Source organism: Gorilla gorilla, chromosome X, assembly GCF_029281585.2.
Source record: "Gorilla gorilla gorilla isolate KB3781 chromosome X, NHGRI_mGorGor1-v2.1_pri, whole genome shotgun sequence".
In the NCBI taxonomy this organism is placed as follows: domain Eukaryota; kingdom Metazoa; phylum Chordata; class Mammalia; order Primates; family Hominidae; genus Gorilla; species Gorilla gorilla.
This window is the reverse complement of record NC_073247.2, coordinates 115,869,983-115,936,021: the sequence shown is the minus strand read 5'-3', so window position 1 is coordinate 115,936,021 and position 66,039 is coordinate 115,869,983. Positions and strand designations below refer to the sequence as shown.

Here is a 66,039-nt window from a genome sequence, read left to right as displayed (position 1 = left end):
TATATGGTAATAATGTATTAATACATCTTAACCAAGTTCTTAATCACTGGAGTTGATGACTGTTGGGCATCCTGCCTTCTTGTCTCACTTCGATTTGGTTTGTCCCTTGGGTGTACTTCACCTCAATGGATTTACCCAATTCATCTCTCCCTTCCATTCTCCAAGATCCTTCCTAATTTCTGTTTCTCTGAAAATGTGGGTGGGTATAGTAGTTCCTTATTTTCTCTGAAGATCTGAGCCTGAGAGCAAACCCTGGGGTAATCTGCCTTAAAGTCTTCAGATGCATAATTTACCTACCAGAGAGCTGATGGCTGCAGGAGAGACTGAGTGGTATCGAGAATTGTCAATTAACTTTTATCATTTTGTTTACCATTGAATAGAAATATACTGGACTTGACCCAATAACTGGTGATCTAACCCTTATAATTTTTTCATGTGATTGATGAGCTCGAAGTGTGTGTGTGTGTGTGTGTGTGTGTATTTAGCTGAGTCAAATATCACCAACAAAACCTGCTGATAAAACAAAGCTTGAATTTCTTATGTATTTTGGCAAGGAAAACCTCAACTTCCACAAAGCTTTGGCAATGTTTCAGAGGGAAATGTCTGGGCAGAATTTATTAAGAATTGGAAGTTTGATTTAAGGTGTGGGGTCTTGATTAAGACTGGGCATGCATCATTTTACAACAATCCAGGATTGGTGAAAGCAGCAAGATGAGGATTTTGAGGTGAGGAATTCAGAGAATTGTAGGGTGCAAACTGTTGATGCTTTCCATTGAAGAGGTGGTAGGTCTTTCAGGAAGTTCTGTGAAAGATGTAAGAATTAGATCCATTCTTTTTGCACGTGGATGTCCAGACGTTCCTACATTACTTATTGAAAAGACTATCTTTCCTCCATTATATTGCCCTTGCTCCTTTGTCAAAGATCAGTGGACATTTAAGGAAAGGATGAATTTGGCTTGGGAGAAAGATTAGTGAGGTTTTTACAGTGAGTGACATTTGGCCTGGGCTTTTAGAAGAGTAGGCCAACAAAAGATGGACATTTTAGATGAAACATTGTAACCCTGAAATTATGGATCGTTTCTGTGGTGAAACTGGTGAATTTTGAAAGATAGACTTAGAAAACGTTTTTGATAATAAATGGTGTGATATCAATCATATACAATCATAGAAATCCTTGTGAACAAATGTGAACCTGAAAGAGCCAATCCTTCAAGATGAATCCGGAAATGCTAATGGCCTAAATTTAAAATACAGAGCCAAACAGCCATGTGCTGACTAGAGGTCACACCCACTCTGAGTTCCCAAAAAACCTCCACCTTTTTAACTTTGGGACTTTTAGAACTCAGCTGTATCAACCAATCAGAGCTCAGCCACATCAACCAATTGGGGCTCAGCTGCTTCCACCAATCAGAACTAAGCAAGTTTGTATCCTTCATTTGCATAAATGGATGTGATTGGGAACCTGGGTGTGAACTTTTGCAATTAAACCTAAACCCTCTTTTGTTGTCTGGAACACACCTTCATTTTAAACCTGTTTGCAAACTGTTCAGTGGAATAAAGTCTCTTTCCTCCAAATTCCTTTTCAGAGAACTTTTGTTCACACCCTTAAGTGTTGATGGCAAAAAAATTTTTGAGAAATACCAACCAAGGGGACGATTATAACATTTTTATATTTGTCCTCATATAATTTTCTTCTTTTTTTTTGTTTTTAGACAGAGTCACGCTCTGTTACCCAGGCTGGAGTGCAGTGGCACTATCTTGGCTCACTGCAACCTCCACCTCCCGGGTTCAAGTGATTCTCCTGCCTCAGCCTCCTGAGTAGCTGGGATTATAGGCGTGCACCACCACGCCCGGCTAATTTTTGTATTTTTAGTAGAAATGAGGTTTCACCATGTTGTTCAGGCTGGTCTCAAACTCCTAACCTCGTGATCCGCCCACCTCGGCCTCCCAAATTGTACAGGGGTGAGCCACCACGCCCAGCCTCTTTCTTCTTCTTTTTAAAAAGAACATAAGATATATTGTTCCCCCGTAAAATTCTATCCAGTCTAATGTTTAAGTACTTTAAAAATTTTAATGAATGGGGTAATTCACCATTCTTCAATTGCTCTTACCAAACCTTTGTTTAGCCATTGTTACAGATAAGTTAGGAAAGTCATATCTCCTCTTTGATGTATATGTGTGTTAAGCAAGTAGCTATGATATTCTTTCCTATGCTTTAATGAAAATCTTGTACACAACTAAAATACTCCATGAGACTTACAAATATTGTAATTTATTTGACTAATGTAGAAAGGGCTTTTCAGAAACAACCAACATTTCTCAGATCAGTATGAATTTTTGGTTTAATGATATTTTCTTAAGAAAATGTTTGTTTTAGTTACCAAAAGTAACCACTTAAAAGACCCTCCATAATCTGATTTTTTTGGAGAGGAAGATGATCATATATTTTGCTAAACAGCAAAAAAGGAATTAAAATAAATTATGATATATAATACATGTAAATAAAAATAATAAAAGGAACCAATTACAAGAGGTCATAGCAAAACGAATGTATTAAAATATATTCAGAAATAGGTAATCCTAAAGAAAATTATTATCTTGGTTCTTTTATTGTAGTTAGAGGAATGGATTTAGCCAAGTGAGATTAGAATCAGTGACTATACATTATTTACTATGTAAATAATAGGATATATACTTTGGAGGAGATGCTAGATGTTTTGAAATTTTCATCCTTGCAAATATATATTTCAACAATCTGGTCATTTTCAACCTGAACATTTTTTTCAATCTGAACATTACTCTTAACTAGTACTTGTACACTTTTACAATATTATGATTGAAGTTTGTAAAGATGATCCAATATGTCTTCTGAATCATAGAAGAATTATTAAATTAGGATATGTTTTTATTATTTGCAAGCTGGTAATCCGGTCTGTTGTTGTTTCTTTTTCTTTTAACACTTCTAGACTAATCGGAGCATGCTTATCAGGTATCTAACCTTGGGCTCATTCTTTGATCATCTTTGATAACACAGAGTTTACACTCAAACATATAGCAACCAACAGCTGATAAATTTAAGATTCATGCTATTATAGCAGTGTCTATCACAAAATAATTGTGACTTAACTAAAATTTTAACAAATGCCACATAACTCTTTTTAATAAAAACATAATTTTTCCACAATGAAGCACAAACAAATATATCTTCATTTCTAATTTGATAGAATGTAGTCTGCTGGTGTCACCAAGACAGTAGATTTCAGGAATAGGCCAGATCTCATTTTAATCTGAGTTAGGACAGATGTTCAAGTTTGACTTAAGAGGTCTTATCCAGTTACATCTTAACTCACTCCTGACTTCCCCAGAGATGGGTACGATGGCTCTGCCTACAACAGAGGGCCTACAGAGGGACTTCTTTACATGATCCTCTGACAAACATGAGCTGAGCATGATGAGTATTAGGGTTCCCTAGAAGCAGAGCCTAAGGTGGGGCATGATTCTTGGGCCAGTGACTTAGAGCGAGTGCTCTCAGCAGCAGCGGAGTGAGAGAAGCAGGATATGGCTGAAGGAAAAAACCTAAGCTCGCTGGAAACAAGCTCTAGCCTAATCCCAGGAGGAGCTCTGGAGTAGGATTTACACCACAGAATTGGTCACCCTTGAGGCAAGGTACCCTTGTACTCTCATCATCAGTTAGTCATTGCTTTTGGCTGCAGGGTTGTGTGTGTAGGGGTTGGGGGTATTAAACAGCAATCTCCCAGGCAATGAACCTCTTCTGCAGAGTGCAATTCTGCAGAGAAGGAAGCAGCTGTATTTATCAGCTAATACCCACAGCAGCTGGGGGATGGATCTATCTGCCTTGTAAAGGGGGCCTGAACTGGTCACCAGCTGTGTAAAACACTATGGAATAGAAATACTGTCATATATATGTTAGGACCCCAGAACAGCTCTGAAGAAACAAATAACTGAAACATACTGAAGAAAGCACTGCAGAACCTGAACACTTAAATTATGTACGTAGAACATTGCTTCTAAAAATATGCTATGAGTACGACTAAGGATGCTAGGAACACATCTCCCTTTCTAACATTGGGTTTACGAACATCCTCTCCCCTCAACTACCCAGTTTGCTTAGCAGTAGCAGCTGGTGGTGAATTCTGCCATTAGGGCAAGATGCCCAGCAAGGAAAGAACTGGGTTGGTTAGGAGAATTTAAGGCAGATGAAGTCTCTGGAATGGGGATATGGTGTGTAGGGTGAAAGGAGCTAAAAGGGAAAGGTTTCTTTGTGTATGAAACCCACTCACCAATCTCCACCATTTGTTTATTTCTACTGGCCCTAGAGACACTCTTGTCGGCTTGTCTTTCCTCTGCCAACACTTTTGCTTTGCATCAGGATTTTTCTCTTTCCTCGCCTCTGAAACTCGACTTCTCACAGCTCTACCCCTTACACTGACATTTTCTAATAGTTTGACAGCTAGAAATAATGGAGAAAATTAAGTAAAAAGTCTTTCCGTGCTACCTCTGTTATTTTTGTTTTTAAATTTGGCCAAGCCCAGACATGTGTGCTATCGTTGGGTGTTGGGGGAAAAAATAAAAGACAAGATGATTTGTCTGCAATTCAAACCGAAGAGGGTTTCCTAGGTGTGGAGTGATGGGTTCTGAAATGTCAAATGAGAAAGAAGGTCAGGGAGCTACAAAAGAGGTACAGAGGTAGGGACAAGGCAGTGCTTCATTTACCTTCAGCAAACCTGGGGATTTACCTTCTCCTTCAGTCCCTTCACCATCACCAATCCTTCCCCTGAAAAAACCATTGTGGACTGCCTGATGATAAGTTGGGAAGTGAGAGTGGGTAGGTGTGGAGCAAGAATAACAACATCCTGGGTACCGTACATTCTGAAGGAACAGAGGGAATTCCTGTTTTGTTTTAACCTGGGACAGAGGGGATTGGTTTGTTCTCTCCAGGCTGAGGCAGTAATTCCTGACTCTACGGACTGCTGATATGGAAATTACTACTACCACTCTGGGTGGAGTCAGATGAGTATATTAAAGAGTCTCATTGTACTGTCCGAAAATAAGCAAGATCTTTGCTAATATCCAAGCTTTACAGAACGGTGGGATGAGGTGAAGGCCCTGTACCTTTATCCCCAGTGGTCTTCAGTACTATAGGCAGTAATGGGGCCTGTGTGGCACAGTGGAAGGCAATGAGTGAGCTGGTTATGCCAATTCCTACTATAGTCACCTCCTTGGCTGCCAGCCTTCAAGGGAGAGATCTTTGCCTTACTGGGTTCTGCCCTTCTGCTTCTGAAGAGAACCTAGTCTTTCTGTATGGGCATTCAGGCAACTCTTGGGGTGGGGAGTTGGGGGAGAGAGAGCACTTGAAAAGAATTTATGGTGGCCTTTTTCTCAGTGATATTTGAGAGATACCAGGACACATCTGAATGTACCTGAGTTTAAGTCTTGGCTCTATTTGTTATTAGCTCTGTGACCGTGGGCAAGTTATTGATTTATATGCAATCTGACTAATCTGAGTTTTCTTAGCTGCTTTAAGCAGACAAAGAGGACAGGAAAGGGTAATACACTTAAGGACCAGCAAAGGGCTATTGTGAGGATGAAGCAATAACAACAAAATGGGTTTAAAGCACTTATCATAGTGCGTGGTCCATAGAACTGCAAACGTTGGATTTTGCTTATTTTAGGACAGTACAAAGAGACTCTTTAATATACTCTTCTGACTCCAGCCAGAGTGGCAGTAATTTCCATATCAGCACTCCCTAGAATCAGGTATTACTGCCTCAGCCTGGAGAGAACAGGGCAATCCCCTCTATCCCAGGTGAAATGATTATTATCATTTATTATTTATTAGTCAGAGGTCTTAGGTGAGATCAAATTCAATCATTATAATTTATATTTCAATATACTGCTTAACTTCATGATAGGCAATGTTCTAGGTGCTCCTCACATGTGAAATTTTAATATTTTTACTGCAACTCTGGAGGTAAGTACTATTATTATACCAATTCTACAGATAAGAAAGCCAAGGAATAGCATGCTTGAATCACTTGCCCAAGATGCCATGTTTAGATAGTGGTACAGTGGGGATTCGAACGCGGAAGCTCAGGTTTCAAAGTCTGTGCTCTTTACATATGCAGCTAAAGAGTCAGACAAGAACCAAAAGGAGATGGAGAATGGAGGGTAGAAAGGGCACAGGTTCAAGGTGAAAGGTCAGAAACTGCAAATTCGGAGTTTGGGTTGGTCTAGCAGCTTAAAGGCGTCATCATGAACTGTTCACCTAAGTAAGTTAAGCTCCTGTTTGAGAATGATTGATAAGCTTGCAAGTCAACTTACAAACAAACTGGGGAAATGTTCCAATAGATGACTAAGTCTTTTAGGTCTTTTTACCTGTGTTTTTCGGTCTCTATACCAGATTAGTCGCCTGGCTCTCCCAAACAGACCGGCCAACGGACGTAGTCGTGAAAGGGTTAATGTCGAGGCGGGGGCGGGGGAGGCGGAAATGGAGAGAGCGGAAGCAAAGAGGATTGTGGGAGCTCCGTTGTGCGTTGCTTAAGTGAGGGCGGCGGATGGGCGAAGGTCCGGTGAGTGCGACTGTCGCTGCTCTCTGAGGCCACAGGAAAGGGGCCGTCGGTCGCCGCCATGACAGCGAGCGAGGCGGAGGTTTGTAGCACTTCTTATGGGCTGAGGGCGTAGACACATCCTGCTTCCAGCCGAGCAGGCAAACGGGAACGGAAGTGATAGGGGATCAGAAGTTGCGAGGGGATGAGGAGTAGGGGGAACTGACAAGCGGACGGACCCGGCGGCGAGAATTGATAGCGTAGCTGTAGGATTAAGGGGCGTGTCAACTGTGTTGTGTGTGTTGACACTGAGATGTGTGAATCTCCTCATTATTTTTAGCTGGGGACAGGCGGGGTCTATGGGGGAGGGGGCGGACGGATGAATGGAGGATAAAATCAGGGCGAAAACGTGTTGTCTGCTGGGCACCAGTACATCTGAGTCACATCTCAGCAGGATGATTTTATTGGAAAGATCTAGGTCCCTGGTTTCAGATTCTGCTATTGATGCGTTGATTGATTTCCCTTACCAAAATACCAAGTACCTGCTCTGTGCTGGGTACTGCACTAGAGGCTCCGGATGAGGAAAGGAATTAGGCTTTTTCCTCGACATTTACAGCCTGCCGGTTGCTATCTGCATTTGGAGACAGGCTATTACAATGCAAGGAGACAGAGATAGATCCTGTGTTATGAAAACCTATTGGGTGCCACCGAACTCATCTGGGAGTTGAGATCTGGGACGGCTCTTTGATGCGGTGATTTAACATATATTTTGAAGACAAAATAAGCAGGGCAAAAACGAAGTGCAATTTTCCTCCAGGCACCTTCCCTCCCTGTTGAGGTGAACTGGAGAACTGAGTAGCGTTTAAGGCCCAAAATTAGTGTATTTCTTTTTTTTTCTTTCTTTCTTTTTTTTTTTTTTTTTTGATAAGGAGTCTCTCTACTTCTGTCGCCCAGGCTGGAATGCAGTGGCGTGATCTCGGCTCACTGCAACCTCCGCCTGCCGGGTTCAAGTGATTCTCCTGCCTCAGCCTCCTGGGTTGCTGGGATTAGAGGCACCCACCACCACTCCCGGCTAATTTTTATATTTTTGGTAGAGACGGGGTTTTACCATGTTGGCCAGGTTGGCCTCGAACTCCTGACCTCAAGTGATCCGCCTGCCTCGGCCTCCCAAAGTGCTGGTATTACAGGCATGAGCCACCGCGCCCGGTCCCCACAACTAGTTTATTTCTGGTAAGAGCATTTGCCCATCACAATGGGACTTCCAGGCGCCTCTGGAAGAATCAGTCTTACGTGAGTGCAAAGCCTGCAAGCTCTGGGTAGGACTACAATGGAGGTGCTAGTTATTTGGTTTTCCAGCAAACTCGGTTCACAGCAGGGAATTGTGCACCCACCAGAAATCCTAAGCAATATTTTAAAGCTCTGAACAAGAAAAGCAGCCTCTTTGTTTACCAGAGAAACAACAGTATAGCAGTCTAAGTCAGTGGCTCTCAAACTTTCCTGTGAATCAGAATCAGATGGAGGGTTTCTTAAAACAAAGATTGCTAGGTCCCATCCACAGAGTTGCCCCTACAGTTGGTCAGGAGTGGACCCCCGAATTTACATTTCTAACTGGTTCCCAGGAGATGCTGATACGCCTGGACATGGGGCCATACTTGGAGAACTATAGGTCTAAACGGAGCTGACAATAAATTGGAAAGAATATCTCCTGGAATCTCTTAGAACCCGGGAGGCAGAGGTTGCAGTGAGCCAAGATTGCGCCACTGCACTCCAGCCTGGGCAACAGAGTGAGACTCTGTCTCAAAAAAAAAAAAAAAAAAAGAATATCTCCCCTAGGGAAGGCTAGGCACACTCCTAAAGGTCAGGCATGTCTGAATTCAGACACAGTAGATATGAAATAAAATTGACTTATTTGACACTGCTTAGAAAATCTTTTTATTTTTATATTTGTATAATTTTATTGTATATTAAATTGTATACATTTATAGAGTTCAAAGTGGTATTATATGTATACAATGTAGAATGATTAAATCAAGCTAAATAACATATTCATCACCTAAAATTTTATCTTTTTTTACACAAAAATGACTCAACATGGAATTTAATAGTTTTTTTGTGGTGCTAACATTTGAAATGTACTCTTAGCTCTTTTGGAATATGGAATTTTGAAATATCACCACCATTCTATTCTCTGCGTTTGTGGGTTCCATTGTTTTAGATTCCACATACAAGTGAGAACATGAAGTATTTGTCTTTCTGTGCCTGGCTTATTTCACTTAGCATAATGTTCTCCAGGCTCATCAATGGACAGATTTTCCTGATTTTTGAAGATTGAATAATATTCCATTGTGTATGTATAGCACATTTGCTTTATCTGTTCATCCACTGATGGACACTTAGGTTGATCCCATAACTTGGCTATTGTGATAAATCCTGCAATGAACATAAGAGTGCAGATATCTGTTCGACATACTGATTTCAAATTCTTTGGATATATACCCAGAAGTGGGATTGCTGGATCATATAGTAATTCTATTTTTAGTTTTTTGAGGAACCTCCATACAGTTTTCCATAATGGCTGTACTAATTTATATTCCCACCAACAATGTGTAGGGTTGCCTTTTCTCCATATCCTGGCCTGTTATCTTTCACCTTTTTGATAATAGCCATTCTGGAAGGTGTGAGGTAATATATCATTGTGATTTTAATTTGCATGTCCCTAGCGATTAGTGATGTTGAGCATTTTTTCTTATGCCTGTTGGCCATTTGTGTGTCTTCATTTGAGAAATGTCTATTCAGGTGCTTTGTCCATTTGTTAATCAGGTTGTCTTTTTGCTTTTGAGTTATTTGAGTCCCTTATATATTTTGGACATTAACACCTTATTAGAAGTAGGGCTTGCAAATATTTTCTCCCAATCTGTAGACTGTCTCTCCCCTCTGTTCATTGTTTTCTTTGCTGTGCGGAAACATTTTAGTTCGATGTAATTCCATTTGTCTAGTTTTGCTTTTGTTATTTGAGCTTTTGGGGTCAAACCCCAAAATTCATTGCCCAGACCAGTGTCCTGTAGTTTCTTCCCTAGGTTTTCTTCTTGTAGTGTTATGGTGTCAGGTCATATATTTAAGTCTTTAATAAAATGGATGTGTTTTTGTTGTTTGTATGTTTTGGATGGTTGAGCAAAGATCATCTTCCTGAACTAAACAAAGCAAATTGTTTTTCTCCATTGTACTTGTCACAGTGACTTATACCATAAATTGTTTAAAAACACAAAGTAGCAGTTTTCTATTCAAATCCCTTGCTGATTTTTATATATTCAAGTAGTTGTTTACAGTGGAGTTCACACTCCACTGTATCAACAACGAAAAATGAAGTGTTCCTAATTTCTGGTAATAAATTATGTTTGAGGTTGAAAATTAAAAAGACAATGTGACAAGCTAATTGACAGAGAAAGATTAGTATAAGAAGTCAGAATTGGTAGGTAGTTCCACCCCCACCAATAAAACCCTCCCTTTAGAAGAAATACAGTTATTCACTGCATAGTGGCATTTTGGTCAACGATGGACCACATATATTATGGTAGTCCCATAAGATTATAATGGAGCATATATAGAAACCTGATATACAGCACTTGATATTGGCATTGCAGATCAGTTGCAGTAATGATTGATGTTCATTATTGGTACTGGGACATTTTGTTTTCCATATGAGAAAAATATATATATATATATACACACACTCTAGGTTTGTGTAAGTACAGTCTATGAAGTTCTCACAATGAAATTGCCTAACGATGGATTTCTCAGAATATATTCCTGTTGCTATGCAAGGTGTGACTGAAATCATTTTATTTACTCTAGAACACAGAATCAGAAATCTCATTTTGTTACAGCTTAATTTGAAGCCTTCCTTTAGGGGGTGGCCCTAAACAGACTTCTGGAGGGTGGCAGTCCACAGTTATACCTCCCGTTCAAACCCCCTCCCATGACCCTGAAAAAGGCTAGGACACATTTTCAGAAATTTCACTAATCATTCTAGACTCTTGTCAATGCTTCATCCCAAATCTCGCTAGGCCAGTTACAAAACAAAATAAATGAAACCCCAAACCAAACACTCAGACACACATAAAAAGACAACCAAAAAGTCCATACAAACTGGCCTGAGTCTATTGTGAGTCTTTGTAGGGGCCAGCAAGGTGCTAGAATGGCCAGTGCCTTGGATGTTTCAGAAATCTGTTCTCAGGCTGGGCACAGTGGCTCACGCCTGTAATCCCAGCACTTTAGGAGGCCGAGGCAGGTGGATCACCTGAGGTCAGGAGTTCAAGACCAGCCTGGTCAACATGGTGAAACCCTGTCTCTACTAAAAATACAAAAATTAGCTGGGCGTGGTGGCAGGTGCCTGTAATCCCAGGTACTCGGGAGGCTGAGGCAGGAGAATCGCTTGAACCTGGGAGGCAGAGGTTGCAGTGAGCCGAGATCGCGCCATTGTACTCCAGCCTGGGCAACAAGAGCGAAACAAGAAAATGTGGCACATATACACCATGGAATACTATGCAGCCATAAAAAATGATGAGTTCATGTCATTTGTAGGGACATGGACGAAGCTGGAAACCATCATTCTCAGCAAACTATTGCAAGGACAAAAAACCAAACACCGCATATTCTCACTCACAGGTGGGAATTGAACATTGAGAACATATGGACACAGGAAGGGGAACATCACACACCAGAGCCTGTCATGGGGTGGGGGGAGGGGGGAGGGATAGCATTAGGAGATATACCTAATGCTAAATGATGAGTTAATGGGTGCAGCACACCAACATGGCACATGTATACATATGTAACAAACCTGCACGTTGTGCACATGTACCCTAAAACTTAAAGTATAATAAAAAACAAAACGAAACAAAAAAAAAGAAAAGAAATCTGTTCTCTATCATATCCATATTCCAAAGGAGTCAGCGAGACAACCACGTATGACTCCTGAAAATTAATCAACTTTTGCACGTGATTGGTGAGCCTCTCACTTAATGCTTGTGCACTTACCCTGCACCTCCACACTAGTCCTCATCTGTCTAAATCCACACCTAGTCTTACAGGTAGTGTTATTTTCCGTGAAATGTGAGGAGATAAAACAAACTTATGTAAGTTTGAACTCTGCAGCTCCATTTCCTAAATGATGCCTGAGTAGTAATGATTTAATTTTGTTGCGTGAACATTCAGTATCTCAGGGACCCTGAGAGTGGACAGATGGTTGTGAAGGAGAATTTTGGGCTATGGGTGTCAAAGCAGCAAACGCGATTACTCCAGAATTCAAGTTCAGATGGGATTGTTTCCAGTCTATATTTTCTGTGTGCTACAGCTGATTCCTTAAACTAAACTTTAAATCAATAAGTGTCTCTGACCTGAAGTGGGGTGGGGATTCTGGTCTGGCACTGAACTACTAGGTTATGGAGGTCAGTTTTTTTCTTTGGAATGGTTTTTCTGAGGGTAAGAGTCCTTGCATCAAGCGAGTGAGAACTGTAAAGGAGAGGAGGAAAAGGGTAATGATAATGTCACGTTTTTGCTTTGCAAAATAAGATTAGGAGAAAAATGAAGAACACACTAGGAGGAGGAGGAGGAGGAGGTGGCAGAAATAGGATTGTGAATCTGGGATCTGCAACTGAGATGTCCTATGCCTACCTATTGCTTTTCCCAAAGCAGAGGCTTAAGCACCCTGTGTGTGAAGCCAGATTTCCTTATAGGTCCTGTGACTGTGCTGGGGACAGGGCAGCTGTTGCCATTGTTATTGGAATAACCTTTCTGCACTTGATAAGGTGATAAGGAGGAAACCTGGGGGACCAGATCTCATATACACATATATTTAAGATATATATATATATATATATAACTTTAGGGGCATTTTAATAGCTTCTGGCAGTCTAAGGATTTATATAATTGTCTGCCAAAACTGCAGTGTAAAAGAGCCAAATCGAAAGTCTGACTGAAAGCTAGAATTCAGGGGATGGGAAGTGACCTCTGCTAGAAACGAGTTTTCTTATGCGAGGTGCTTAGAGGAGTCGTCAGTGCCCTCTAGCCCAAGACCACCAGGAACACACCTGTGGTTGAACAGGTTGGGTTGATTGCTCAGTGCATTACATGGAGGGAGAGCGCACACCATGGGCGCTGTGGTGCTTCTCTGTTGGAGGGTGTCAGAAAGGACTTATTACAGGATTTGAATCTGTGTTAGGTGAATTTGGGGAAGATTTAAAGAAGTGAGGCTTTGCCCTCGATTGGACTCTGTTAGGAAATGGGAATAATTCTGTGATTGTGTATCTTAATGACTCTTATCCAGAAGGAGGCTAATTGGTAAAGTAGCACCGGTCACTGTTAGCAAGGATAGCAGAGTGTTTGGTCATTTTTATGGCTTAGTCAAAGTTCATGTTTTGTTTCTTCACATACAGTTATGAGGTGGTCTTGCTTTTTTATTGGTCACTGTGGTCACATAGTGGCCTTGTCTGATAGTGGCAGTTTATGAAATTGTTATGTTCATCGGGAGAACACCAAGGCCCAGCTGTGAGTGCCAAGCCAGTTGCCACATGTCAGTGGTTGCTTTTTTTCCTCCAGAGTGATCAGCGCTGGGTCCAGCAGCTTATTGGAGGCCAGATTTCCTGGCCATTTATAGCAGGTAAATAGTCAGATATGCTGAACAGGAAAGCTTGGGGCTGGATGTGGATGAAAGCATTTGGTTACCTTCTTTTTTTTTTTTTTTTTTTCTTTTTTGAGACAGAGTCTTGCTCTGTCACCCAGACTAGAGTGCAGTGTTGCGATCTCAGCTCACTGCAGCCTCCGCCTCCTGGGTTCAAGTGATCCTCCTGCCTCAGCCTCCCAAGTAGCTGGGACTACAGGTGTGCGCCACTGCACCTGGCTAATTTTTGTATTTTTAATGAAGATGGAGTTTTGCCATCTTGGCCAGGCTGGTCTCGAACTCCTGACCTCAAGTGATCCTCCCGCCTCGGACTCCCAAAGTGTTGGGATTACAGGAATGAGCCACTGTGCCCAGCCCTCTGGTTACTATCTAACAGAGCTTAGGAGCCTCAGTTAAAATATTAGTCTCCTGAGGTGATTTTTCCCTAAAAAATCAGATCAAAGTATACTTAAGCAGGAGAAGTACATGGGAGAAAGTGGCAGATTGTATTTTTCAGAGATGGCCACCGTAGTACCTGTCATCCCACACTCTCTTCTGTAATGTGACCTTGCCACCCTTCCACTGAGAAGTAGGGTCAAATGTCTCCTCTCCTTTGAATTTGGGCCGACTTTGATTATATTAACCAATAGAATGGGGGCAGTGAGACTGTGACTTCTGAGGCTAGGTTATGAGAGGCAGTGTAGCTTCTGGCTCACCTGCAGTGACATTCACCTTTAGAGCCCTGAGCTGCCATGTACAAAGTCTGATTACCCTGAGGCTGCCATACTGTTAGAAGGCCCAGGCCTATGGTAAGGCCACCTATAGGTCCTCTGATCAACAGCCCTAGCCGAGGTTCCAGCTAATAGCCAACATTTACCAGTAGCCTGTAAATGAAAACTCCTAAAGGATTATGGCCCCCAGCCTTCTGGTTTTCCCAGGTGAGGCCCCAGACATTATGAAGTAGAAACAAGCTATCTCTGCTCCATGATGTCTCAATTCTTAAACCACAGAATCCTAGAACAAAGTAAAATGATTGTTTAATGCCACTAAATTTGGATTGGTTTATTACGAAGCAATAGTAATTCAAACAGAGGTGAGGAGTATGGTTAACATAAAAGGATTGAAGTAAAAGGAGCAAGGAAGGCAAATAGTTGGTAGAGAAGAAACAGGCTGGTACACAAAGCATTTTGCTTTGCTGCTGATGAGGGGCTTTTTGATCCCAGAGACTTCAGAGTGGACAGAAGTGGACAGTAGAGGGGAAAATGGGAAGAGAATTTATCCATTATGCTAAATGAAATTGCTGTGGATAAATGAAAAATCTATAGATAATTGTGCCTCCTTTTAAAATAAGATCTTGAACTATTTATTTTTTAACTGAACATCTTGATTAAAACTAACAGAAGTGTGTGGAGTTTTTTGTAAGTAAAAAGTAGTAATAATATTAACAGTGGCCAACTATTCAGTGAGTAACAAGATTTTTTTTTCTTTTTTTGTTATTATACTTTAAGTTCTGGGGTACATGTGCACAACGTGCAGGTTTGTTACATAGGTATACATGTGACATGTTGGTTTGCTGCACCTATCAACTCATCATTTACATTAGGTATTTCTCCTAATGCTATCCCTCCCCCCTCCCCCTACTCCATGACAGGCCCCTGTGTGTGATGTTCCCCTTCCTGTGTCCAAGTGTTCTCAATGTTCAGTTCCCACCTATGAGTGAGAACATGCAGTGTTTGGTTTTTTGTCCTTGCGATAGTTTGCTGAGAATGATGATTTCCAGCTTCATCCATGTCTCTACAAAGGACATGAACTCATCCTTTTTTATGGCTGCATAGTATTCCACGGTGTATATGTGCCACATTTTCTATTTATTATTATTATACTTTAAGTTTTAGGGTGCATGTGCACAATGTGCAGGTTAGTTACATATGTATACCTGTGCCATGCTGGTGTGCTGCACCCATTAACTCGTCATTTAGCATTAGGTATATCTCCTAATGGTATCCCTCCCCCCTCCTCCCACCCTACAACAGTCCCCAGAGTGTGATGTTCCCCTTCCTGTGTCCATGTGTTCTCATTGTTCAATTCCCACCTATGAGTGAGAACATGCGGTGTTTGATTTTTTGTCCTTGCAATAGTTTACTGAGAATGATGATTTCCAATTTTATCCATGTCCCTACAAAGGACATGAACTCATCATTTTTTATGGCTGCATAGTATTCCATGGTGTATATGTGCCACATTTTCTTAATCCAGTCTATCACTGTTGGACATTTGGGTTGGTTCCAAGTCTTTGCTATTGTGAATAGTGCCGCAATAAACATACGTGTGCATGTGTCTTTATAGCAGCATGATTTATAGTCCTTTGGGTGTGTACCCAGTAATGGGATGGCTGGGTCAAATGGTATTTCTAGTTCTAGATCCCTGAGGAATCGCCACACTGACTTCCACAATGGTTGAACTAGTTTACAGTCCCACCAACAGTGTAAAAGTGTTCCTATTTCTCCACATCCTCTCCAGCACCTGTTGTTTCCTGACTTTTTAATGATTGCTATTCTAACTGGTGTGAGATAGTATCTCATTGTGGTTTTGATTTGCATTTCTCTGATGGCCAGTGATGGTGAGCATTTTTTCATGTGTTTTTTGGCTGCATAAATGTCTTCTTTTGAGAAGTGTCTGTTCATGTCCTTTGCCCACTTTTTGATGGGGTTGTTTGTTTTTTTCTTGTAAATTTGTTTGAGTTCATTGTAGATTCTGGATATTAGCCCTTTGTCAGATGAGTAGGTTGCAAAAATTTTCTCCCATTTTGTAGGTTGCCTGTTCACTCTGATGGTAGTTTCTTTTGCTGTGCAGAAGCTCTTTAGTTTAATTAGATCCCATTTGTCAAGTTTGGCTTTTGTTGCCATTGTTTTTGGTGTTTTAGATGTGAAGTCCTTGCCCATGCCTATGTCCTGAATGGTAATGCCTAGGTTTTCTTCTAGGGTTTTTATGGTTTTAGGTCTAACGTTTAAGTCTTTAATCCATCTTGAATTGATTTTTGTATAAGGTGTAAGGAAGGGATCCAGTTTCAGCTTTCTACATATGGCTAGCCAATTTTCCCAGCACCATTTATTAAATAGGGAATCCTTTCCCCATTGCTTGTTTTTGTCAGGTTTGTCAAAGATCAGATAGTTGTAGATATGCGGCGTTATTTCTGAGGGCTCTGTTCTGTTCCATTGATCTATATCTCTGTTTTGGTACCAGTACCATGCTGTTTTGGTTACTTTAGCCTTGTAGTATAGTTTGAAGTCAGGTAGCGTGATGCCTCCAGCTTTGTTCTTTTGGCTTAGTATTGACTTAGTGATGCGGGCTCTTTTTTGGTTCCATATGAACTTTAAAGTAGTTTTTTCCAATTCTGTGAAGAAAGTCATTGGTAGCTTGATGGGGATGGCATTGAATCTATAAATTACTTTGGGCTGTATGGCCATTTTCACGATATTGATTCTTCCTAACCATGAGCATGGAATGTTCTTCCATTTCTTTGTATCCTCTTTTATTTCATTGAGCAGTGGTTTGTAGTTCTCCTTGAAGAGGTCCTTCATGTCCCTTGTAAGTTGGATTCCTAGGTATTTTATTCTCTTTGAAGCAATTGTGAATGGGAGTTCACTCATGATTTGGCTCTGTGTCTGTTATTGGTGTATAAGAATGCTTGTGATTTTTGTACATTGATTTTGTATCCTGAGACTTTGCTGAAGCTGCTTATCAGCTTAAGGAGATTTTGGGCTGAGACAATGGGGTTTTCTAGATATACAATCATGTCATCTGCAAACAGGGACAATTTGACTTCCTCTTTTCCTAATTGAATACCCTTTATTTCCTTCTCCTGCCTAATTGCCCTGGCCAGAACTTCCAACACTATGTTGAATAGGAGTGGTGAGAGAGGGCATCCTTGTCTTGTGCCAGTTTTCAAAGGGAATGCTTCCAGTTTTTGCCCAGTCAGTGTGATATTGGCTGTGGGTTTGTCATAAATAGCTCTTATTATTTTGAGATATGTTCCATCAATACCTAGTTTATTGAGAGGTTTTAGCATGAAGGGCTGTTGAATTTTGTTAAAGGCCTTTTCTGCATCTATTGAGATAATCGTGGTTTTTGTCGTTTTTTCTGTTTATGTGATGGGTTACGTTTATTGATTTGCATATGGTGAACCAGCCTTGCATCCCAGGGATGAAGCCAACTTGATTGTGGTGGACAAGCTTTTTGATGTGCTGCTGGATTCGGTATGCCAGCATTTTATTGAGGATTTTCACATTGATGTTCATCAGGGATATTGGTCTGAAATTCTCTTTTTGTTGTATCTCTGCCAGGTTTTTGTATCAGGATGATGCTGGCCTCATAAAATGAGTTAGGCAGGATTCCCTCTTTTTCTGTTGTTTGGAATAGTTTCAGAAGGAATGGTACCCGGTCCTCTTTGTACCTCTGGTAGAATTTGTCTGTGAATCCGTCTGGTCCTGAACTTATTTTGGTTGGTAGGCTATTAATTACTGCCTCAATTTCAGAATCTGTTATTGGTCTATTCAGAGATTCTACTTCTTCCTAGTTTGGTCTTGGGAAGGTGTATGTGTGCAGGAATTCATCCATTTCTTCTAGATTTTCTAGTTTATTTGCATAGAAGTGTTTATAGTATTCTCTGATGGTAGTTTGTAGTTCTGTGGGATCGGTGGTGATATCCCCTTTATCATTTTTTATTTTGTCTATTTGATTCTTCTCTTTTCTTCTTTGTTAGTCTGGCTAGTGGTCTATCTATTCTGTTGATCTTTTAAAAAAACCAGCTCCTGGGTTCATTGATTTTTTTGAAGGGTTTTTCATGTCTCTATCTCCTTCAGTTCTGCTCTGATCTTAGTTATTTCTTGTCTTCTGCTAGCTTTTGAATTTGTTTGTTCTTGCTTCTCTAGTTCTTTTAATTGTGATATTAGGGTGTTGATTTTAATCTTCCTGCTTTCTCTTGTGGGCATTTAGTGCTATACATTTCCCTCTACACACTGCTTTAAATGTGTCCCAGAGATTCTGATACGTTGTGTCTTTGTTCTCATTGGTTTCAAAGAACATCTTTATTTCTGCCTTCATTTTGTTATTTACCTGGTAGTCATTCAGGAGCAGGTTGTTTAGTTTCCATGTATTTGTGCGGTTTTGAGTGAGTTTCTTAATTCTGACTTATAATTTGATTGCACTGTAGTCTGAGAGACAGTTTGTTGTGATTTCTGTTCTTTTATATTTGCTGAGGAGTGTTTTACTTCCAACTATGTGGTCAATCTTAGAATATGTGTGATGTAGTGCTGAGAAGAATGTATATTCTGTTGATTTGGGGTGGAGAGTTCTGTAGATGTCTGTTAGGTCTGCTTGGTCCAGAGCTGAGTTCAAGTCCTGGATATCCTTGTTAATTTTCTGTCTCGTTGATCTAATATTGACAGGGGGTGTTAAAGTTTCCCACTATTATTGTGTCAGAGTGTAAATCTCTTTGTAGGTCTCTAAGAACTTGCTTTATGAATCTAGGTGCTCTTGTATTGGGTGCATGTATATTTAGGATAGTTAGCTCTTCTTGTTGCATTGATCCCTTTACCATTATATAATGGCCTTCTTTGTCTCTTTTGATCTTTTTATAAACAACTCAAGATAATTGGCTGAAAATAGTTAGTGAGACTTCCTCAAAGGCCCATCAGCCTAGGCAACTACAATATTAAATCTTGTTACTCTGATTTCCAGCAAGATGGCCGAATAGGAACAGCTCTGGTCTGCAGCTCCCAGCGAGATCGACGCAGAAGGCCAGTGATTTCTGCATTTCCAACTCAGGCAAACCGGGTCTGGAGTGGACCTCTACTGTTTAAGGTCTGTTTTATCAGAGACTAGGATTGCAACCCCTGCTTTTTTTGCTTTCCATTTGCTTGGTAGATCTTCCTCCATCCCTTTATTTTGAGCCTATGTGTGTCTTTGCACATTAGATGGGTCTCGTGAATACAGTACACTGATGGGTCTTGGCTCTTTATCCAATTTGCCAGTCTTGTCTTTTAATTTGAGCATGTAGCCCATTTACATTCAAGGTTAATATTGTTATATGTGAATTTTATCCTGTCATTATGATGCTAACTGGTTATTTTGCCCGTTAGTTGATGCAGTTTCTTCATAGCGTCGATGGTCTTTACAATTTGTCGTGTTTTTGCAGTGGCTGGTACCGGTTGTTCCTTTCCATGTTTAGTGGTTCCTTCAGGAGCTCTTGTAAGGCAGGCCTGATGGTGACAAAATCTGTCAGCATTTGCTTGTATGTAAAGGCTTTTATTTCTCCTTCACTTATGAAGCTTAGTTTGGCTGGATATGAAATTCTGGGTTGAAAATTTTTTTCTTTAAGAATGTTGAATATTGGCCCCCACTCTCTTCTGGCTTGCAGGGTTTCTGGCAAGAGTTCTGCTGTTAGTCTGATGGGCTTCCCTTTGTGGGTAACCCGACCTTTCTCTCTGGCTGCCCTTAACATTTTTTCCTTCATTTCAACCTTGGTGAATGTGATGATTATGTGTCTTAGGGTTCTTCTTGAGGAATATCTCTGTGGTGTTCTCTGTATTTCCTGAATTTGAATGTTGGCCTGCCTTGCTAGGTTGGGGAAGTTCTCCTGGATAATATCCTGCAGAGTGTTTTCCAACTTCGTTCCATTCTCCCCGTCACTTTCAGGTACACCAATCAAACGTAGATTTGGTCTTTTCACATAGTCCCATATTTCTTGGAGGCTTTGTTCTTTTCTTTTCACTCTTTTTTCTCTAATCTTGTCTTCTTGCTTTATTTCATTAAGTTGATCTTCAATCACTGATATCCTTTCTTCCTCTTGATTTATTTGGCTATTGAAACTTGTGTATGCTTCACGAAGTTCTCATACTGTGTTTTTCAGCTCCATCAGGTCATTTATATTCTTCTCTACACTGGGTATTCTAGTTAGCAATTCGTCTAACCTTTTTTCAAGGTTCTTAGCTTCCTTGCACTGGGTTAGAACATGCTCCTTTAGCTTGGAGGAGTTTGTTATTACCCACCTTCTGAAGCCTACTTCTGTCAGTTTGTCAAACTCATTCTCTGTCCAGTTTTCTTCCCTGCTGGTGAGGAGTTGTGATCCTTTGAAGGAGAAGAGACATTCTGGTTTTTGGAATTTTCAGCCTTTCTGCGCTGGTTTCTCCCCATCTTTGTGGTTTTATCTACCTTTGGTCTTTGACGTTCATGACCTACCGATGGGGTTTTGGTGTGGGAGTCCTTTTTGTTGATGTTGATGGAATTCCTTTCTTTGTTAGTTTTCATTCTAACAAGTCAGTTGGAGTTTACTGGAGGTCCACTCCAGACCCTGTTTGCCTCAGTTGGAAATGCAGAAATCACCCGCCTTCTTTTTTTTTTTTTTTTTTGAGATGGAGTCTCACTCTTTCGCCCAGGCTGGAGTGCAGTGGTGCAATCTCTGCTCACCATAAGTTCCGCCTCCCAGGTTGACGCCATTCTCTTGCTTCAGCCTCCTGAGTAGCTGGAACTACAGGCGCCTGCCACCATGCCCAGTTAATTTTTTTTTTTTTTTTTGTAGTTTTAGTAGAGACAGGGTTTCACCATGTTAGCTAGGATGGTCTCCATCTCCCGAGAAATCACCCGCCCTCTGCCTCGGTCTTGTTGGGAGCTGCAGACCAGAGCTTTTCCTGTTTGGCCATCTTGCCGGAAATCAGAGTAACAAGATTTAATATTGTAGTTGCCTATGCTGACGAGCCTTTGAGGAACTCTCACTAATCATTTTCAGCCAATTATCTTGAGTTGTTTATAAAAAACGATTTCTACTTTGCTTTGGTTATGTGAATGTTTGCCTCAGTATATCTTATTTGAGGTGTTTAACATATGACACGTGGCTAGCGTTAGTGTTGAAACTGTGGAGACGTTTAGCTGTTCAATCTTCCTTGGTAATAGTACTTAGTTATCAGAGATTGAAAAGACATTTGCTCACCTCTGTCTCATTGTGTGAGAGGAAAACACAGTGTTATTTCCAATGACATGTATGGAAGTTTCATTCTTTTAATCTGGCAGAAACTGGTTCAGTTTTTTTTGAAACAGGGTCTCACTGTGTTGACAGTTGGAGTGCAACAGTGAGATCATGGCTCACTGCAGCCTCGACTCCCAGGCTCAAACAATCCTCCCACCTCAGCCTCCCAAATAGCTGGGACTACAGGAGACTGCCACCATGCCCAGCTAATTTTTGTGTTTTTTGTACAGACGGGGTTTAACCATGTTGCCCAGGCTGATCCTGAACCTTTTTCTTTTAAAAGACTAGTCAAGCATAGTAGTGAGAAGGCTAGTTCACTTTTAAAGTCTCCATATGTGGCCACATTTTAGATTTTATATACATCAATAGTTTTTGCTGGGTAACCTATTCTATCTGTAGGTAAGAATGGAAGTCCTAGGACTGGGTGTGGTGACTCACACCTGTAATCCCAGCAATTTGGGAGGCCAAGGCAGGTGGGTCGCTTGAGCCCAGTAGTTGGAGACCAGCCTGGGCAACATGGTGAAACCCTGTCTCTACAGAAAATTCAAAAATTAGCCAGGCGTGGTGGTGCATGCCTGTGGTCCCAGCTACTCGGGAGGCTGAGGTGGGAGGATCGCTTGAGCTGAGGAGGTGGAGACTGCAGTGAGCTATGATCACTCCAGCCTGGGTGACAGAGTGAGACTCTGTCTGGAAAAAAAGAGTAGTAGAAGTCCTTGTACTGTTGGAATTGTTTAATCAGTGAGCATTCAGAGATATTGGTTATAAATGTTGAGTATGGCTACCAACTGACCACATGGTTATGGGCCAAGGTACAAAATGTCTGAGTCACTTGTTTTATTGTAAAAATTCATGTGAATGTCTAAGGTTTTGAAGATTTACACCTGTGTTTTCTAGGAGTTTTACATTTTTCTTTCCTATGCCTTTGTTTTGTTTTCAGGTAAGTTTGGCATGTGGTGTAAAGTAGGAGCCCAGCTTTGTTTTCCAGGCGCATATCCAGTTGTCCCAGCAGCTGGATTTCACAGCTTACTGCGATTGCGAGGCTTCTGGTTTTCAAGGCTATCACTGAGCAGAAGAGAGGGGGATGTGAATAGGGCAAGTTAAAAGGCCACAAAGATCAGTGTTCTTGCTAAGATTCAGTTGTTTTCTTGAATAAATGCTCCTTAGATCGCTGCAAGCTTTTGGGTAATTTCCAGAATATTGAAAAACTTGATTTTAACAATTTTTGCCAATATTCTCTTTGCTGATTTGAGGAGCAGATTTTTTGGAGATTCTTACTCTGCCATTCTGAAAGTGCCTACTCATAAGTTTCTGTTTTGCCTGGGGCATAATCAGATCTCCGTATGAAATAATAATTTTGATATATGTGTATATTTGGGTTAGAACTTCTTAGCGGTGGGCAGGATTTGGACTGACCAAAAAAAATGCTTAAGGTGGCCTTCTCCTGTCTCTTCAGGACTCTAAAAGACTGTCCTGGGTGGAGGCTGGGCTGTGTTCACAAGCAGGCCAGTGGGTGAGAACTATAGGCAGCCAGTGAGACCATGTCATTTTTGTCCCTGCCAGACTGTTTCTGTGCTCATAGACATATGAAAACATCTGGAGATACGTTTGAGCTCATTTTTTTTCCCCAGAGATGGACTTCCAATTTCCTCTACTGTTTATGGTATTCCCCAGAAAATTTGTTAGACTTGGACCTCTCCTTTAGAATGAATTTGGGAGAGACCAATGTTAAAGGGGGTAATTGGAGAGACCAGGGAATGCTTCTTGCAGGAGCTATGAGTTTTAACCTAGTTCTACAGAGTGAGCAAGAGCTGATTAGTTGAAGAAAATAGGTGGTAAGAAGTAGTTCAATTTAACACAAGCCATGGAGATTATATGTAATTAAATCCCCTCACTGAACCAATGCAAGAATAAAAGCCAGGCTTATCCCTGGGAGAAAGCCAGAAACTATGCTGTGATACACACACACACACACACACACACACGGAATCCTGTCTCTACAAAAGAGACAAAAATTATCAGGGTGTGGTGGCACATGCCTGTAGTCCCAGCTACTTGGGAGGCTGAGGTGGGAAGATTGCTTCTTGAGCTTGGGAGGTCCAGGCTGCACTGAGCCTTGATCCCACTACTACACTCCAGCCTGGGGAACAGAGTGAGACTCTGTCTCAAAATAAATAAATAAATAAGGAGGGGAGGCTGTATATCGTAGTCATAAAAAATTCAAGACCTGATGTCAGACAACTTAAGTTCAAATGCCAGATCTTCTGCTTATTGGCTGTGTCACCCTGGGAAACTTACTTTATCTCTTTGGTCCTATTATCTTTGTAAAATGGGAATATCTACCTGCTTCACAGGTTTGGTGAGAAGTTTAAATAAGAGAATGCATCAATAGTGCAAAGCACAATGTCTTGCATAGAGTGTTTACTAAAAGCCACATTTTATTTTATTTTATTTTTATTTTATTTATCTGTTTATTTATGTATTTATTTATTTATTGAGACAGAGTCTTGCTCTGTCGCCAGGCTGGAGTGCAGTGGCACAATCTCGGCTCACTGCAACCTCCGCCTCCTGGGTTCAAGCAGTTCTCCTGCCTCAGTCTCCCTAGTAGCTGGGAGTACAGGCACACACCACCACACCCAGCTAATTTTTGTATTTTTAGTAGAGATGGGGTTTTGCCATGTTGGCCAGGATGGTCTCGATCTCTTGACCTTGTGATCTGCCCGCCTTGGCCTCTCAAAGTGCTGGGATTACAGGCATGAGCCACCGCGCCCAGCCTATCTTTATTTTTTTGAGATGGAGTTTCTCACTCTGTTGTCTAGGCTGGAGTGCAGTGGTGCAATCTTGGCTCACTGCAACCTCCACCTCCCAGGTTCTAGCAATTCTCCTACCTCAGCCTCGCAAGTAGCTGGGATTACAGGCATGTGCCACCACGCCCAGCTAATTTTGTAGTTTTAGTAGAGACAGGGTTTCACCATGTTGGACAGGCTGGTGTTGAACTCCTGGCCTCAAGTGATTCACTGGGCTCAGTCTCCCAGAGTGCTGGGATTACAGGCGTGAGCCACCGCGCCTAGCCAATTTTTATTTTTGAGACAGGGTCTTACTCTGTCAGCCAGGCTGGAGTGCAGTGGTACCATTTCAGCTCACTGCAACTGATAGGGAAGGGGAAAGGGAAGTACTGGGAAGGGAAGAGCGTTATCCCTTTAAATGATATGGAAGGAGGGAAGAGTGTGGTCCCTGGCTAGGCCTCTACCTCCGGGCCTATGCCCGTGGACGTGGGTGAGGACAGGCATTTTTGTTTTCCTGCCCAAATGTTGCATTTCCCAAGACCACCCTGGCCTGCCATACCACCATCCTGTGCCTATAAAAACCCCGAGACGCTAGCAGGCAGACACACATGTGGCTGGGCATTGAGAGGAGCACATCAGTGGAAGAACACACAGGTGGCTGGATGTGGAGAGGAACGCATTGACAGTTACCAGCACACCGGCAGGCCATTGAGCGGCAGAACGACATGGAGTTTGGCTAGGGCAGTCAGAAAAAACCTGGGCCGCGAGCAGCCTGACTCCAGAGGAAAACCATCTCCCTTCTGGTTCCCCCGTCTACTGAGAGCTACTTCCACTTAATAAAATCTTGAACTCATTCTCCAAGCCCACGTGTGATCTGATTCCTTCAGTACACCAAGGCAAGAACTCCAGGATACAGAAAGCTCTCTGTCCTTGCAATAAGGCAGGGGTCGAATTGAGCTAACACAAGCTGCCTACAGGCAGCTAAACTAAAAGAACACCCTGTAACACACGCCCACTGGGGCTTCAGCTGTAACATTCACCCCTAGACACTGCCGTGGGGCTCCCAGCCCATCTGTATGCTCCCATAGAGGTTTGAGCAGCGGGGCACTGAAGAAGTGAGCTACACCCCCCATTGCACACCCTGCAAGGGGTACGAGAGAACTTTTCCTTTTTCACCTCTGCCTCCTGGGCTTAAGTGATCCTCACATCTCAGGCTCCCCAGTAACTGGAAGTACGGGCACATCACCATGCCTGGCTAAATTTTGTATTTTTTTGTAGAGACGCTGTCTCCCTGTTACTCAGGCTGGTCTCAAACTCCTGGCCTCAAGCAATCTTCCTGCCTCAGCCTCCCAAAGTGCTGGGATTACAGGCGTGAACCGCTATGCTGGCTGGTGGGCAGCCACATGTTAAATCTCTGAGTCTAGCCATAAATCCAAATATCAAATGCACAAAGCCTAAAAACCGTGTGAGTGTGGTCAAAATAGAAACTTTTTGAATGCGTTCTGAAATTTATTTCTGTTCTGTTCATTTTTAGAATTTGGTAGCATCTTGAAAATGCCAACTGTCTCCATCATGTTAGGAAGAATCATATGGAGTGGTTTTTTTTTTTTTTTTTTGGCTATATTTGAGACAGAACATCTGTGAACAAAAGGTCTCTGAAAAGGAGACTGGAGGAAAGAGACTCTTCCAGTGAACAGTTGCAAACCCAGGAGTCACAGCCTCCAGTGTAAAACAAAAGTACATTTATAACGAAGGATTGAAGCATGGTTAGTTCTGATTGGTCAATGCAGCTGAGTTCTGGTTGGTCCATATAGCATAGCCCTGATTGGTCAACACAGCTGAGCTCTGATTGGCTGAGGAAGATGAGCTCTGATTGGTTGGTTCAGGGAAGCACTGAAAGTCTGAAAGATAAAAGAGTGCAGGTTTTCAGGGAACTCAGAGTATGTGTGTGACCCCTAGTCGGCAAATGGCTCGTTGGCTTTATTTTACATTTAGGCCCGGTGAGCTGCTCAAGATCCATCTTGAAGGATTGGCTTTTTCAGGTTTATGTTTGTTCACACATGAAAGGAGGAGCACTCACTTTGGGGCTTGGGGGGTGCAGGGCTACAGTAGAGGCAGGGATCAAGCAGAGCGTATCTCCAGGGGCTAGGTGAGATTCAGAGGGATGGAGTCAAGTTCCTGATCAGCTAAACCTCCTACTAGGAGATTCTACTACCTGAACTTTTATCTCCTTGAATTTGGGAGGTACAAGGTTTTTATTTATTGAATCATCAAACATGCATTGAGGCGGGGGTTACAGTAGTTTGTTTGTTTGTTTGCTTGTTTTTAACTATTGCATGAGTTCTGGACCCAGGGCAGGCTTGAATCTGAGCTCTAGCATTTCCTGGCTGTGTGACTATGGACAATTTACCCAACCTTTCTGTTCCTCTTTTGCTTCATCTGTAACATGAGGATAATCATATTATCTACCTCACTGAGTTGTGAGCATTAAATGGGATAATACAGATACAGTATTCAGTGCTCAACAAATATTAAATATTATAATAATTATTTTATAGTGGTTGGAAATGTGGCTATTTTAATTCTCTGTGTACGTGTTTAATTCTTTACATGGTCAACTGGTTTTGTTCATCATTGTTTCTCCTCTGCCTGTCTGTTCTAGGTACGACACTTACAAATTTGTTGGGTGCATGAATGAATGCGTACAGGTAAACATTTATAATACAATGAGAGGTGCTATAATACAGCTTGAGTACAAGACACTTTGCAGGACATGGAGAAGGATATGATTAACTTTGAGCAGTTCCGAAACAGTTCACTGAGCGAGGCTGTTCCCTTCTAGAATTTTCACAGTGCAGTGGGCTGTCAGAGCAAACTGCACTGGGGAATTAAGTAAAGGGATGCTAGATAGCCACCAGGTGGCCATATTGCAGAAGGATTCAAGTAGCGGAGGAAAGGAGCAGCCCTCTTCCAGCCAGGAGTCCATGTTTATGTCCACGTCAGATTTTTTCTCCTGTCCACGAAAGTTCAAGCTGTGATTTCTTTCCCTTTGTTCTGATGGTCTTGGAGCACTGCCGTTCCTGCCCAAGGCTGTTTTGGAGCTGCCTAGTGCTCCAGCCATTCTGTCATTACCAGACAGAGGACAGAAATGATGCTGTTTCCAGTTCTTCAGTTGTTGGGCTTCTAATTCTTACATCACTGACCTGCCGTTTCCTCTGCTATGCCTCCCATGATGGAGTTAAAGGGGTGAGGGGAGAAGCAAAACTGACATCTTTTGAGACTTCTGGCACTATATCAGACATATATACATATATAATATGTATGCATATTATATACATATATAATGTGTGTGTTATATGTAACATAAATACATAATTATGTATTTTGATATGTGAGTTGTGAGCCATTTTATATAGTGGGAAGCTGAGGCTCAGAGAAGGGCATCTTTTCAGTATTCAAATAAAATTCTCTAGTTAAAGTTGGTATCAGATATTGGAGATACAAAGATTAGGAAGATGTGGTTCCTACCCCTAAGTCTTGTGTTCCTGTAATACTCTGTGGGTGTGTCTATCACAGGACTTATTACATCATGTTATTAGTGGTTATTTATATGTCTGTCTTCTCAGACAGATGGTAAATTCCTTAAAAGGCAGCAGCCATTTCAAGCATTCCTCATACTTAGCATAGGCTCCAGTACATAGTAGATATTTAACTACTGTGAGGCACAGAATAATTGTGTCTGATGGAGCAGTGGGAACTAGTGAAGAGTTTCAAGCAGGGAAGTGACATGATGAGTTTTTCGCTGAAGGTGGGTAACAGGTTGCCCATTGGATTGGAGCAGTGAGTGGAGGCAGGCAGGGAGGTGACTGTGGCAGAGTCTGTGCTAGAGGGGATTTAGGCCAGAATGAGGGTAATGGCAGTGAGTATGGAGAGAAGACAGGTTGGAGAGTTATTGAGGACATGAATTAGGATTTGGTCGTTTCTTAGATGTGGAGATCGAAGAATTCCAGGCTTGGGTGATGGTGATGCCAGCAACAGGTTCAGAGTAAAGAGGGGAAGTGGGTTTGGGGTGGGAAACATGAGATCGGTTTTGGACATGCTGAGGTTGAGGTGTCTATTCAGGGGGTGTGATATATCAGGATGTGTGAAACCAAAACTCAGGAAAGAGGTTAGGAGTGAAAATCTGGGGATCATGAAGCTGTCGGTGGAGCTTAGAAGCTTGCCAGGGGATGCCATCACTCAGGGGCAGGACATGCAGTGAAACAGGAAGTGGGCTAAGGATGGAACCTGGGAACCTTGACACAGATGGGCTGAAGAATGAGAAACCCATGAGAAAGATGGAAAAAGAATAGCCAGGGAGATTGGAAGCAAACCAGGAGGGTGTGGTGCCACAGCAGCCAACAGAGGAAAGAGTTCAGGAGGGAGGGAACACGGGAGTGGTTAGTACTTTAGAGGCAGGTAGGAAGTTGAAGGTAGAGAATAATTCAGTGTGGCTGGGCTTTGGGGCATCATGGAGGAGTGGCAGGAGATGAGCCCAGAAAGTCCATTCGGGCCCTTATGCAAGGAACCTTGGTCACCAGGCTAAGGAGTTAAGGCTTTATTTTGTAGGAAAGGAAGAATCATTGAAGGGTTTCCAATAGGAGTAACATGGTCAGATCAAGGTGTTTCAGAAAGGTCAGGCTGAGGCAATGTGGAGGACGCTGTGGAGGAGGCAGTGACTCATTGAAGTGATGTAAAGTGGCTTTTGGGCTGTGAAAGAAGGCACAGTCTTCCAAGATCTTTAGTAGGTAAAATTGAGACGCCTTGAAAATGGTAGTTAACACTCATTGAGCACTGTTCTAAGTGCTTACGTGAATGATCTTAATTCTCACAACCCACCTGTGAGGTACATTAACATCATTTTATGCCTAAGGAAACACGAACAGAGAGATAAAGTAATATGCTGAACAGAACTAGTAAGTGGCAGAGCCTAGATTCAAACTCAGGTGGTTTGGCTCTAACCCACACTCTTAACTTCAGTGTTGTTTTGCCTTGATTAGATGTGGGGAGTGAGGGGGTTGTCAGTTAGCATCAGGTTCAGCTGTGAGTTACTAGCCATCCAAAATAACTTATGGACTTTCTGTCCCATCGTCTCCACCGTGTGACACTTGTCCTCTGGTCATTGCATTTATGTTTCAAGCAGTAAAATACTGGGTAGGGGGAAGGGGAGAACAGATGTTGGGGAACAACAGAAGTCTCTGCTGTAAGAGAAATCCTAGGACACTGACATTTGCATGGAGGATGATATTGCCACACATTGAAGTGGCGACCACAGGAAACCTGTTAGACCTTTATCATTTGACAGTTTCTTTTCCCAGAATCCTTGCTTTGCCTTGGAAATGAACCCCTCTGTGACTCTGGTGTGCTGCTCCTCTCCTGTCTAGCCATTCAGTGCTCATGAGAGCTTCCAATCATAGTACCTGTCTCCCTGGCCACAGTTGTTGATTCGATTGGTTGAGGTGTGGCATGTGGTCTAGGTCAGGACAATCAGAATGTTTTTCTTCAATTTTTAAAAATTTAATTGAGGGAAAATATTGCCTCTTGGTTTTGTGGCACAGCTAGGAGATGTGTGGCCAGAAGCTGCTGGTGGTCCTTTTTACAGCCACGGGGAGGAAACTTGTTTCGGAGAATGAAGCGAACTTACAGGAGGAGCAATTGAAAGATTCCTGTTCATGTTCGAGTCTCTGATTGTACTTGTCCTTGAGGCTCATCTACTTATGATTATGTGAAACTTCCGGTAAATTGACTCTGTGGCCCAAATGGTGTTTCTATTACTTGGAATCAGTAAAGTCCTAATTAAATCTGTGTTCAAATAGGTAGTTCTGGAATCACTGTAGATGTGTTTAGGGTTTCTGTGTGTGTTGGGGGTCATAGTAAATAGTAACCATAAGCAGGGAGGCAATTTTTGAGACTGTTTTAATGGTCTACATGAAAAACAATAAGAATCTGAACTAAGACAGTGTTGGTGGGTGCTGTAGGTCCTGGCCAGGCTTGCCACTCCCAGTCTCTTCTACCTTCTAGACTGTGAACCAGCCACCCACCTCTATAGGGTGCTCATCTTTACATGGTTGCAGTACAGCTGGTAACTATTCTTTATGAGCATATTTTCCTCTGTGTCCTTGGGAATCATTATAATAGCTGGTTAAAAATTCCTGTCTGCTAATTCTAACATGTCAGTCATCTCAGGGTCAGTCTTCATTGATTGCCTTTTTTCTTTGGTATAGGTTACATTTTTCTGTTTACCATAGGAAACGTGTTCAATCATTTTGACTTTTCTCAAAACAATGTTCAGTCATTTTGACTTGTCTCCTGGCTATTGCAGAGAACATGTTCTAGAGAATCTGGATTCCATTATATCCCTCTGAAAAGTATTGACATTTTTGTTTCAGCAGCATTTAACTTGACTAAACTCAAATTCCATGCTCTGTCTCCCTCATGGCAGGCAGCAACTGAAGTCTCTAGTCAGTTCTTTTAGCCTTATACAGACTGTTTGGAGACTGTCCCATGAATGCATAATTCAGAGGTCAGCCAGTGATTTGGTAGAGTTTATACACAGAATTCAGGGCTCTGCCTATCTGGCTCTCTCCATTCCAAGATTTTATCCCCACAGTTTTCAGCTGCTGTGGAAACTCTGAACTCTGTCCTCTTGTCTTCAGGTCAGTAAGGTTCACCCATCAGGGAATTGATTGGGGCCTACCCTGTGGTTCAAAGTCTTAAAAATGGGAATCTCATCTAGTTCTGATCTCTTCTTTTAAATGTAGATTCTCCTCCAGTTTCTGCCTGCCTTGGGTTGCTTGTCAATACTTGCGGGTAATTAAAAAAAAATTTTGTCCAGGGTGTATAGTTGTTACATCTGAAGGAGGATGGATTTGATAGGAGCTATTTGGTCATTTACTAGAAGCCAGAATCTGTCTGGTCACTGTGATGTAACCTGTGGTGTGTGTAGCCACGATGTGCTGGCAATGTATTAAGAAATTATACACACAATCTGGATGTGAAATCCAGATGATGAGGCTTGATAAAGGCAGTTTTTATAATCACACTAAATGCAATTGATGTTTCAGGACGGCATGTTCAGGGGTATAAGGAGCTTGATTAGCGAGTAAGCCCCCAGTTGGGGCTTCCCAGGAACTGAAGTAACCTCACCCTAGAGGTTACCGAAAGGCAACATGCCATTGCTACCAACTTGAGTGCCTCTCCCCATGTGGAGTTTAACTCATTAAATATCTCCTATCCTGATATCTCTGTATCACCTCTGCTTTACAAAAAAAGTGTTTGAGTGTATTATAGTAAATGTTAATTTCAATATGGTTTACAGATCAGAATGATGAACTGAGACCCCCATCTAGTCCTCTGCCAGAGACCTAGTATTTAGGATGGAGAGGAATAGATAAATTGACAAGCTTTTTAGCAAGTCGAATGGTCGGGGATCAGTGACAGATTTTATTCAGTATAACAGGAGAGATGGTAGAGTTAAGGATGACATCCAAGTTTCAGCCTTGTGCATCTAGGCGGGTGGTAAATACAGGAGAGAAAACACAAGGAAGAGACCACGTGTAAGGAAGACGAATTAAGCTTTGACTGTTTGAAGTACCTGCTGGACATCTAGGTGAGTACATGAGATTCTGGATCACTGGAGAGAAGTCTGGGATGGCGATATATATTGAGGAATCACCAGTAGATAAGTGATAGACGAGGCTATAGGTATAGTTGATATAACTAGGTAGCATATACAGAGTGAGAAGAGAACTGATAGCAAAACCCAGTAGATAAGGGGAGAGCCTAAGAAATAAGTCACTTTAGGAGACTGAAGAAAAGACAAGGAAAGGTGATATACAGAAGCTAGGGGAGGAGAATTTCAAGAAGGAATTTAGTGGTCAATAGGGTCCAATTCCAAAAACAAAAACAAAAAACAAGCAAAGCAAGTACTGACAGGCATCTATTGGATTTAACAACTAAGAGGTCTGTCTTTACCTCAAAGATTACAATTTCAGTGGAGTGATGAGGAATGCAGTGGTTTGAGGAGAACATGGGGGCGGTAGTCTGTAACATGTGGCTCCTATCAACCAAGCCTCCAAGTAACTGTACCTCTGTGTAGTCCCCCTACTGTTGAATCTGGTGGGCCCTGTACAAAAGTTTAACTGAAAGAATGCAGGGAATTAATGCTGCTTGACTTCCAAGGATAGGTTGTAAGAATCCTGTAACTTTTGCCTTGGTCTTTTGGATCCCTCAGGAACCATGTAAGAAGTCTGACTGCCCTGCTGGAGAAACCAAATGGAGAGGTCAAGAGACAACATGGAGAGAGAACGCACAGCCCAGCTGAGCCCAGCTTTCCAGTTATCCCCACCAATGCGCCACACATATGAAGGAAGTCATTTTGGTCCCTCCAAAACAACCTAGCCAGCCAGCTGGATACCACTGAGTGACCTCAGTAGATGCCACGTGGGACAGGAGAATCCTCTAGTGAGCTTTGCCCACATTCCTTACCCACACAGTCATGAGTATAATTAAATGATTATTGTTTTAAGCCCCAAGTTTTGGGGTGGTTTATTACACAGCAGTATATAACTGGAACATTGGGCACTGAAGTAGTGGAAACCATACATGCACGTTATATTTCCGTTAAACTTGGAAAGGGAAAGATCTGATGGAGTGGGAGGATCACATAAGATCAAGGGAGAATTTTTATGAAGATGACAGAGACTTGGGAGTGTGCATATGCTGATGGGGAAGAGTTAGGAGAAAGAGAATGTTGAAGATAGGGGAGAGAGGAGATGGCTGATGCATGAGGTTTATGAGAAGGTAAGGGAAGGGATGAGATGCAAAATTCTGCTGGACAGACTGATCTTGCGTACAAGGATAGTGGGATGCTTCGCCTTGTAAAACAGGAAGTGTCTGCCCACCTCCTGTTCTTTAAAAATGTCAAGCATATCCATGTACTAGAGTCGAGAGAATATATGAAGGTTAGTTGGACAGTACTGGATCTCCTAAGAATTGTTTGACTGAAGCCCTTTCTCTGGATTGCTGACTCAGCCCAGGCTGGAGTTAAGTGACTGGAATCCATACCCTCGGACCAGAATCCAAGTTACCGTCTGCTAAAGCCATACATGCACATTAAAACCACACTTCCACAGAGTCAGCTGGTCTGGGCTCAGTGGGCTCTCAAAATAATACAGGGTTCCATTACCTCTGACCCAGAGGTTCTCTCCAAGAGAAAGAGCTGTTGATGTTACAATTCTGCCTGTCACTGTCCCTGTTATAGCAGGGAGTGCATACTGGATTAGTACTCCCCAGAAGGATGTATGGTCAGTTGGGTTGGTGGTGGATGGCAGTTTGTACCAAAACGTCACTTGAACTTCACCTTTGACAGCTGCAGACTTCCACGTGCTGATAAGGAATTAAAGAAAGTGGAAATGCAATGCAGTCCAAGATAAACCACTTTACAAAACTTTATCTTATGGAAAATCACAAACATATACAAAGTTAGACTAGTAAAATGAATCCCCATACACTTATCATCCAGCTTCAACAATTACAATGTCTGCTCATCATTTGAATGGCACACACACACACACACACACACACACACATACATTTGTGTGGATATATATGTGTTTGTAGTTTTATATATATAAATAAAACTACATATATAGTTATATATATAGTTGATTCTTTTATATATAAATGTAGTTATATATATACATATATAAAAAGTTGATTATTATTATTCACAGATTTCATATTTGCAAGTTCACTTACTTCAGACTTATCTATAACCCCAAATCAATACTTGCAGTGCTTTCAATAGTCATTCATAGACCTGCACTGAGTGGCAAAACAATTTAGTTGTCAGGCACTCAGTGTTCCCAGCTGAGGTTAGAAAAGGCAATGTTCTTGTTTCTGCTCTCATACTGTAAGCAAGTGTTCTTTTCGTAGTCGATCTAGTGCCATATTTTTGTGGCTTTTTTGGTGATTTTGCTGTTTAAAATGTCCCCCAATCATAGTGCTGAAGTACTGTCTAGTGTTTCTAAGAGCCAGAAGGCAGTGATGTGCCCTATAGAGGAAAATACATGTGTTAGATAGGCTTCCATCAGGCATGAGTTATAACGCTGTCTGCTGTGAGTTCAATGTTAATAAATCAGCAACACAGTACATCCAGAAAAAGGAATAGGAAAGGCTTGCCAGTCTATATGTGAAGACGCTCTGTATGGTGCTAAAATAACATCTTTAGTGTGTGATGAAGGTATGGAATAAATGGAAAAGCAGCAAAATTTGTGGATTCATAACTACTGATTAGAAAAAGCATAGTGGACAGCATGGTTGTGAGGCTTTTGAAAACCAAAGAAATTTATGGTTATGTTAACCCAGGATCAGGAAAATGTTAAACCCTTCTTGGCTAATGTTTTACTATAAAATACTGCATATAATTTATTATTTTAAGAAATATATATTAAAGAAGGTGTCTTTAGACAGAAGCATACATAAAACAAGGTTGTGTATTGATCATTTTAAGGAATGCAACCAGAGGCTCCCAGGAACCTAAACCTGTATTTCCACTAGGAGCAGTGGCTTGGTATTTGGTAATTCATTGCTTGAGGTGACTTTATAGAATATAACTACCACAAATAATGAATCAACTATACATACATGGGGGTGTGTGTGTGTGTGTGTGTACGTGTGTGTGTCTGTGTCTGTTTATGTGTGTGTGTGTTTTGGAGTACTTTAGTGCAAATTGCTGACATCTTAACATTTTATCTGAAAATGTTTCATTATGTCTCTCTAACATATTGGTTCTTAAAGTGTAGTGTGAGGAGTCCTGGAGACACCTGAGACAGACCCTTTCAGGTGACTGGGAAATCCTTTTTCCAACTACATATCTCCATGAGGTTGGATTTGTCTTCATATACTTTATCCAAAACAGCATGTTACAACATTAAATGCAGAAGCAAATATGGGAATCTAGCTGTCTTGTACTGAGGCAGACATTTAAGAGATTTTCAGAAACGTAAAACATTCCTAAATTCTTTGTTTTGAAAATGCAATTATTTTAATAAAATTTTATTTACGATAATCAGTGGATTTATTATTTTAAATACATTAATACATATTTTAAAATTTTTCAGTTTTGATTTCTAATATAATAAATATTGATAGATCTGTAACCTACATTAGCAAAAGCTCTTTAGGATCTAAAAGTACTAATATTTTCACCATCTGTATATAATTTTTATTTGTAAATATATTATTAAAATAACTGTCACTTTAGAAAACATAATAATGCTTTTTACAAAGAAGCACTGATAAACTTCTTTTTAGCACTGTTTGTAAAACTTGTCAAAAGGAGGAGGAATTTTTAAACTACCCCAGCTGTGCACGGAAGACAGCTAACACGGGAAAAACAAGTCTAGCAAAGAAATTCGCCAAGGCTACTTTCTGCCACCCTGGAATCCCACACTAGTTTTTTGTTTGTTTGTTTTTTGGTTTTTTTTTGAGACAGAGTCTAGCTCTATCACCCAGGCTGGAGTGCAGTGGCGTGATCTCAGCTCACTGCAATCTCCACCTCACCAGTTCAAGCCATTCTTGAGCCTCAGCCTCCTGAGTAGCTGGGATTACAGGCATGTGCCACCATGCCAAGCTAATTTTTGTATTTTTAGTAGAGACTCGGTTTCACCATATTGGCCAGGCTGGTCTCGAACTCCTGACCTCAAGTTATCTGCCCATCTTGGCCTCCTAAAGTGCTGGGATTACAGGCGTGAGCCACCACACCCAGCCCCACGCTAGTTATTTTTAAAAATTATTTTAAAGTAATTATAGACTCACAAGGAAGTTGCAAAAGCACATAGAGTCCCATGTACCTGAAACCACACTTCCTCTAATGGTGGCACCTTACGTTATTATAGTACAATATCAAATCCAGGAAATTATTACAAGATTGTTAACTAGAATATAGACCTAATTTTCACCATTTTACATGCATTTGTATGTGTGTGTGTTTTTCTATGTGGTCTTATCCCATGTAGAGATTTGTTTAACAACCACCACAGTCATGATATAAAACTGTTCAATAGGACCTCCCTTGTGTTTCCCCTTCATAATCATACCCACCCTGCCCCATCCTTGCTCCCTGGCAATGATTAATCTGTTCTGTATCTCTAAAATTTTCTAATTTCGAGAATGTTACATAAATAGAGTCCTATACTATGTAGTCTTTTGGGATTGACGTTCTTCACCAAATGTAATCCTTTTGAGTCATATCTGGGTTGTTGTGTGTATCAGTAGTTTGTTCCAGCTGAGTAGTATTCCCTTGGGTGGATAGACCAGAATTTCTTTATCCAATTACTAGTTGAAGGACATTTGGGTTGTTTCCTCGTTTTGCAATTACAGATAAAGTTGCTGTGAACATCAGCATGCAGGTTTTTGTGTGACTATAAGTTTTCATTTCTCTGGGATAAATGCCCAGGAGTGCACTTGCAGGGTCATATGATAAGTGCATGTTTAGTCTCATAGGAAATTGCCAGAATGATTTCCAGAGCCTTACCATTTTATATTCCTAACATCATTGTATGAGAGATCCATTTTTTCTACATCCTTGTGAACATTTGGTATTACTGTTTTTTATTTTAGCCATTCTTATAGGTGTACAATGATAGCTTAGCTTATTGTGGTTTTAATTTGCATTTCCTTAGTGACTAATGATGTTGAACATGTTTTTCATGTTCTTTGCCATCTGCGTATTCTTTTTGGTGAAATTCTGTTCATGTTCATGCTCATTTTCTAATGGAATCTATTTTTTACTTTTTTTTTTGGAGACAGGGTCTCACTCTGTCACCCAGATTGGAGTGCAGTGGCACAATCATGTCTCACTGAAGCTTTGATGTGGACTCAAGTAATCCTCCTGCCACAGCCTCCTGAGTACCCAGGACCACAGATGTGCACCACCATACCTGACTAATGTTTTAATTTTTTTTAGAGATGGGGTCTCACTATGTTGCCCAGGCTTGTCTCAAACCCCTGGCCTCAAGTGATGCTCTCACCTCAGCCTCCCAAAGTGCTGGGAATACAGGTGTGAGCCACTGTGCCAAGCCTTCTAATGGAATATTTATGTCTTTTTTACTGTTGAATTTTGAGAGTTTCTTTTCCTTTTCTATCTCCTCCTAACAAGTGCTTTTGCCCAGACTGGAGTGCAGTGATGTGATCGTAGCTCACTGCAGCCTCGAACTCCTGGGCTAAAACGATCCTCCCACCTCAGCCTCCCAAGTAGCTAAGACTGCAGGCATGTGCCACCACACCTGGCTAATTTTTAATTTTTTTGTGTGGAGACTGGGTCTTGTAATGTTACCCAGGCTGGTCTCAAACTCCTGGCCTCAAGTGATCCTCTCGCCTCAACCTCTCAAAGTGCTGGGATTACAGGCATGAGCCACCATGCTGGGCCAGCTTGTGTGTATCTATGAAAAATCCCTCTGGGATTTTGATAGTAATTATGTTAAATCTATAGATAACTGTGGGGAAAATTGACATCTTTATTATATTGAGTTTTGCAATCACTGAGCACTGCGTGTATCTCCATGTTTTCAGATCTTTGCTAGCTTTCTTTCATCAAGTTTTACGGAAAGGGATGGATGTACTTACGAACTCTCAGTGGCTTCATCCTGGCAGAGAACAGGAATGCTGCTTGCTCTGTGAACTCTGCAGCCTCGGTGTCCTCATTTGTGGTGACAGCTCCCTCTTAAGGTCATTGTAAAGATTTAAGGAGATGCTGAATGCCCAAGTCCTGCCTCCAGCATATGTGCTTTTCTCCTTAACTTCCCACTCATTACCTTTTGGGCCTTGAGTTTTCATCTGTGAACCCACATAGGATAATAGTGGGACTGACTTCCAAGGGGTTGTTGTGAGGAATGGGTATGAGAATTCAAGTAAAGCACCAAAGAGACTGCCAGACACAGTAGGGGTACCATAAGCAGTAGCTGTTATTACGATATGATTGTAGTGAGGTGAAACTATAATTTCTTCCTTTCACTGAGAGAAAACTCTCAAGCAGCTGGTCCAAAGAGCATAAACAGCACAAGGCAAGTAGCAGGATGTTGCTGAAGGTTTGGGACAGTGGAGAGGGTTTATTTTAGCACAGCAGACAATATGAAAGAGAGTATCAGAACCACGTACCTGCTATGACCCAACTTTTATAGAAAAAGAACAAGAATAGATATGTTTGTGTTTGTGTAAAAGCAGAAGAACACACCCCAGACCAGACTGTGGGAAGCTGGGGAACTTTCACTTCTACTTATTCCCCTTTCTGTGTTTGAAAGTTGTTTTTTGGGCCAGGCGTGGTGGCTCACACCTGTAATCCCAGCACTTTGGGAGGCTGAGGCGGGCAGATAACTTGAGGTCAGGAGTTTGAGACCAGCCTGGCCAACATGGCGAAACCCCATGTTTCTACTAAAAATACAAAAATTATCTGGGCATGGTGGTGTGTGCCTGTAATCCCAGCTACTAGGGAGGCTGAGGCAAGAGAATCGCTTGAAACCAGGAGATGGGGGTTGCAGTGAGCCAAGATCACGCCATTGCACTCCAGCCTGGGCGACAGTGAGACTTTGTCTTAAAAAAAAAAAAAAAAGAAAGAAAAAGAAAAAAGTTATTTCTTTTTAGTTGAGCGTGTGCTACACTAAACAATGTTACAATACATTTTTAAATTGAATGTATTTTTTTTTTTGAGACAGGGTCTTGCTTTGTCGCCCAGGCTGGAGTGTAGTGGCATGATCATAGCTCACTGCAGCCTCAACTTCCTGGGCTCAAGTGATCCTCCTGCCTCAGCTCCCCGAGCAGCTAGGACTACAGGCATGTGCCACTACGCCTGGCTAATTTTTTCATTTTTATTTTTTGTAGAGATGGGGTCTTGCTGTGTTGCCCAGGTTGGTCTTGAACTCTTGGCCTCAAGCAATCCTCCTCCAGAGCCTCGCAAAGTGTTGGGATTACAGGCATGAGCCACTGTGCCTGGCCAGAAATTGTTTTGAAAGGCTAACCAGTAAAACATTAACCAATTTACAAGAGAAAAACAGCCCCATCAAAAAGTGGGCAAAAGATACGAACAGACACTTCTCAAAAGAAGACATTTATGCGGCCAAAAAACATATGAAAAAAAGCTCATCATCACTGGTCATTAGAGAAATACAAATCAAAACCACAATGAGATACCATCTCATGCCAGTTAGAATGGCAATCATTAAAAAGTCAGGAAACAACATACGCTGGCGAGGCTGTGGAGAAATAGGAACGCTTTTACACTGTTGGTGGGAGTGTAAATTAGTGCAACCACTGTGGAAGACAGTGTGGCGATTCCTCAAGGATCTAGAATCAGAAATACCATTTGACCTAGCAATCCCATTACTGTGTATATACCCAAAGGATTATACATCATTCTGCTATAAAGACACATGCACGTGTATGTTTATTGCAGCACTATTCACAATAGCAAAGACTTGGAACCGACCCAAATGCTCATCAATGATAGACTGGATAAAGAAAATGTGGCACATATACACCATGGAATACTATAAAGTTATAAAAAAAGATGAGTTCATGTCCTTTGCAGGGACATGGATGAAGCTGGAAACCATTGTTATCAGCAGACTAACACAGGAACAGAAAACCAAACACCACATATTCTCACTTATAAGTGGGAATTGAACAATGAGAACACATGGACACAGGGAGGGGAACATCACACAACGGGGCCTGTTGGGGGGTAGGGGACTAGAGGAGGAATAGCATTAGCAGAAATACCTAATGTAGATGACAGGTCGATGGATGCAGCAAACCACCATGGCACGTGTATACCTATGTAACCTGCACGTTCTGCACATGTATCCCAGAACTTAAAGTATAATTTTAAAAAAAGGGAAAAAAAGTAAAAAAAAAAATCAACAAATCAGCAAACTACACAGAAGAACATTAGAACAATTTCTCTCAAATTTCTCTTCCATTGAGCTTCCTGCCTGACCCTAGAGCTCCCTCACCTCTTTGGCTTACCAGCTCCCATCCTTCAAAGTTTCTGAGTTATTCTGTGGGGAATTTGAGCTACTGTCTTCCTTTAGGTCCAGGCCATCTCAGCTAGGTCCAGAGAGCCTCACTCACCTCCCCAACTAAGCAAGCATCCCTGGAGGTATGTTCTTCATGCAAGGGCAGTTCCTGAGAGAATTTATTTGGTTAGCTCATAAAGGGATTATATTGTTTTCCCCTGCACATGAGAGAGAGTAGCTGAAGTCTACTGACTTTAATGAAATTCTCTGTGAAGAGTCTGGGAGGGACGGTTTAGGTAATCCATCTACAAGGGTGCTCAGAGAGTTTGGAGCGAAGCGATTGGTGTCGTTATGATGGCATTCTATGGCACAGTAGTTACAGTGCACCAGCCACTCTTTTAAAGACTTCTCAAGTGTTCATTCATTTAATTCTTACCACAACCCTGTGAGGGACTTCCTGTTATTGTCTCCGTTTTACTGGTGAGGAAGCTGAAGCAGAGAAGTTAACTACTTTGCCCAAGTTCCTTTCCTCCTTTGAGGATAAGGAGCCAAAGGTCCAGGAATGCCCAAATCACATCCCTCTTCTTGTCCAACCACCCAACCCCTCCACAGGCAACCTGATCAGCCACCTTTATACAAAGTACAGTATTCAGATTGGAATAAAAATATATCTCCTTGACTCCCTGCTCTGAGAGGTATTTCTTCTCAGACTCCCAAAAGCTGGATTGAGGAACATGGCTTAGTTGGTACAGTATAGCCAAATGTCCTGCTTGTTGAAACTGAATTTGTAATTATCTTCTTTTTCCTCAAGAAGTCATTGAGGGCTGTTGTATCCCTATAAAAGGAGAATTTAGAGTAGCCAAATAAAAGGGGGCTGAAGTAGTCTCATTACAGAAAAAGAGAGTGTGAGCAGCCTTTTAGTAGTTGATTGCCTCAAGATGTGGTATTCAGCCAGGGTGAAGGGAAAGTAGTTGGGGCTGTGGATCTGGAGGTTTACAGAAGCCTTTACCCATCCTGAGACTCAGTTCTGCTGTTGGTCTTCAGAGAAGTGTCTGCACCTGCTGAGAAGAAATCACACCACTGCACTCTAGCCTGGGCAACAGAGTGAGACTCTGTCTCAAAAAAAAAAACAAAAAAAAAACAAAAAAAAAGAAATCAGACATCTAAATTTGTACAAAAAACTAATAAACCTGTGGAAAAATGGACTCAGAATAAAGACATGTACAAATAAAAAATATTTGGAATGCGTACTAAATGCCACTGAATTGTACACTTTAAAATGGTCAAAATGGTGAATTTTTTGTAACTTTTACCCCAATGAAAATTTTGGAACAAAAAGGGGAGATAGAACTATGGGTAGAATACAGAAGAATCAGGCCAGGGATGGTGGTTCACACCTGTGATCCCAGCACTTTGGGAGACTAAGGCGGGAGGATCACTTGAGGCCAGGAATTTGAGACCAGCCTGGGCAACAGAGTGCGATTGCCATCTCTACCAAATATCTATGTTCATATATATATGAATCATACCATTTGATGTGATGTCTAGTAATTGCTTTAAAATACTTCATCAAAATGTGGGGGATGAGACAAATTATGCAACATATTGATAATTCTTGAAGCTGAATGATGGGTACATGGGGATTCATCATTCATTTTCTATAATTTCATGTGGGTTTGGAAAGTTCCATTGAAAATGTTAAAAGCAACCCGCTCCTCCTGCCAAATCATTTGAAAACTTAATTTGGGGAGTTTCTTAGAGCTGAATTGACCTTTAAATATTATTAAGTATCAAAGTCTCTAGTAGCTCAGAGTTAAAGGGTATTCCCAGCAAGTTTAAGAGATGAGGAAGGGCCCTGAATGTGAGCCAGAGCTACTAAAGTAGGATGTGCCACAGGCCACCTCTCTTTCTGCTCTGGTTCCTGTGAAACATAGTGCTTGTTCCAGTAATGTCACCTCTAGGAATGTATCCTCAGGAAATAATCGTTCACATGTGCAAACCTGTATGTGAATAAGGATGCTTTTCTCAGTGGGTTTATAACAGCGAAACAAGGAAACAAGGTAATGAATGGCTCTAAAGAGGCTGGTTTAATAAATCATGGATACAAGTAAATAATTGGATTTAATGCAGTTATGAAAAATAATCTAAACACCTTGGACCTCAGTTGCCTGGTTTTTAAATGAAGAAAGACAAAGAAGAATTGTATTCCTCAACTAGTTTTAGGAGGCCAGCAAACCTTTGATACCAAAATCTCACAAAGACATTATACAGAAAGGAAAATTACAGGTGAATCTCTCTTACAGACATAGATCTAAAAATCCTAAACAAAATATTAGCAAATTGAATCCAGCAATGTGTAACAATTGTAATAAATCAGGACCAAATCTTGTTTATTTCAGGAATGCCTGGTTGGTTTATTATTAGAAACCCAAATAATGTAATTTAGCATTTTAACTAATAAATGAGAAAAAAGCATATATAATAGATACAGAAAAAGCATTTCATAAAATTCAGCATCCATTGATTATTTTAAAAACTTACGGTAAATTAGGAATGGAAGGAAACATTTTTAAACTGATAAGTGGTATTTACTAAAAACCTGCAGCAAGCATCCACTTAATGTTGAATTGCTCAAAGTGGTCCCTTGAGTTCAGGAATAGGACAAGAATGTCTCTTCTCACTAGTTGTACTCTAGGTCCCAGTCGATGCAGTAAGGTAAGAAAAAGAAATGTATATGGATTGGGAAAGAAGAAATAAAACTACCATCATTCACAGATGACATGCTTGTGTATGCAGAAAATTCTAAGGAAGCTACAGATTAAAATTATTAAGAGAGATTAGCAAAGTCAGTATACAATATCAACATCAAAAGACCAGTTATATTTCTATATACCATCAACAAGCCCTTAGAAAATGAAATTTAAACCAATATTTAATTTATAGTAGTATACACAATTACCTTGAACTAAATGTAATAATAGACATACAAAACCTCAAGCAAAAGTTATGAAGCTTTGTTGACAATGTCAAGTATTTGTGAGGATGTGGAGCAACAGGAACTCTCAAACACTGATGGTGGAAGTGGGAATTGGTACAACTTTGATATACAGTTTGGTGGTATCTAGTGAAGTTGAAAATATACACAATCTATAAGCCAGCAATTCCTCTCCTACATATATACCTTGTGTGTGCACATATGTACCAGGAGACATTAAAAACATGTTCTTAGCAACATTTTTCATAATTGTCCCAAACTGGAAACAGTCCAAATGTCCACCGACAGTAAAAGGATAATTTCTTGTAAAGTCATAGAATGGAAAGCTGTAACACAATACTGAGAATGATGAACCGATGCCGCATGCAACCAGGTTGAATCTCAGAAGCATAATTGTAAGGGCAATGAGCTGGATATAGAAGGATATATGCGTTATAGTTCTATTTATATAAAGCTCAAGAAACAATAGTGTTTGGGCATCTATATTTGAGTGGTAAAGCTATAAAGGAAAGTAAGAAAGCAACAGCTAAAACTGTCATGAGAGTGTTTTGTTTTGTTTTGGAGAGAGGAAAGAGGTTGTGATTGGGCAAGGACTTATGGGAATTTCTAGAGTTCTGATGTGTTCTGTTTCTTGATCTTTATGGTGATTTGCTTTATAATAATTTGTTAAGCTGTAAATTTATATTTTATGCACTTTCCTCTGCTCCCCCCGCCCCCCGCTTAAAGAGTGTTTTAGAATGTGGAAATTTTAAGATAAGATCTATCTCAGGGCTTGTTGTAAGAATGAAATGAAGTATAAAGCCATGTAGAGCTTGTAGAATATGCCTGGCACTTTGTAAGACCTTAATAAATGTTAACTATCTAAACACAATACAGATTTGCTGTTATTATTGCTTCTCTTATTTGTTGCCAACCCTGCCCCCTTTCCATGATATTTGTTGCCAATGTTTCTCAGCTTACTGTTGGTATTTTATTTCTGTTAATGCTGTCTTCTGAGTTATCAGTCTTTTCCTTTATACTTTCTTTCATTACTCTTAACCATAGAAAGTTCTCTCCAACCCAGAGGTTTAACATGTATTGTGTTGCAGCTTTAAAAAGGGTTGCTTTTGAACATTTGATTCTTTTTATTCATTTTATAACAACAAAATATACGATTAAAGAAGAATTAATAATTGCATAAAATCTACATTTACTGCTCAAATGTATCTGGGATTCATATTTAGTGTCATGGGAGAAAGGAAACTGACCTTTTTTCCAATCAGGTAATGAAGTTCCCCCCAGCACCATGAATTGAACAATTTATCTCTCCTCCACTCATTGTTGCAGCTGTCTCCTCTTGCATACATCAAATTCAAAACCATTTGCACCAAAAGCATAGACTGGAAACTTGATACCTGAACTGAATGTGATAATGCAACTCTGAAGGGGGAGGGGATGGTTGCCAGGCAGCAGGAAGGATAGCTGCCACAAGAGGATGTGAAAGAAAGGTGGCCTGTGTCACACAAGTATTCCTTAAAGGCTGCATCCTTGTGCATGGCGCACAAGCCACTTGCTGCTATGATATTTGGCTAATTATGTCTGTTGACCTTGTTTTCCTCATGTATCATCTTTATATAATAGTAACACCTACCTCATGGGGTGCTGTGCACATGATGGCTAACTCAAGTAAGGAACACAGACTTTGGAACACAGTCCAGTGTCTTATCCTTGACTGTACCACTAAATACTTACATGACCCTAAGTACGTTTCCTAACTTCCCAGCCTGTTTCATCATCTGAAATATGTGTCAATTAATAGTAATTAAATTAATAGCAAGTTAGAAATAGAAAGTAATGCTTATCTTAAGGGAGTTGCTATGAAAAGCTAATAATGCATTTTAAAGGCTTGGCACTGGGTGCCTGGCATGTAATAAGCTTGGAATAAATCGCACTTGCAGTGATTTTAATTTTTATTGCTATTGTGGAAGGATCAGGAAGGGAAAGAATATTCGGCAAAAGACACTGAGAAGTAGGCATCAAAAAGATCTGGGAGAGGGAAACCATGAGACGGATGTCATGGAAACAAGGGAAAATAGTATCAAGAAGGAGGGAGATATTGCAAAAGGAGGTCATTCAAAGGCTGGTTTCTCCTGACAAGACAAAAGAGCAATTTTCATCTCTTGGCGACTAATGAGAATGAAGGGAGAAAGGAAAGGAAAAAACAATAATTATAAATGAAGGGTATCGAACACAAAATTTTTTAAAAGCCTTCTTTCACTTAACCCTGTAATCACTCCAAGTCTTCTGTGTCTTCCAATTAGGGAAAATACATACTTCTTGAATAAAGGAAAGCCAATGTGACACAAAATGAAATAAAAAGTCTCACTTTTGCATCATTTTGGTGAAGTAAAAATTTAGACAGTTTCAGGTTTACACAACAGAGGACAGGATGGGGGGGGGAAGGAAAGGGGATGAATTACACAGCAGGGTTTCAAAGTAATGATCTTGAACCTCCAAGCTAACTCCAGTGAAAAGGAGGGTGGGGGTAGGTGTAGCATTTATTCCTCTTTTCACTCTACCTGGTTTCAGAAAGAAATTATGACAGCATATCTAGGTAAATCATTCAATAGCATTTATAGAGTGAATTTGAGAAAAGGTGAGCAGCAAGTGGAACTACATTCTAATCTTGGAGAGATGAGTGGGCAAATCCCCTCCAAGGATAGACTTTGGGAGAGGTAGGGAGGAATAGGGGGCTGTAAGAGCCAGGTAGTGTTGGGGGATCCTGTGGCTTTGGGGGCTTGATGAAGCTGCCTCCTGCGTGGGTGGTGGGGTCCTCTTTGCCTGTGGTGAGATGGAGGTGGCTGCCACGAGCCAGAGGTGCCCCAGAGGGATGCAAAAAGTGGGTCTCTTGGACCTTTACTCCTGCTCAGTTCTCAGCTAAAAGGTCAGAGGCAGAGGGGCCCTCCCAGTCTACTGGCCATGAGCATTAAGGAGGCTGAGGCTTAAGGCCATCATGGAATGCGGAGGAGGGGGAGGTGGTGATGGGCAGAGCACATGAAGCTGAGCCTCCATCTCCCTCCACCAAGAGGTGAGTGTGGCTCCAGGGAAGGGGAGTGGTGGTAAAGTGAGATTGTGAGAAAATGGATGGAGCAAGGGGGATAGGAATGAGATTGCGGGGATATGGATGAAGCAGGGGGGATCTGAATGAGATTGTGGGGATATGGATGGAGCAGGGGGGATATGAATGAGATTGTGGGAATATGGATGGGGCAGGGGGGATCTGAATGAGATTGTGGGGATATGGATGGAGCAGGGTGGATAGGAATGAGACTGAGGATACAGATGGAGCAGGAAGGATCTGAATGAGATTGTGGGGATGTGCATGGAGCAGGGGGGAACTGAATGGGATTGTGGGGTTATGGATGGAGCAGGGGGGTATGAATGAGACTGTGAGGATATAGACTGAGCAGAGGGGGTAGGAATGTAATTGTAGGTATATGGATGGAGCAGGGGTGATAGGAATGAGATTGTGGGGATATGGATGGAGCAGTGGGGATAGGAATGGGATTATGGGGATGTGGATGAAGCAAGGGAAAGGGCCCAGGGAAGAGCAGAGTTGGAGGTGATTCTGGAAGGAGAGCACTCCAAGGTGGATTCTGGGCCTGGCAGCCCTGGGAAGGCTGCATTGGGCTCCTTGCAGTGTGTAGCTTCTACTCCTCCCTGGGGGCCTCAGCCTAGACCCTTTTGTCCCCATCAGCCTGCTAGCCTAATTAGAGTCCCAACCTCCACTCCCCCTACAACATAGCCCAGGGTTCTGTGTGAAACCTGTGGGTCTGCAGTTTCTGCCAGGCCTCCTGTCCCTGTCACTGTAGATGGGAGCCCACCAGCCTGGCCATCATACCCCTCCCCCTCTCCCCTGTCCTCCTGTCCTCCACCTACATAGCTCTGTGCTCCTTTCCCTGAGGTGCCAGCTCTGGCTGCTGCATACCCTGTCTCATCAGCCCAGGGACCCCCTCTTTCCTCCCAGGCAAACTCCCTCAGGTCCTCAGGTCTGCATTCATTTCACTCCACTCCTTGCCTTAAATGAAATCATTCCCCCCTGCTCCTTGCCAGTTTTGACCTCTTCGTGAAGATAGGGACTACTGTACCTACCAGAAACTTGGGACCCTCAAGGATAGAGGTCACATGTCATCTTTTATCACCCTCTAATCTGAGGTCAAGAGATGGGGCAGGAGTAGTTGTTCCTTCCCAATACAAACAGGAATGGAGCCTCTGGAATACCCATTTTCAATTTTTGTCCCCCCCCCCGTTCCCCATCTGATGTCTCATGGTATGTTCAAGAAGAAAACATTGGAACATTATTAACTCATGGGTGCAGGGGTTGGCTCTATGACCTAGGAGACAGGTCAGTTGTGTTAAGGGGTTGTATGGGAGATATTCAGTCCATTTCAGCTTCCTTTCTCCTTTCCTATAAATGAGGTTGATAAAAACCCCTCCTCATGGTATGACCCCCCCTTATAGCTTCTATATTTAGTTTCATTTTTCTTTATCTTTCTAAAAGTAACATCACACAGAGACATGAAGTTAGATATTTATATATATTCATCGACATAGAAGTCCACGAGATACATTATTTGGTGAAAAATACACAGTATAGAACAGCACTTACATTTGGTCACTCTTATCTATACATATATCTATCTGGGTACACAGGTACAGGGAGATATCTGGAAGGACATTCACCAAAGGGCTGACAATGGTTACAAAAGGGTGCTGAGTTTCAGGTAATTTGTACTTTAGTTTTTGTATCTTCCTTTATTTTTGAAGGTTTAATGAAAAGATGCTCCTTTCATAAAAAGTATAAAGTCATCAAAGAAATAGACACATGGAGAATAGACCCTTAAGCCAGCAGAGAAGAGAGCAGGGACAGAGGTCACACCATTCCCCATCCACTGTGCTGGTATGCAAGACCTCTTCTCCTTCCCAAAGGAAAACTGCTTTGTGGATTAATTCATGCAGTTAGAAACCCACCCCCCTCTCCTGTTATTCCCATTACCAGACTCTGAATACAGTCAAGGACTCATTTAGGGCTGGACTAGATCCTTACTGTGGCTCAGAAGCATCACTGTGTTCTCCAGGGACCTCTTTTGACCTCTCCTCTGTATGTGTCAGCTCCTGCAGGGTGATGATCAGATTCTCAAAAACCTGGGCCTTGTTGCTCTCATTGTCACAGGTTTCTTTTGAGTGGCCCTCCTCCCCACAATATGAACAGCGGGTTGTGTATTTTCGCTTCCTGGCTCTACGAATATTCCCAGGACCATCATTCTTATACCCAGAACCACCACTGGTAGAAAGAGACTGAGCCCCAGAATTGTTGGGGGAATCAATAACCAGCACTTGATCCAGAGGTCTGGCTCTTCCTCTGAAGGGAGGGGCACCTGTAGGTGTCAGTGAAGGGTACAGAGACACCACCAGGATCACATCCTCATCAGAGTCATCAAGGGTATCATCTATTTCTATCACGTTGCAGTTACAGTCAGCACTGCTGATTGCTATTGGCTGGGCGCCCTGAAATGCCACAGGGCTGGCTGCCCTCTCCATTATTGGCTCAGACCTTTTCGGCCGCTTCCGTTTAATAAAAGCATCATCCCAATCCTCTTCCTCCCTTATCATCTTGATTAACTCCAGGAAATTGGGAAGCCGCTCCTGCTTATTTGCATACATCCTGAGAAGATGCTTAAGCCTGAAGCGCAGGTCCCTATTCAGCTCAGCGCCTAAAAGAAGCTGTTGCAAGCGAGTCTGGTTTGCATCTTTCTCAGCTAGGATGCCTGCCTGAATAGCATTCTGGAGCTGCACCTCTAAACGGATCACATAAAGGGAGGCTTTCTCCCCTTGTGCCTGCAGGGTGTTAAAAAATTTACCATGGGCAGTCACACTGCTTTCAGACTCCCCAAACACCAATTTCATTGCCCGCAAGAAATCTGCTACACTTAGGTTGGGGTTGGCCGCCTGAAGCAAACGCATGACCTCCCGGGCAGGGCCCCTAAGTGTTTTCATCAAGCGCTTGAGTTTTTCCTCCTCAGACATACTCCAATCTGGCAGGACCCCATTGACTTGGATCAGCCAGTTTTCAAAGGTTTCTTTCCCCTGGGCTGGCACCACTCTTCCTGAGAACAACTTCATGTTTCTCTCTGCCATTTTGACCACTAAAGGACAGAGACTCCTCCCCAGAGACCTCAACATGGAATGGGCCCAAGGCGGCAAAGGTGCATTCTGCTGCCTGCTGTTACCCACACGCGCAGTGATGCTAGCCATGACCGACGACGATAGGGTATCTGAATACAACAAGATGCTCGCGCTTTTTCGAAAAGCCTTATCTGCAGGATTCTCCAAAGCAACGTTCCTGGGCTGTGCCTGCCTTGTATTTCAGTAGGGATTCTAAGGAAAGTAAAAGTGGTTAATAAGATAGTGGGCTGTGGGGAAGCAGTCTGCAGTAGCATTCTCTATCTTCCTGAATAGCCTTGCAGTGCATTTTATATCTGCCCAGTGCCTTAACAGTACCCTGCAGGAGACTGGCAATTACAACATTCCAGAGCTAGCAGGTGTCCCTGGGCTAGTAGGTAGTTTTTCAGAGCCACATCCATCCCCTCCTGCCTGTACTCCAGGAGGGGCGACAACTGTTGCTTCTAATTCTAGATGACATAGTGTTGGGAGCTGATACTGGGCCCTCAAAACGGAACTCAATGGTTGTGTGTCACAGATTTATGGTAATAAGAAACCATTAACCTCATGGCCTCAGGTCTCAATCACACCCCCTTGTCAACGTTTCCCCCGTTATTTCTCAGATTCTTACATGAGCTCGGAAACTAGCGTTCGCCTTTATTTTACTTGCAGCCTCTGCAACAGGTGCCTGCCGTGAGAAAATTAGCCTCTGGGGTACGGCCGACTTTTGTCCACTGGGTGTCGCAGATCCCAGTCCTCAGGGCCTCAAGACTGTGCCGCGAAGGAGGGAAAGGAAGGATTGGAAGCAGCTTCATCTGAAAACTTGATACCTCCCCTCCACCGCCTCCACTGTCGCCAGGCGGAAAATTCCCTCTCCCATCTTCTGAACGCAAGCCAAAGTGCCTCCTGCCCTCCCGCTCATCCCCATTACATTTCCTCCGGGAGACCCTCGTCCTACCAGCTCTGCAATCCGCCGCACAGAATTCAAGTTCGGATTCGGCTTTGATGACCTGCCAGGGAGAAAGAGACTAGAAGTTGGATAACCTCCCACCCTCATATTCCTTCCCAGGAAGAGATGAGGAGATGCAAAAGGGGTTCAAGACAGCTTGCGATCGTCTCCTCCCGCCCCTTGCCACCTCCCCGAACACACCGCGCCCCCGACACCCAACAACACCCCCGACCTACGACAACACCCCCACCTACCTTAATCCAGGCAAATCCTAAATCCTATCCAGTCGGCAGCATCCAGATGAACCACAACTCCTTCCTCAGCGCAACCAGGCCAAGGGAGTGCTCCATCCCCTGCCTCGCAGTTACTGATTCTCCAAGCCGGGCGCCGCCCAGTCCTGGCGGGGCTTCCCCCACCCCTCTCAGCGCCGGGCAATCGCGCGCTCTTTCTTTACCTGTGCTCCACTGGTGGGCAGCATGTGCTCCCGCGTCCACAGCTCTGTTTCGCCTTCCAGTCCCCGTAGCTCTGCGGGGGAACGGGATCTCTGGCGCCTCCTCGGCCGCTAAGCAACCCGGGGCTGCCCGACCTAGCGAGTGCGCACGACCGCCCAGCGAGGGGTAGCCGAGTCGAGGCAGCACGGTTCCCAAGGCAGCCAAGGCTGCGCCCACCCTCCAGTTCGGCCCTCCGGGCAGCCGCGGTTGCTTTCAGTCTCTGGCGACTGAGACAAAAGAGCGTGACGGGCCGGGCGACGCGGCCAATCAGCGGGGCGAGGGGGCGGCCTCGCCGCACAGCCTCCGGCCCCGAAGCTACTGCTAGCAAGAAGGGGGAGCGGGCCGGCTGGCCGGCGGGCCGGCGGGCGGGGGCTGCGGCAGACCGGCGCGGGAGGCGGCACGGCGTCAAGTGCAGCTCGGACGCACGGACTGGGCCCATTTCCCTTTCATCCGTGAGTTTGCTGCTACCCCATCTCTTCCCTTCTCCCTATCCCCTTACACCTCGGCTCTCCTCCGGGCTTTTAGACCGGATACCTTAAACACGAGGTGGGACAGAAACCAAGTGAACAATGAGAGTTCCTCACCTTTGTATAGGGGGAAGCGGGGAAACAGCGTTTACTGAGTGCTTTCTGTGTGCAGAGGCGCCTGCATGGACATCTCCTTTCCTCTTCTCAGCAGCCGTGTGAAGGAGGTAGTAGTGTGCCCATTTAACAGGAAAGGACTGAAGCACCCAGGCAGTACAGTTAGGAAGTGCAGAGTTAAGAGCTCACACCCAAGTCACCATGTCTGACTTCAAAGGCTGCCCCTTGCCAACACTCCTCTATTCTGTTAGATTAAGGGATAGTGGAGAAAAACCAAAGCCAGGATGGGAGGACCAACTTGGGATTGCATAGAATTGGTGAGCAAGAACTGTTATCTCCATTTCACAGATGAAGAAACTGAGCCAGAGAGAGACAGGTTACTAGTTTTGGCCTGTATCCTGCAGCAAATAAGTTACAGCTTCCAACCTAGCACCGTCTGTTGCTCTCTAGATGCTAATTCGTTGCCCTGCAGTGCTGCCTGGAGAGTATTTTTGCACAGGTAGTCTCAAACCATCTCAACAGCAGTCTCAATGTGATAATAGTGCTGAGGGAGCAGGTGAGGAGGTAGTGGGGAGAGGGCTGAGGGAAGATGAAGGCAACCTTTATGGTGCCCATTGTACAGAAGAGGAAACTCTTCTTGGCACTTTTCTTTCTTTCATTTTTTTTTATTAATCTTTTTTTCTTTTCTTCTTTTTTTTTTCTTTTTACACAACAAGCTGCCTGTTTTATAAAAGCAACATTATTTCTACAGCCCTTTGTGACCCCAAAGAGGCCAGGCTCAGAGAGGTAAAATGATTTGTCTGAAAATACAAGGTGAAGCCAAAATTTGAACTGAGTCTCTGAATCCAGAACTCATGCTATTAACCAAAGTGTGAGTACAAGGTGGGCTGCCTCAGAATCATTTTGGAGAGCTTGTTATAAATGTAGATTATTGGGCCTTACCCCTGGAGGATTTTGATGTAGTAGGACTAGGGGTGAAGAGTGTGATTTGTAGTTTTAAACAGCCCCGTAGTTGATTCTGAGGTGTAGAGAGATTCATGAACCACTTTTCTAAACACCACCACGTGATGCTGAAGGTTATAAGTAAATGGGCTTGCCATCAGTGTATCTGCCCATGGCATATCTGTCATGAAATGTAACTCCAGAGCACAGGTTCCTACCCGAGGTCCTTCCTGGAATTGTATGCAAAGAATCTGGACTCTGTACATTCTTCTGAGCCCACAGCTTTGCAGATTTTCAAATGGGTCTGTCATAACATCTTCCTTCTTCAAGCCATGCTTGATGAAGAAGTGTGAGAAATCAAACCCCATTTAACCTAACCCCCAAACCACAGCTCTCTGTTGCTGATATAGCTCTTTCATTTCCTGGCTCAAGGACAGGTTGCTAGGTTGCCCTTCTGTGAGCTCTTCAGGGGACTTCTCCTTTGCTGGATTTGGCATCACTGGCCCCAGAGAAGGAGCAACTCCATGGAAACGGCATGCAGGGCTGTCCAAAGTGAATGACCATGAAGGCAGTGGCTGGAAAACCTGCTCCATTTTTCCCTGACTTAGAGAGCAGGTATTACTTCCTTTATGTATAGTGTGGCTAGGAGGCTCCTGTGGGGCCTGTTCTTGACTCCTGATGCTTGGAAGCAAGTGAACAGTCTGATGCCCTTCCGCTGCTGTTGGCTTCATCTTCAGTCTGCCAAGGTACTTCACTTGCTCCTTTCTGCCCTCTTATTTACAACCCCAAGATCTAGAGTTCCTTGGAGTAAACAATAAAAATTTGGAGATAAGCACCTTCCATCTCAGGATCATGGTCTGTGGATGGAACAGTGGGGTAGTGGTGGTGGAGGCTGGAAAGTGTGGATGTGTGGAGAAGGCAAGTTGCTCACCTCACACACTTAGGGGTGATGCTGGCAGTTGCTCTTAGGTTTCCTTCAGACTTTTGCTTCTGCTCCCCCATCCCGTGACATCTGACCCTTACCTCCCAGAAGAGTCTTGTTCAGTGTTTAAATTGGCTTCATCACCAAATTAGGTATTTGCAGCTGGACTTGGTAGGGATGGAATCACATAGGACCAAGAATAGATCTCAGTGCTCTGACAAAAATAATGACAGGAAATGGATTGTGTAAAGGTGCCAGGGTTGGGCTACTAGAACAAAGCGAGGGACTCTTCATGCAGGGATGGGGGTAGTATTTGCAACCTGGCTTCAATTGGATACAGGACATCCTATCTCTGGCCTCACGTGTATGAGTGTGTTCCAACTGATGGCTCTAATGAGACCACATTTTCTAATTTCAACAAATAAACCTTAAAAGCTTGAAGGTTTGGAGATAAAGCTTTCAATTGAAACAATAATAGCTGCCTTTGGCTGCCTTCCTCCTTTGTGCCAGGAACTTTCTGTCTGTTATCTCTTTTAAGCTTCTTAGCAACCCTGTTGAGACAGCTATTGTATCCCATTTTGCAGATAGGGAAACTGAATTTCAGGGACATTAAGTAACTTGTGTCAGGCTTCACAACTTGTAAGTGGAGGCACTGAGACTGCAGGCCAGGGATGTCGAACTCCAAAGCCCATGAAAACTCTTCTTTGCTGCCTTCCAAACAAGCAGTCCAAAATGCATTCTGCAGATAACCCAGTTCATTAGACCAATTGCAGCCTTTAGAACAATTTAATTGTTATCTTGCCTTTATTCCTATTATCTCATTTTTAAAAAATGAAACTACTAATATAACTTATGGAACAACTTATATACCAGTTGCTGTGCTAAGCACTTTCCGTACTTTGTCTCATGCATCCTTCATGACAATCATTTTACATATAAGGATACTGAGGATCAGCGAGATGATGAAACTTGGCCAAGGTTATAAAGCTAGGAAGTGACACAGTGAAATTCAAACCCAGGGCTGGCTGTATCCAGAGCCCATCTCTGTGCCCTACAGCACAATGCAGTGGAGAAGACAAATGTGGTCCTCATCTTAAATGGGCTTCTCTCTGTCAACCACAGCTCTATTTCCTTCTCACCACATGGGGTAGGCCAGCCCCATGCACAACTCACACTCTTGAGCCTATGTGCCTTAGGCCACTTCCTCAGCCTAGAAGGCTTGCCCTCACTCCCCTACCTAACAACAGCCTATTCTACTCTACTCAATTAAGGATTGAGTCATATGCCCCTTCTCAGGTGGAATAAATTGCTCTTGTCTTTTTGCTTCCACCTTCATTACTGTACCCTTTATTTTGTCTTTCTGTAGAGTTTAGCACACTGTTGACCTGTCTCCCAAGCTAGTTGACTAGATTTCTAAGCACTTGAGGGCAGGCACCAAATTCTGTTCACTCTAGCTCCATGGTGGTTTACCCACAATGATTTAGTGGATGATCAATACATGTTTGTGAGCAGACCAAAGGACTGGCTGAGAGATGCCCTGAATGAACAGACAAATGCATTCATTTGTGGCTGGATCCTGGGGCAGTCACACAGGCTACCCATGTGGACTAGACTGGCTGGGAGAGTCTGGAATCCCCTGGGCTCATTTTACTAGGCTGTAAACATAGGAGGCAGGTCATAGGGTACAGGTGATATCTGCTTAAGGCCAACTCTAGGTCCATTCTGTGGTCTATACTTTGAATTCATGTGAAGGGGCCAGGCTCTCCTAGATTGCTTATGTTGCACCTTCCTATTCGTGGAAGTAAGGGCTTCCCTGCCTCCCTTGGGAACAGAAGATTTGTTCCCAAATGCCCCTGTATCTGGTTATGGCTGTCCCGAGAGCATCCAGAAGGAGCATGCGTTCTGTGGAGACAGATAGTGAAGTCCAGAAGCATCTTTTTTTGATCCTTCTTATCAAGGCCACCATGTTATGGATTCTCAACCACTTTGTCTCATTTTATGTTATTAATCTCTGCCGCAACGTTTTGAGGTGGATCTTAATACCCCTGTTTTGTAGCTGAAGAACCTGAGACTGAATGAAATGTCTTGTCCAAGGTCACACAACTAAGTGGCAGAGGCAGAATTCAGTCTCGGGTCTGTCTGCCCTTTCCAAAGCCTGGCATCTTAACAGAAAATACATGGGAGAAACACGAACTCCCCTCCCATAAAATGGAAAGGATTGGATTTATAAAATGGATTACATATTAAGGTTAGATGTTTCTCAATTATTGTTCACCTTTAATCCCCCAAAATGATTTACAAAAATGGCAGAAGGAGTTGGGGATTGAAAAGTACAATTCATCTATCAACTATTGACCGGAATGCCCCAATATCACCCCCCTCTGACAGATACAGTATGGAGATGACTAAAAATTATTTTGCCCTTTCTGCTCCATTTACAGCTCAGGTGGGTAAGGCTCCAAGATGTCACTGAATTTCTAAAGGTCACACATCAAGTTGATAATAAAACTCACTTAGAATGCTGGTATCTCATACTACCCCACCTGCTGCCTGGCCTTTCTGGGGTAGGTGTGATAGTTGGGAGTCCTTGCACTGCCAAATCCTAGCCCAGTTTTCTTTCTGCTAAATCATCCTGCCTCATGGTGTCAGTGAACACGTTTATAAATGGTAGGGAGGAAATGGAACATTATTGCACTCTGAGGTAGAAGAAAGGACAAATATTTACTTCACCACCTGTCCTTATTTAGGTGAAGGTAAGACTTTGGAAAGAAGATCTTTGATAGGAGAGCTGAGGACTGTTGGGGGCTCCTGTAGATTTAGCAGCCTGGGTATCTGGGAGGAGTCCCCTTTGGCTCTGGAGAAATGGAAGTGGGGCTTCCAGGGGCCAGAGGTGGCCCAAAGGGATGCAAAGAGTGGGCCTCTTGAGTTTTTACTCCTGCTCAGTTCTCAGCTAAAGGGTCAGAGGCAGAGGGGTCCTCCCAGTGTACTGGCTATGAGGGTAAAGGAGGCTGAGGCTTAAGGCCATCATAGAATGTGGGGGTAGGGGGAGGTGGTTATGGGCAGAGTACAGGAGGCTGAGCCTCCATCTGCCTCCACCAAGAGGTGAGTGTGGCTCCAGGGGAGGGGCGTGGTGGTAAAGTGAGATTGTGAGAAAATGGATGGAGCAAAGGGGATAGAAATGAGAATGTGGGGATATAGATGGAACAGGGTGGGGTTATGAATAAGATTGTGGGGATGTGGATGGAGCAGGGTGGTATGAATGAGACTGTGGGATATGGATGGAGCAGGGGGGGATAGAATGAGATCGTGGGGATATGGATGGGGCAGGGAGATAGGAATGCGATTGTGGGGATATGGATGGAGCAGGGGGTATAGAATGAGATTGTGGGGATATGGATGGAGCAGTGGGGATAGGAATGGGATTGTGGGGAGATGGATGGAGCAATGAGATTGTGGGGATATGGATGGAGCAGTGGGGATAGGAATGAGATTGTGGGGATATGGATGCAGCAGTGGGGATAGGAATGGGATTGTGGGGAGATGGATGGAGCAGGGAGAAGGGGCTAGGGAAGAGCAGAGCTGATGGGAGTGATTTTGGAAGGAGTAGTACACCAAGGCGGATTCTTGGCCTGGCAGCCTCGGGAAGGCTGCATTGGGCTTCTTGCAGTGTGTGGCTTCTACTCCTCCCTGGGGACCTCAGCTTGGACTCTCTGGTTCCCCATTGGCCTGCTAGCTTAATTAGAGTCCCAACCTTCATGCCCCCATCACATAGCCCAGGGTTCTGTGTGAAACTTGTGGGTCTGCAGTTCCTGCCAAGCTTTGTGTCCCTGTCACTGTAGATGGAAGCCCTCCGTCCTGGCCATCATGCCCCTCCGCCACTCCCCTGTCCTCCTGCCCCACACCCACACATCTCTGTTCCTTTCCCTGAGGTGGCAGCTCTGGCTTCTGCACACCCTGTCTCGTCAGCCCAGGGACCCCCTCTTTCCTCTCTGGCAAACTCCCTCAGATCTGCTCTGAGCATTCATTTTTTTTCTTTAGATCCCAAAATTCCTTCATATGTCCTGGCTTCCAAGTTGCTTCTCATACTAGCCATCTGCTTCCTGGCCTTTCTGGGGTAAGGAGCAATAGTTTGGGGTCCTTGCACTGCCTATTCTATCTAGTACAGTGGTTCTAAGCCGGGAGCAGTTTTGCCTCCCAGGGGACATTTGGCAAGGTCTCAAGATATTTTTGGTCATCACACTGTGTAAGTCACTACTGGTGCTACTGGCACGCAGTGAGCCGAAGCCAGGGAGCCTCTGAACATTCTCGAGTGCAGAGGACAGGCGCCAAGAATAAAAAATTATCCTGCCCAAAATGTCAATAGCACTGAGGTTAAGAAACCCTGCTCTATTATATAGCTACAGGTCTTCAAGGTTAGGCTTAGAAGTTGCCAGGTGCTGAGCCTTTAGGCACTAAACTTCCAGAAGCAGCTGCTCTTTCCTTTCCTCACTTGCTGGAGGGGGGCTGGGCGTTGCCATGAAACAGCTACAACTTGAGCAGGAATCTATGGAGAGAAAGGCGAGGGGAGATTCCCCCTCCCCAAATTTAATACCAACTTTTAGAGAAAGCATTGCACTTCAACTGTTAAATGCCTTTCTGCCTCTACAAGATAGTGCCAGATTTTTTTAAACAGAATAGCAATGTATTATTCAAGTAGCTTACAAAATGCAGAGTTTCATGTCGTGAAAGTTGATGCATTAAGTTTTGGAGTCTTCCCCTCCTCTATTTCATGTTTTTCAGTCGTAATCCTTTGAATATTGGAATATTTGCTGTGTCAGCAAAATACTGTAGTGGTGGCTCTGTCCAGAAAAACCGATTGCCTTTCTTTTAATTTAAAGTTAATTAATTCTTAATTTCTTAAGGGTGTGCTTATATATCAGAAACTGGCTCAAAGAGTTGCTTGTTTCCGTCGACCTGAGTTTCTTAGGGTTCATTTCTAATTAAGCAATGAAAATGCTTGCCAACAGAATTAATTGGTCAGTCTAATCTCTTTTTTTCCACCCTTGCCAGTTTCTTCCATCTGCACCCAGTTGTCTTCAGCATGGGGGAGCAGAACCACTCTCCCGGGAAGGAGCTTCAGCACAGGACGCGAGCAGAGGCTCCAGGAAAGGAAAGCTGGCATTCCCAGGCCTACGCCCTTGGGGCCGTTTCCAACTTTGTGTCTACTTTTCTGACCTTTCCTATCTATAAGGTTGTGTTTCGGCAACAGATCCATGCCATGGCAGTGTCAGAGGCTGTGAGACAGCTTTGGCATGAAGGTCCTCAATACTTCTACCGGGGAATCTACCCTCCTCTTCTCTCCAAGACGTTGCAAGGGACTCTTCTGTTTGGGACTTATGATAGCCTGCTGTGCTTTCTCTCTCCTGTTGGGCCACACACCCTGGGACACCGCTGGGCTGCCGGGCTCATGTCTGGCATGGTGGAGGCCGTGGCACTCAGCCCCTTTGAAAGGGTGCAAAATGTGCTCCAGGATGGTCGCAAGCAAGCTCGCTTCCCCAGCACCTTCAGCATTCTCAAGGAATTCAATTCTTATGGGCTTTGGGGGCGGCTGTCACTGGGCTACTATCGTGGTTTCTGGCCTGTCCTGGCCAGGAACAGCCTGGGGAGTGCTCTATATTTTTCTTTCAAGGACCCCATCCAGGATGGCCTGGCAGAGCAAGGCCTGCCCCACTGGGTTCCTGCCTTGGTGTCTGGTAGTGTCAATGGAACAATCACCTGCCTAGTTCTGTATCCTCTGATTGTGCTGGTTGCTAATATGCAGTCCCATATTGGATGGCAGAACATGCCAAGTCTGTGGGCCTCTGCCCAGGATGTGTGGAACACTCGGGGCCGAAAGCTGCTCCTGATCTACCGTGGAGGCTCCCTGGTCATCCTAAGGTCCAGTGTGACATGGGGCCTCACTACGGCAATCCATGACTTCCTGCAGAGGAAGTCGCACTCCAGGAAAGAGCTGAAGACTGACTAGCTGCAGAAAGTGTGGCATGGCAGCTTTGTTATTCTAAATCTTCCCTGGTTGGTTCTATATAGCTTACTTCTTTGGCTAGGTTGCGTAATACAGCCATCCTTTAGCATCTATAAACTCATTGCATGGGAGAAGTTCCCAACTACCAACCTGTTGAGCAAGGACAAAGCCCAAAAGTATTCCTTAGTCAAAAAGAAACGTTCGCCCCAGTCTCTCCACAGCTTCAGTAGCCTCAGAGCCAGGAGGCCTTTAAATAACGTGTAACCCAGATTAAGTGTCATTCCTTTAAGGAATTCCTTGGCAATAAGTGGAAACTTAAAAAGATGACTTTACTTAGGCACTTTGAGCTCTGGGACCCTTCTAGGTGTCCTCCAGACCAAACTGAGTGGAACTCCAATTTCAAACAACAATGCTTGACTCTTAGGATGGGAATTCCATAAAACTTCTCAGATGGCTACATTTTCATGATATTGTTCGCTGCCTCTACCACCACCTCTCACTTCTCAAGGCTGTGGGTCCTACTTTCAGGGTAGCAGCTGTGGCTGGAAATCCTAAATTAGGCTTGCATGAACTCGTCAGGTGCCACAAGAACTAGTGGGGCTGGAGATGGGATTGCGAAGAAGTGTGGCCCATGGATGGAAAGGATAAAACTTTGAAAGAAGAGATTTAATTACATGCAAAATAGAAACATTTGCTATTAACATCTGCTTGGTGTTATCTGCTAGGACATTTCTGAGAGCAAGGTGATAACATTGCCTAGAAACCATTTGAGTTTCCCTAAGAAACCTGGAAGTGAAGTGACCATATCTCTTCACAGAAAATTGCATATTTTGTTGATGTGGTTAATGTAGTTACTATGACATAAAGATCAGAAATCTTAGCCTGTCATTCAGAGCCATTCAAAATATGGTCATCATATAACTTTCAACATATTGTCACTCCACTTACATAAACCCCAAACACTAGCCATAATGAACTATTGTTCTCTCCCCAGACATTCCATGAACTTTCCCATGGCCATACTTTGGCCCACACTATTCTTTCCACCTGCAGTGCTCCTTCTTCAAGTGCCAGTCTACCAAAATCCTTCCAGTTCCTTGAAGCCCAGCTCAGAGGTCACCTTCTCTATGGAGTTCTTGATTTTCCCCAACTGAATGTGACATTAGTCTCTGTGATGCCCCTTTCTTTTTTTTTTTTTGAGACAGAGTTTCACTCTTGTTGCCCAGGCTGGAGTGCCAATGGTGTGATCTCAGCTCACTGCAACCTCCACCTCCCGGATTCAAGTGATTCTCCTGCCTCAGCCTCCCGAGTAGCTGGAATTACAGGCGCCCACCACCATGCCTGGCTAATTTTGTATTTTTAGTAGAGATGGGGTCTCTCCATGTTGGTCAGGCTGGTCTCGAACTCCCAACCTCATCAGGTGATCCACCCACCTCGGTCTCCCAAAGTGCTGGGATTACAGGCGTGAGCCACCGCACCCAGCCTCTGTGATGCCCCTTTCTAACAGCACTTCATACAGGGTACTGATTCCATTATGTCACTAATCTCATGTGACCCTTTGTTCTTGTATTCTTCAATACCTCCTACTAGACTGTAAAACTCATTGAAAGCAGGGATTTTTGTATGCATTTTAAAATCTTCCATTGTGCCTAGGTGCTCAATAACGTTGGTCAAATTATTGAATTGATTATCAAGCTGTGATATGGTATATCCTCAGGGTGCTGTCCCTTGTACATGACGATAAAGTTATTGACTCACTGTCAGCAAGACACATGCCTTTGGGCTGTGTTTTTGCTTTCTTTTAATAATTGATTTAGTTTTGTGCTAATGATAATGATGCTGCTGCTGATGATAATAATAACAATAATAAAAATTACTTTCAACTGGCACATTTGATGAGTTTATATTACTGATGGCATGTTTGCTATTAGCACCAGTTCAGGAACTGAAATTTCACAAACAGAATCACACTGTACAACTGTACCATTTGTTTCAACTCTGGGATTTTGAGGATTTCCAAGATGACATGTGTTATAGTTTCCCCCTACAGATATCTTAGTAATGCCCTCCTCTTGCATCTCCTTACTGAACCAAATTTGTCCTGTATTTGTCTTACTTGGTTGTAGATTTAGCAGTGAGAACTTCTCACTGAATGCCACAGAAATTAAAGACATGGTTGTTGGAGGTATGATGTCAGAGAGCATTTGCCACCAAGGTTGGCAGAAAATGGCTGGTCCAGGAGAGCTGAAGATGAGCTTCCACATCTGCAGATCGGGATGTGTTGGGACAGTACTCAACTTGTGGATTCAAGGAAGTATGAACACAGAGTCTGCATAAGGAAAGGAAAAAGATGCATTCATCTCCCAAGTACGCTGGTGATTTCCACTTATGTCATTCTGTCCATCCATGTCCCTTTCTTCATTTTAACTTCTTATTTAAAAATAATTTCAAACATTTAAAAATGTTGCAAGCATAAATAAAGCTTAAAGAACACCCATGTCCCCTTTACCCTAATTCCCCTATTATTAATGTTTCTCCCCATTTGCTTTATTATTTAAGTGTGCACTCTGTCTATACACACACAGGATATTTTTTCCCTGAACTATCCGAGAGTTGCATACATCAGTTTTCAATATTCCTAGATTCAATGTTTGTAGATCCAAATTATTTTTTAAGAGACCGTGTTTTATCTCTGACAACGGCACAGTTATTACAGAATATAATAAAATGAAAACTCACACAATATATGTGATATTGTGAAATATATACTTGGTCTTTGATCCTGTTTCTTGGCATACAACTCCTAAAATCCTTAGAATTTCCAAAGTGATATCTTTTTGTATGCTAATAATTGACTGATGGCTGGCAGCCCCTGGTTGCTTCAGGATGGGAACTGGTCACCAGGAAGACCAAGGCACCATTAGAGGGTTGGGACTTAACAGCCTCATTCCCGACCTCCAGGGAGGGGAGAGGGATGGAAGGTTAAGTTGATCACCAGTGGCCAATGATTTAATCAATCATGCCTATGCAATGAAGCTTCCATAAAAACCCCAAAGCACTGGGTTTGGAGAGCTTCCAGATGGCTGAACATGTGGAGGTTCCTGGAGGGTGGTGACCCAGGGAGGGCACAGAAGCTCTGAGCCCCTTCCGCAGTACCTCACCCTATGCATCTCTTCATCTGTATCCTTTGATATATCCTTTATAATAAAGTGGTAAACGTTAAGTATTTCCCCAAGTTCTGTGACCCTTTCTGGCAAATTAAACCCAAAGAAGGGGTCATGTGAACTCAAACTTGAAGCCCATCTGTCAGAAGTTCTGGAGGCTTGGATTTGCAACTGGTGTCTGAAGGGCCTGGGAAGAGTCTTGTGAAACCTAGTCCTCAGCTTGTGGGATATGATGCTATCTCCAGGTAGATTTGTGTCAGAATTGAATTGGAGTACACCCAGCTGGTGTTCGCTGCAGAACTGATTGCTCACTTAGTGTGTGGGAAAACTCCACACATCTGGACATGGAAATATTCTGTGCTGATTGCCGTGGTGTAAGAGCAACAGAAAAAGTTTGGGTATTTTCCCCTCAGAGTATATTTTAAAACTAAACTGCTAATAATTGCTTAAATTTACTATATTTGCCTTTATAAAAACTTTACATTATGTATGTTGAAGCTTGAAGCTATGCAATTATAATATAAACATGGATTTACAACTAAAGCATGTTATAATTTAAATAATTGAGTTTTTCAAATCGGTTCATATGAAATCCTAGGCAATATTGTAAAATTATACAGACCTGTAAACTTTTTCCACTTAAAAGTTGTGAGCAAAATTTAAGGGCATAGTCGTTTTCAAGTAATTTTAAATGTCAATGTTAATATTTAGTTTAGTGATGTTAATGGAGCTATGTTTTCTGATATTAAAAATGAGTTTTAGGAGTTGAGACCAATAAAATAAGGAGGTATTAAATATCTATATCTGTTTAAACACATAAAATATACAATTTAACACTAAAATTACTTGGTATAAAAAGTCAAAAAAAGAATAAAAAGCCATCATACAACACAATATATGCGTGATATATATTTTTATCTAAATATAAACTACATCAGCTTTTATAAAGCTCAAGTTGAAATAATAACGTTTTATGACAAATCATTATATGGTATATTCTGACTTAATTTTGCATTTACAATTTATTTTTAAACACTAAATAGCATTATAATTTTACTGGGATAACTATATATAGTGTAGTATATTAAGGTTAATAAAATAACGTTGCATATGAGAGAAAAAGCATAATAAATCAGAAACAATATAAAAAGCTTTCAGAAAAGATAAAAATACTGTATTTCTCTAGTCTGTTCACTCTCCAGTGTCTCTGGTTCTTTCATATCATCTTCCTTTCCTCAAATCTTTTAATACTCCCTCCCTCATCATTTCCAACTAGTGACCCTACTTCTATTTCATTAAGAAAACAGATACATTCAGAAGAGAACTGCCAGTTTAAAGAACATTTACAAAGCCATCACCCATGTAATAACCAGCCAGAGCAAGAAATAGAGCCCTTTAATAACCTACTCTTCTCCCCCCACCACTGATGACACCCCTCCCTCCATCTTAGGTGTAGCCCCCATGCTGACTTTTGTAATAATAATTTCTTTGCTTTTGTTTATAAGTTTTCTTCCTTATAAGCATCCCTAAACAACAGTTTTGTTTTACAGATATTCAAACATTAAATGCTTTTTAGACTTGGAATTGTGACTATCTTGTTTCACTCCACATTGCTTGTGAGACTCATTGATATTGCAGATAGCTGTAGTTGATCCATTTTTATTGTTGTACAGTTTACCATTGTATAAATATACCATGATTTATTCATGATAACTTTGAGGAACATTCTGGTTGTTTGCAGGTTTTATTTTTACAGTTCATTAGTTTTATTGATGTATAATAATTGTATATGTTTATGGGGTATATGTGATATTTTGATACATGTGTACAATGTGTAATGATCAAATCAAGGTAATTGGGATATCCATCAGCTCAAACATTTATCATTTCTTTGCATTGGGAACATTCCAAATCTTCTCTTCTAGCTATTTTGAAATACACAATAAATTGAATACTGTGGTCACTCTGCTGTGGTATTGAACACTAGATCTTATTCCTTCTCTCTAACTGTATTTTTGCACCCATTAACCAATCTCTCTTCATTCACTCCTCTGCAGTACCCTTCCCAGCCTCTGGTAACCACAGTTCTACTCTCCACCTCCTTGAGATCAACTTTTTTAGCTCCCACATATGAGTGAGGACATGTGATATTTGTCTTTCTGAGCCTGGCTTATTTCACTTCACATTTCACTTCACAAAAAATCCTCCAAGCTCATCTATGTTGCCACAAATGACAGGATTGCATTCTTTTTTTTATAGCTGAATACTATTAAATTGTGTACATATATCACATTTTTTTATCCATTTATTTATTGATGGACACTTAGGTTGATTCCATAACTTGGATCTTGTAAATAGTGCCGCAATAAACATAGGAGTGCAGATATCTTTTCAATATACTGTTAAAAAAATTTTTTTGGATATATACCCAGCAGCAAGATTGCTGAATCATAATGGTAGTGCTATTTTTAGTTTTTTGAGGGACACCCATACCGTTTTCCATAATAGCTGTACCATCTTACATTCCCAATAACAGTGTATGAGAGTTCCCCTTTCTCCACATCCTTGCCAGATTCTGTTTTGTTTTGTCTTTCTGATAATGGCCATTTTAACTGGGGTGAGATGAAACCTAATTTTTGACTGTTACAAAAAGGTGCTACTATCAATGTTCTTGGTAGTGTGTATAAACACAGGTATCTCTAGGGCACTTATGTAAGAATGGAATTACTGGTTTATGGAATACGAGCACCTTCAATTTAATTGGATGATGCCTAACTTCCTCATGGCATGTACCAATTCACGCTCTTACTAGCCAGGTTTAACAATTCCCATTGCTCCACCTGCTGGCCAACACTTGGTATTATCAGACTTCTTAATTTTTGCCTATCTAGTTGGTGTAAATGGCATCTCTTAATTTGATTTTCCTGATGACTAATAATGTTGAGCATTTTTTCACTTGCCTATTGAACATTAGGATTTCCTCTTTTGTGAAGCATTTATTCAAGACATTTGTCATGTTTTCCTGTTGAGTTGTATGACTTTTTCAAATTAATTTGTAGAAGTTATTTGTTTTAATTTTAGTTCTTCCTCCTTTATATGTGTTCCATACATCTCTTCCCACCTTGTCACTTATTTTTCCATTTTAGTGATTTCTTTTGATAAGCATAAGTTCTAATTATAAGATAGATATCGAAGTTATCAATCCTTTTTTATGGTAAGTGCTTTTGTGTCTTTTCAAAGGAATCTTTCTATACTCCAATATCATGAAGATACTCCTTTATACTATAATAACATTTACAATTTTTATGGTTTTGACTTTCATATTTGGGTTTTTAATATACTTGGAATTAATTTTCTTGTAGTGTATGAGAATAGAGGTCTAATTTTTTTCCTTATGAATATCCAATGCCCTAATATCATTTGTTGAAAAGTCTTTCCTTCTCCCATTCAGTTACAATGCCAACTCTGTCAAACATCAAGTTTTCATATATTATTGGGACTATTTCTGACCTGTCTGTTCTATTCCATCAGTTTATTTATCTAACCTTGTGCCTGTACAGCATTGCCTTATTACCTGTAACAGTAATAATAATAAATGTCTTGATATCTGATAGGGAAAGTCTTCCCACTTCATTCTTATTCCTCAAGAGTTTCTTAACTATTCTTATTAATATGTACAGAAATAGATGCTGAGATTTTCTTTTCACAAAA

General features: G+C 42.3%; 2 protein-coding genes and 1 non-coding gene across 6 annotated transcripts; 2 read left to right on the top strand and 1 right to left on the bottom strand.

Annotated features, from left to right (window-relative positions):
• Positions 1 to 6,525: 6,525 nt before the first annotated feature.
• Positions 6,526 to 41,237, top strand: LOC101144247 (uncharacterized). Its single transcript, XR_002004291.3, has 2 exons — positions 6,526 to 6,669; positions 32,303 to 41,237. It is a non-coding gene; the product is annotated as an uncharacterized protein (transcript).
• A 6,398-nt stretch (positions 41,238 to 47,635) lies between these two features.
• Positions 47,636 to 50,961, bottom strand: ZCCHC18 (zinc finger CCHC-type containing 18). Of its 4 annotated transcripts, XR_008675680.2 has the most exons (5): positions 50,682 to 50,948; positions 50,237 to 50,288; positions 49,910 to 50,049; positions 49,351 to 49,494; positions 47,636 to 48,231 (listed from the first exon to the last, which is right to left on the bottom strand). XR_008675680.2 is itself a non-coding variant. In XM_055376832.2 (4 exons), the coding sequence occupies exon 4, from the start codon at positions 49,369 to 49,371 to the stop codon at positions 48,160 to 48,162; it is 1,212 nt and encodes a 403-aa protein (XP_055232807.1). In that variant the 5' UTR covers positions 49,372 to 49,494; positions 49,910 to 50,049; positions 50,237 to 50,288; positions 50,482 to 50,948; the 3' UTR covers positions 47,636 to 48,159. The 4 variants fall into 4 exon arrangements, 3 of the variants coding, with proteins under 3 accessions (XP_055232807.1, XP_018875220.1, XP_055232806.1); XM_055376832.2 differs by having other exon boundaries at positions 47,636 to 49,494; positions 50,482 to 50,948; XM_019019675.4 differs by having other exon boundaries at positions 47,636 to 49,494.
• Positions 50,962 to 51,052: 91 nt separating this feature from the next.
• Positions 51,053 to 63,414, top strand: SLC25A53 (solute carrier family 25 member 53). Its single transcript, XM_004064636.5, has 2 exons — positions 51,053 to 51,170; positions 58,213 to 63,414. Exon 2 carries the CDS (start codon positions 58,244 to 58,246, stop codon positions 59,165 to 59,167), a length of 924 nt encoding a protein of 307 aa, XP_004064684.1. The 5' UTR covers positions 51,053 to 51,170; positions 58,213 to 58,243; the 3' UTR covers positions 59,168 to 63,414.
• The last annotated feature ends 2,625 nt before the right edge of the window (positions 63,415 to 66,039 follow it).

Coding starts and splice junctions, on each gene's coding strand:
- ZCCHC18 (XM_055376831.2), bottom strand. CDS start 49,371: ATGGCTAGCATCACTGCGCGTGTGGGTAACAGCAGGCAGCAGAATGCA.
- SLC25A53 (XM_004064636.5), top strand. CDS start 58,244: ATGGGGGAGCAGAACCACTCTCCCGGGAAGGAGCTTCAGCACAGGACG.